This window comes from Helianthus annuus, chromosome 9, assembly GCF_002127325.2.
Source record: "Helianthus annuus cultivar XRQ/B chromosome 9, HanXRQr2.0-SUNRISE, whole genome shotgun sequence".
NCBI lineage: Eukaryota > Viridiplantae > Streptophyta > Magnoliopsida > Asterales > Asteraceae > Helianthus > Helianthus annuus.
In genome coordinates, this window is record NC_035441.2 from 158,022,144 (window position 1) to 158,094,232 (window position 72,089).

Below are 72,089 nucleotides of genomic sequence, written 5' to 3' on the forward strand. Positions count from 1 at the left end.
TAAATTTCATAGTCTATCATGTTTAAGGAAAACATCATTGCTTTACTTTAAGAAAACATCGTGATTATGCACACTCCCCCAAAATAGTAGAGTAAGAAAGGGACTAGAAACTCACTTGATCGTTGTTAACAACTTCGTGTTAGAATGTTTAGGACAAACGTCACGTGATCTACATGAAAGTTAACATGCGAAACTCGTCAATTTCTAACACTAACATTGAACAGTGTCAAACGACATTGTCGCCTAACTTATGTTAGGTCTTTCATATTGTCGCTAGGTCATGTGTCACGACATTCCATCATTGGCCATCCTTGTAATCAGTGCCTATTCACCATCTTCAACCGATGAGTGTTGCCTCAACAGTGGGAGTGTTACCAGTTGAAGATTCTAGTGTTTCCGGTTGAAGACTCGGACATTTAAGGTCCGTTTCAGCCCAAAATTGTAACTTTTTACATCCAAACCATTTTTTAGCTTCTATGAGGCAAGATCCAAGGTTTTTAGTCCCATAAACAAGTAAAATCCGACTTTGGGTTAAAAACTCATTTTCCCCATAATAGCCTAAATACATCAGAACTGAGATTTAGAAGCCGATTCTTAACTAGATCTTAACAAAAACATTGTTGTGATAATCTTCAGATCGATTTGAAATGGATTCCAATCCTTGCACCTTCAATTCTTGGCCTTGTTTCAACATTTCTTCACTTTCTCTTTATAAAATCCCACTTTCTTTCTCTAGTTTAAGGTGTGATGGTGTTGAAAATAGATGATTAGGGTTTTTCAAACCTTCTTATACCTTATAAACATGGGCTTTCTATCCATCATTTTTCTTAGGCCTTGACCCGTTAATCTATTAAAATCATAAAATTTACAAGCCCAATTCCCATATTCATACCTTCAATCATACCATATTCTTGGGTTGTTACAATTTCTGCATACCTAATACGTGATTCTGTATTATGCCTTATTATTCAGAACAATTATAAAGATACTTGATTTTGTATACACTGCGTGATTATGTACCATTACGTAACTATGTAGCACTACCCGATTACTTACCACCACGTGCATTACGTACTCCTGCTATGTTGTTATGTATTTCACGATTATGCCATTATCTTGAAATACAAGTGTCATATCCTTGTAGCTTCCTATCTCTCATACATAATTTCACCTCTATATAGGAACCTTGTTATATATATATATATAGAGAGAGAGAGAAAGTATAATGTACTTCAAGGCTTAACCTACATTAACATACATGACAAAAAAATGTAACGTGCGTTATTATCATAGAACGTGCGTGATTATAGTCCCATGCGTGATTATGTGGTCCCATGCGTGATTATGTGGTCCCATGTGTGATTATGTGGTCCCATGCGTGATTATACACCTGATCCAACGGTTACCATTGTCTCCTACGTGATTTATGATAAGGCTTTTTGTATGTTAACCTTACTCTATATATATATATATATATATATATATATATATATATATATATATATATATTTATAGGGTAAGGTTCATGCGAGAACCACCTTTATTACGAGAACCAATGTGAACACAACCTAAAATAGCTAAAAAAACCCCTAAAAAAACCTAACCCCCACCCCCCCCCCCCAAACCACCCCCTCCCCCCCCCCCCCAAAAAAAAAAAATAATAACCCCCCCCCCCAAGCTAAATGCTAAAAACTAAAACCCCCAAAAAACCTAACCGCCCCACCCCATCCCCCCCCCTCCCAAGCTAAAATGCTAAAAACTAAACCCCAAAAACCCTAAAAAATCTAAAAAAAATCTAATTTTTTTTTAATATTTTTTATGTTAAAATCGCTACTTTTAGTAGCCAAAAATTTTTTTTAAAAAAAAAACAATTTTTTTTTGCTACTAAAAGTAGCGATTTTCTTATAAAAAATTTTAAAAAAATTGTTGTGTGTTTTTTAGCTATTTTTAGGCATTTTTGGTTGTGTTCACATTGGTTCTCGCAATAAAAGGTGGTTCCTAACGGATCTTTGTCCTATATATATATATATATATATATATATAGGATTAGGTTCAAAAGTGAACAACTTCTTGAGAGTGATCAGTTTGTAGATTAAAAGGGTAAGATTGATATTAGCCAAGTATGTTTAATTAAAATCCCTTAATTTTCTCATCTCTTAACTCTCTCCCTCTCTCTCTTTCTCTTTCTCTCTCTCTCTCTCTCTCATTTTTAATTATTTCTCCATTATTTTAATTATGAGAGATTAAAGGCCTTTAAATTTTGGTAGACCATCATGAATTACGAAATTATCATTTTACATCTTTAGCTCATATGCTTGAAGTTGATTAATGAATATTGCAGGTATTGTTATCACTCAAGAAGATGATAAATACAAAACTATTATTTTTTCAAATGTTTTTTTGTGGAAATATTATGTTTACAAATTATTTAATTTCCAAATATTCGTAGCACTCATTTATTTATCCATAGATTTTGTTTTAATTTTAACTTGAATATTGTTTTCTTTTATAATTCGTATATATAGATATCATAATATATTGTTTTTAACTTTTTATAATTTTCAATAAATATTGAAAAATTTCTCTGAGATTAAAATTGTTACTATTTTTGGGCATTACCTTTTTTTAATATGTGATGAAGTTATTTATTTTGCATACATTTGACTTGTTTCGTTTTTATTAATTTCATAATTTTTATATGATCTACTCGTGTGCATGCATAATATACTATATGTTGTTCATATACACATATGAAACTATTTCGGAATATAATACACTGATGTATAAAAGTTTGTACACATGTGTATAAACTAACTGTCACACCCCTAATTTCCGTGTCACCGGTGGGCCCGGTGGGGTTTCCGTGACATAGTTGATATCGTCATAGTCAAACATACATAATCAAATGCACAGCGGAAGCAAAAGAAAAGATTTATTTCAACATAAATTATTGTAATATTCAAGTATCACAAAATGTCGAAATAGATCCACAAGGCAGATTCAAACAAAAAAGGAAACTTCATTTCAACACAACTTCATGCATCCTAAGCTTGCGAGACTTCTATGGATGCTTAAGGAGTGACAGCCTATTACGCGTAGTACCTGCACTTAGCCTTTTTGGAAAACACGTCAGTTTACACTGGTAAATACAATTTAATTGACTCATTTTGAAAATGTTTAAAATTGATTTAAATGCTCGTGGCATAAAACTTTTTATAACTTGGGATAATTATTTGCTTAATAATCTTGTAAAAGAATTACATGTTCGTTATGCGTTCAGTGGCCCGTGTCTTGCCGGGTTAAAGTTCAATAGACACACCACTTAATATAATTTCGTCGCAAGACTTCTCTCGGCCGACGATTATACAATAATGAAATGCACAACGGGTGTACGCCTACACCCGGGTGCTAAGGTCGTGGCTATTCTTTGAATGATGCCAAGGATATCCGAGACATGGTCATTTAAACCCCCAAAGGCGTTAAACAAACAAAACAGCATTTTTAAACGGGTTAATTTGACAACACTTAGCCATCAACTGGTTAAGGTCAATTCCCCGACCAAGCGGTATTTTATATACCGTACCCCAAGCCCATATAGGGAAAATAAGTTAAACGTATTTACCTGAGCAAAGTATAAATCAAAAACAGCGAGTGCACGTAGCTTTTACTGGGCTCCTAGATCTGGAAATTAAGGTTTAATAACCTATTAGAATCCTAACGGGTCTTAAGCTTAGACCGGTTAGTTTTAAGGAAGATTACGGTTTTAAACGCACAATAAGGCGAAGACCGTTTTAGAATGTGGTTTTGTCCCATCAAGCTTGTATACTTGTTTAATATGGGTAACATAATCACATTCTAGATTTTGAGACCGAAAAGATATGGTTTGACCCGTTTCGGCTAAAATGGCCAAACTAGTCACAAAAGCCGATCCAAACGCGTATAGTGCGTAACGAGTAACCATAAGAGTCAAATACAAGTTTCTGAAGTCAATATGCTTAAAATATGTTGTGATATCAGAATGATACCTTCCATTATGCCCCAAATGGTTTTAAACCAAAACTATACCTCATAAGGGCGTTTTGGTCATTTTATAAGGTGCAAAAGGGTTAAAACAATAACCTGAGTTACAGGTCTGATTAAATTAGTAAATATACTTAGTTTACTAAGTTATAACAGTAGGGTATCAAATATATGTGAAATTTATTATCTTTAACCTTACTATGCACCGTAGGGGCATTTTGGTAATTTCACATGCGCCTAAAAGGTCAAATCTGGAATTCCGAGTTCAAAACATTTGCCTACTGTTTAAAATATAAAAATTCACTGATTAAATCAGTAGGTTCAATCCTTTAAGCTTAATAAGGTTCTAGTGCATACTTATGCGTTAAAAATGCTTAAAAAGGCGATTTGGAGCCAATTCCGGGTTTTCTGTAAAAAGCTGATATTTTTAATATTCCAGAAGGCTCAAAATAATTTATTTATCATAACAAATCAGTAGAAATTGGTTTGAGGTCAAAAGGATTTGTAAAACTCAATTTATGGCTAAAAAGGGCAAAACCGGCATAAACCGAATTAATCTTCGAACCCTAAGTTATGCTCAGCCTAAAAATAAATAAAAATCTCCAAAAATCTCCAAAAATCCCAAAATATTATTTTATAACAGTGGGTAAAAAGTTTGGTATAAAAATTTGGGTTTGGATAGGCTATACGTAATTTACGCCATTTAATTAGTAAAGAAGCTCTTAATTACGCTATTGAGCATAACTCTTATTCTAGACCTCAAACTGACTTCAAATTTTGGGTGCAAGTTTATAAATCAGTAGCTAAGGTGCCTACCCTTTTACATTTTCAAAAATCACGTTTTAAGGTCAAATGGGCATAATGGTCAACATATAAGCGATTAACGGAAACATGCATGTGAATAGGATATCTAATGAACCAAGTAGTATAATCTCAGAGAGTTATACTAATATGCAAATAGGTCCAAAAGAAGCTCTAAGGCAATCCTAAACTTGGCTTAAACGGGTCAGGACCGATAGTCAAAGCAATAGTCAAACTTTGCGACTTTCGGTTCCAAACCAAGCCTAAACTGAAAATTGTCGAGTTGAACATGTTGGAACATGTTCTTACATTAATTACCAAGTTATTTTAATGATTAAACAGGTTGCATGTACCCTACATTGCTAATTATGCATTAATTTGCAAATAACCTTTCTGTTGACTTTTTCTAATAAGCTTTGACTCGACAATTAGCATAGTTAGAGTGGGAATCTGGAAATACCATTTTAAGGGTTTGTTACCCACATAATTACCTACTTAAAGGTACTTTTAATTCGTGATTTGACAGAGCACATTTTAATTAATCACGAAGTCAAACCTTAATTACGACGGTTTGACTTTTAGCTAATTAACTAAGCTAAAACGAATTTGGAAGGGTTAAGGACACTTACAAGAGTCCTAATTAGGATTAGGGATGCTAAGGATGAGTGCTTGCTGTCCAGAGAGCTCCAGAAGTGTTCTTGTGAACTTTGCAAATGAGTGAACATTTTGTTCACAACTTGGAAGCCCTTTATATACACTCTTTGATCTTACAAGATGATGCCAACATGGTCTATGGATGATTCAAGATCATTATAGGTGCCCCCTATGCATGAAATACCATTGGGGCGGCCCCTGGTATATAAAACAAGCATTCTAAGTCGGTTAACTGCTTTAACAGGCACCTGTCCACGTTTTTCTATTAATGGCACCCTGATGCGGCCCGCTTGAGTTTACAGGGGATCCTAATGCGGGCCGCCTGGACCGGCAAAACCTACCAAACAAGTTTCAAAGTTTGCATTTTTGGTCCCTGGTCCTTTGTAACGTGGTTTTAAGCTTTGTTTTTGCACTTTTGACCTCTTAACCTTATTTTTAAGGGCCTTGGGACTTTTACTAACTTGGTTAAGTCCTTGACCAACCTTGTAACCACTCATAAGGCCATAGAATTCAATGTTGACGCTTTTAACCCCTCGAACACGAATTTGATCATAACTTTCTCATACGATAACGAAACTTTATGAAATTTTAACCACATATTCTAGTGAGTATATTTTATCATTACAAAGCTTCGGGTCTGCCAAAAGGTCACTCAGAGGTATACTTTGCACATGTTGACACTTTTAGCCCCTGTAGTTTGTAATTCCTTACTTTCTTTCATGTTTAGCTTCGTATGATCCATGATTCATTCGTTGGGAGGTATAAACATTATGTAGGGCTATTTTAGAATATATTTATCCATTGTTGACACTTTGGACCCTTATATTCACATAGTTTCCCCGTTTGTCAACTTTAGTCCCTCCAAAGTATTCTTTCTCACATTCAGAGCTTATGACACGTGTTTATACATTATTGGACACAAATTTTCAAGGTGTTACATCCTCACCCCCTTAAAGAAATCTCGTCCTCGAGATTTAAGGAAACAGATGAGGGTATTTCTCTTTAATTGTGGATTCTAGCTCCCACGTGTATTCGGGACCTCTGCGGGCGTCCCACTTCACCTTGACAATAGGCACAAGCTTTCTCCGAAGCTTCTTTACCTGTCGATCCTCAATCGACACAGGTTTTTCCACAAATTTTAAGCTCTCGTCTATATACACATCTGTGTGTGGTATGACTAGTGACTCATCAGCTAGACATTTCTTCAGATTGCAGACGTGAAATACATTATGAATACCATCGAGCTCTTCAGGTAAGTTTAACTTGTAAGCCACTGATCCTACACATTCGATGATCTCGAATGGTCCTATATACCTTGGGCTTAACTTACCTTTCTTACCAAATCGCATCACCCCTTTCCAAGGTGATACTTTGAGTAAAACTTTATCGCCAACCTCGAACTTGAGAGGTTTTCGCCTCTCATCCGCATAGCTCTTCTGCCTGTCTCGAGCAGCTTTCAGGCGGTCGCGAATTTGGACAATCTTGTCCGTTGTCTCGAAGACTAAGTCAGGACCTAATAATTAAGTATCCCCTACTTCTGCCCAGCAAATGGGCGTTCTGCATTTTCTACCATATAGTGCCTCGAAAGGCGCAGCCTGTATGCTGGTATGGTAGCTATTATTGTAGGAGAACTCGACCAATGGTAAATGCCTGACTCAACTACCTCCTAGATCAATTACACATGCACACAGCATGTCTTCCAACGTTTGAATAGTACGCTCACTCTACCCATCCGTCTGAGGATGGTAAGCTGTACTGAAATTCAGTTGAGTGCCCAGAGACTGTTGGAAACTCTTCCAGAAATGAGATGTGTATCTAGTATCCCTATCCGAGATAATAGATACTGGTACGCCAAGTGTCACACCCCGATATTCCACGTGTCACCGGTGGGCCCGGTGTGGGGTACAGTGACGTAGTTGGCATCGTCATAGACAAACAACACAATATAATAATGCACAGCGGAAGCAGAATAGAAACATTTCAACTTTTAAATAAAGTGTAATAATAAATATCACAGTAGTTGAAATGGATCCACAGGCGGATCAAATAAAAATAGAAATAAATAGTTCAATCAGATAAATGTCGTCCGAGTTTGCGAGACTATTGTGGACGCTCTCTAGGAAACAGCCAGCCTATTTCCGTATAGTACCTGCACTTAATCTTTTGGGAAAAATACGTCAGTTTACACTGGTAAATACAAATCGACTGACTCATTTTGAAAATGATTTAAAATTTTTTTAAATGCACAAGGCATAAATATTTTTATTAACTTGGGATAATTATATAATATAAACTTGTGAACGAATTACATGCACTTATATCTCTGGTGGCCCGGGATCTACTGTCCGGGCTAGAGATTTAATTGACACACCACATTAAAGAGTTATACACGACGGGTGTACGCCTACACCCCGTGCTCTGGTCGTGGCCATCTCGTAAGATAATGCCAAGGATATCCGGGACACGGTCAACAACCCCCCAAAGCCTTTTAAGTAAGACAAAACTGTTTAAACGAAGTCGCACAAGCTATTCAAGACTGAACACCTATAAGGAGCAGGACTTGTGCGCCCGATCAAGCGGTATTTTAAATACCGTACCCCAAGCCCGTATAGGGAAAATAAGTCAAAATGTATTTACCTGAGCAAGTATAAGTCACAAACGATAAGTGGTGGTAGCTTTTACCGGGCTTCCTAATCTGGAACAAAGGTTTATAATTACCCTATTAGATTCCTAACGGGTCTTTTATTTAAGCCTAAGCTTTGACCGGTTAGTTTTAGGAATGATACGGTTTACGCACGATTAAGCGAAAGACCGGATAGAATGTGATTTAGACCCGACAAGTTTGAATACTTGTATAATATGGGTATACTAAATACATTCTGGATTTTGAAATAAAAATGATATCGTTTGACCCGTTTCGGTCAATTTACGCAAACTAGTTACGTAAACCGAACCGAACGCGAAAAGGGCGATACGGGTAGCAAAAAGATTCAAATGCAAGTTCCCTGAATTAATATGCTTAAAATATGATATCATATCAGTAAGTTATATTCTATATTGCCCAGAATAGTTTTAAACCCAATTTATGCCTTAGAAGGGCATTTTGGTCATTTAAAAGATAATAAAAGGATAAAATTAGAAATCTGAGTTTCGGGTCTGGTTCATACAGTAAATATACTTAATATAACATATTATATCAGTAGGGTATGACCCATATACCAAATATATCATTTAAAACCAAACTATGCACCGTAGGGGTATTTTAGTAATTTTACAAGGGCTAAAAATGCCAAAACTGGAAACCTGACTTCAAAATATTATACTTACTGTTTTTATATGAAAATATGCTAAACACATCAGTAGGTATAGGTCTTATATGTTTAAAACAAGTATAACGCTTTACTATGCGTTAAAACGCTAAATATGCGATTCAAGGGCGTTTTCGGGTTTTCAAATAAAATCTGAGATTTTTATATTTCCAGAATACTTATAATAATTTATTCATCATACAAAATCAGTAGAAAAAGGTTTCGGGTCAAAAGAATGTGTAAAACCCATTTTATGGCTAAAACGGTCAAAACCGACATAAGCCGAAATGACTAGGCGATCTAGGATCCGTTCAGCCAAAAATTAATTAAAAATCATCAAAATTCCCAGAATATTATATTACTTCTGTTGGTAAAAAGTTTTGCATCAAAACGTGGCCAGAAACGGGTTCTATGCGAAAAGGACCGTTTATGTAAATTTATAATATAGTTTTACGCTAATGGCCATAACTCACAATCTGGACCACCAACTGATCCGAAACTTTCGGTGCAAGTTTATATAATAAAAATAAAGATTTCTATCCTTTCACTTTTCCAAAAATCCCGTTTTAAATCAAAAAGGGCAAAATAGTCAACTTTATGCATAAACCGGAAACATGCATTCGAATAGGCTAAGCATAGACTCAATCAAAGAAAATTCCAGAAAGTTTAACTAAAATATAAATAGTCAAAAATACTTTCCAATACAGATCTTGTACATGCATGTACGAATCCGAATCGATAGTCTACGAAATAATCGTTTTACAAGACTTTCGGTTCCGATTCGTGGCTATACTATGGATCGTCGAGTTGATGATGATTAAAACACATTCTTATATGTATTACAAGTTATTTTTAATGATCAATCAGGTTGCATGTCATCTATATCATTAATCATATCATTTTTCACAAAATCGCTTCTGTTGACTTTTTAGAAATAGGTTTGACTCGACATTAAGCATGCATGTAGTGGGAATCAGTTAGTAACCTTTAGAGGGTTTGTTTCCCACATAAATACCAATCTATAACAAGTTTCAATACGAGAAATTACTGAAAGAAATCCGTTTAATCAGAAAGTCAAAGGTTATGAACACCCAGTTTGACTTTTAGCAATAATCACTATAAAAACGGATTAAAGAACGAATTGAAGGCTTACAATGGTCCTAAAGATGTTTAGTGGACACTAGAAGTCGGCCTTGATGATCAGTTTAGCTCCAGAAGTCTTGCCTTGAAGGTTCTTGATAGAGAGCTCCTTGCTTACTATGAAAATGCTCAAGAAATGGATGCAAATTCGGATTTAAAGCAGGTAATTGAGGTTTACTGTAGTAGTAGGCTTGCATGAAAGGTTATTGGTGCAAGAGGAGGTGCAAACAACTGTATCCAACTCGAATTCGGACTCAAATCAGCCCCAAATACGTTTTCTGTCGCTGGGCAACCCACGCGGCCCGCTTGGGCTTTCCCAGGCGGGTCGCCTGACCCCTGTTTCAGCCAAACAACTTTCGTGTATTGACAGCTTTGACCCCTGAACTTGTACGCGATGTTTCGGCTATTTTTCTCGACCCGTAAACCCCCAAACTTGGTTTTTAAGAACCTTAGGACTTTTACCAACATGGTAATGTCCTCGGATAACTTTGCGCTCAACCGAAAAGCCCTGAAATTCGACGTTGACGCTTTTAGTCCCTTAAGTACGGTTTTGGCCATAACTTTCTCATACGTTGACGAAACTTCACGAAATTTTTACCACATATTCTAGTGAGTATATTTTAGCTATACAAAGCTTCGGGTCTGCCAAAAGTTCACTCAGAGGTATAAATTAAACATGTTGACACTTTTGGCCCCTATAGTTTACAATACTTCACTTTTGTGCAATTTCCGCGTCGTATGATCCATGAACCATCCGTTTAAGGTTATAAACATTATGTGGGGTTATCATAGAGTCTATTTATCCATTGTTGACACTTTGGACCCTTACGTTCCATAGTTTTCACTGTTTGTCACTTTTAGTCCCTCTAAAGTATGTTTTCACATAACGGAACCTTATGACACGTGTCAAGACATTATTGGACGAAATTTTTCGAGGTGTTACATCCTCACCCCCTTAAAAGAAATCTCGACCCCGAGATTTATTCAAACAAATGGGGATATTTCTCTTTCATCGTGGATTCCACTTCCCACGTGTATTCGGGACCTCTACGGGCATCCCACTTGACCTTAACAATAGGCACGTGCTTCCTTCGAAGCTTCTTTACCTGTCGATCCTCAATCGACAAGGGTTTTTCAACAAACTTTAGACTTTCGTCTATGTGTATATCTGTATGCGGTATAACCAGTGAATCGTCAGCGAAACACTTCTTTAAGTTACAGATGTGAAACACATTATGAATGGCACTAAGCTCTTCAGGCAAGTTTAACTTGTAAGCGACTGCCCCGACACGTTCGATTATCTCGAAAGGTCCTATATATCTCGGGCTCAGCTTGCCTTTCTTTCCAAATCTCATCACACCTTTCCAAGGTGATACTTTGAGCAACACTTTTTCACCCACATCAAAGTGAAAATCTTTGCGCTTAGGATCCGCATAACTTTTCTGCCTATCCCTGGCAGCTTTCAAACGATCACGGATCTGAACGATCTTGTCTGTCGTCTCAAAGACGATATCCGGTCCAGACAACTGGACATCTCCAACTTCTGCCCAACAAATGGGCGATCTACACTTCCTACCGTATAGGGCCTCAAAAGGCGCAGTCTTTATGCTGGAATGGTAGCTATTGTTGTAGGAGAATTCAATCAGTGGTAGGTGCTTATCCCAACTACCACCTAAGTCGATCGCACATGCACGAAGCATGTCTTCCAAGGTTTGAATAGTACGCTCACTCTGACCATCAGTCTGAGGATGGTAAGCCGTACTAAAATTCAAACGAGTGCCCAACGACTGTTGGAAACTCTTCCAAAAATGCGACGTATATCTAGTATCCCTATCAGAGATAATAGATATAGGTATACCATGTAGCGCTACTATCTTATCGACGTATAATTGTGCTAACATATCTGAGCTATACGTCTCTTTGATGGGTAGAAAATGAGCTGACTTAGTCAGTCTGTCAACTATGACCCATATGGTATCATTTCCCTTTTTCGTCTTCGGCAACTTGGTGATGAAATCCATTGTCACCATTTCCCATTTCCATTTGGGGATTTCAGGCTGTTGAAGCAAACCTGACGGTTTTTGATGCTCAGCCTTGACTTGCGCACAAGTCAAACATTTGGCCACATACTCGGCCACGGACTTTTTCAAACCAATCCACCAGTAGTTTGATTTCAAATCCTGGTACATCTTATCAGCTCCAGGATGAACTGAGTATTTAGAGCTGTGGGCTTCCTGGAGGATAACATCCCGAAGTCCTCCATATACTGGAACCCATATTCGTCCGTTTAGTCGTAGCATTCCATCTTTGTCGTGGGATAACTGCTCCTCAGTTACTCCCAACTTTTCTGCAGGATAGTTAGCTTCCAGCACAGCTTCCTTCTGTGCAGCTAACACCCTTTCATTCAAGTTATTTCTTATTTCAATGCGCTTGGCATTGATTCTGATCGGTTTCACCCTTTCCTTTCTGCTTAAGGCGTCGGCAACCACATTTGCCTTGCCTGGATGGTATCGTATCTCGCAGTCATAATCATTGAGGGTTTCCATCCATCGCCTTTGACGCATGTTCAATTCCTTCTGATTGAACAGATGCTGAAGACTCTTGTGATCCGAATAAATGATACACTTGGTTCCATACAAGTAATGTCTCCATAGCTTCAATGCAAATACAACCGCACCCAATTCCAAATCGTGGGTGGTGTAGTTCTTCTCGTGCACCTTTAGCTGGCGAGAAGCATAGGCAATGACTTTGCCTTTCTGCATGAGTACGCAGCCCATGCCAGTATGTGATGCATCACAATACACCACAAATTCATCTATACCATCGGGCAATGTCAACACTGGCGCATTGCTCAGCTTCTGCTTCAGAATGTCAAAGGATTCCTGCTGCTTAGGGCCCCAATCAAACTTAATCTTCTTACGGGTCAACGAAGTTAGGGGCGCAGCAATCCTTGAGAAGTTCTCGATGAATCTTCTATAATATCCTGCCAATCCGAGGAAACTGCGAATTTCCGTAGGAGTCTTCGGCTCCTGCCAATTCATGACTGCTTCTACTTTAGCGGGATCTACTTGGATACCACGCTCGCTTACAACATGTCCAAGGAATTGGACTTCTCGAAGCCAAAATTCACACTTCGAAAATTTGGCATAAAGCTTCTCTTGATGCAGAAGTTTGAGAATACAACGAAGGTGTTTCTCATGATCAGCTTGACTCTTCGAGTAGATAAGGATGTCGTCAATAAAGACGATAACGAACTTATCTAAATAGGGTTTACAGACGCGATTCATGAGATCCATGAACGCGGCTGGTGCGTTGGTGAGCCCAAACGGCATCACTAGGAACTCGTAATGTCCATAACGAGTCCTAAACGCGGTCTTGTGTACGTCTTCATTCTTGACCTTCAACTGATGATATCCTGACCTTAGGTCAATCTTGGAGAAATAACTTGCTCCTTGCAACTGATCGAACAGATCGTCGATCCTGGGTAACGGATACCGATTCTTGATAGTGACCTTGTTAAGCTCACGATAATCGATGCACAGACGCATCGAACCATCCTTCTTCTTAACGAACAAGATTGGCGCTCCCCAAGGAGACGAGCTAGGTCTAATAAAACCTTTGGCTAAAAGCTCATCCAACTGCGTCCTCAACTCCTTCATCTCCGTTGGTGCCAATCTGTATGGTGCTCTTGCTACAGGTGCTGCACCTGGTATGATATCTATCCGAAACTCTACTTGCCTATCCGGTGGCAACCCGGGTAGCTCTTCAGGAAAAACTTCAGGATATTCCGAGATGACAGGAATATCCTCAATCTTCGGCTTCGGCTCATCTATGGTAACTTGTGCCATATAAATGACACATCCCTTCTGCATGCATCTGGATGCTTTGAGCATGGACACTTGCTCGGGCAATCCATGCTGGGTATCTCCTTGAATAGTAAGCGACTCACCAGACGGAGTCTTCACTATCACTTGCTTTCTATTGCACAGAATCTGGGCTTGGTTACTTGACAACCAATCCATGCCTATCACTATGTCGAATCCAGCTAACTTAAAGGGAAGCAAGGATAACGGGAAGGAATGATTCCTAATGGATATAACACATCCATCTAGAACAGTCGAGGCGGTTTCTATGGTTCCATCGGCTAACTCCACCTCATATTTCATGCTTAACGTTTTAACAGGAAGGTTCAACAGTTTACAAAACTTATTATCTACAAATGACTTATCAGCCCCCGAATCAAACAAAACTCTAGCAAAAATATCGTTTACAAGAAACGTACCGGTAATGACGTTATCGTCAAGGACTGCTTCCTTTGCGTCCATCCTGAAGACTCTCGCATTAGTCTTCTTTCCTTCCTCGGCCTTCTTTGCAAACTTTGGGCAGTTGGGCCGAATGTGCCCTTTCTCGTTGCAACCAAAACACGTTGCATCCTTCATCTTCTTGCAATCCACAGCTTTATGATCCGTGGACTTGCAGATTCCACATCGTTTCTCCGAAGACTGGGATTTTGTTTCAAACCGACACCTCCCAAAGTGGTGTCTCCTACAAATCTTGCATCTGGGTTTCTCACCCGACTGATGATCACTTTTCCTAGACCCCGACCCTTTCCTGTGGTCGTTGTTCCCTCTATGTCGCTTTTCAGATCTTCGTGAGGTGTCATCCTCACGTTTCCGTTTGTTCTCCTCAGAGCTCTTCATGGCTCTCAATCTAACCATGTCTTGAGTGAGGGAGAGGGATAGATCCGCTACGGATCGAAATGTTGTAGGTCTTGAAGCTTTGACGCTGGCTTTAATCTCCGGTGCCAGACCCCCAATGAATCGAGCAATCCTACGCGGCTCCGGGGTCTCCAAGTAAGGCACTAAACGAGACAGCGTGTTGAACGTAGTAAGATACGCTTGACAGTCGAGGTTCTTCATGACTAAGGATACAAAATCCGATTCAATTCGCTCGACCTCGTGCTGCGGACAGAAGTTTTCTTTAATCAGGGCCACAAACTGTTCCCATGACAAACCGTACAGTGTGGCCTTACCGGCAGCTTGTAGGAGTGACTTCCACCATGCTAACGCATCTCCTTTGAATGACTGGGACACGTACTTCACGACGTCCCTATCAGCACACCCGCTGATATCAACTACAGTGTCCATCTCGTCGATCCACGTCATACAATCGACGGCTCCCTTTTCCCCAGTGAAATCTCTGGGCTTGCAAGATACAAAGTATTTGTACGTACAGGACCTGCTGTACGTGTCATGCTTCAGCTCAATCTCCTGCTTTGGGACGCTGCTGTGGTTGGAGGAATGGTTATCATCCTCGGCTTTCTTCGGCTCACTCTTTTTAGACGGCGGCTTACTATGAGCCCCAGAATGAGTCTTAGCCTTGACATGCGTCACTGAGCGGGTTCTACTCTGAGTACCACTAGATTCTTTGAACTGCCTATCCATAGCCTTGGCGACAGCATTATCAATTAGTGCTTGCAATTCTGCACCGGTAACGTGAATCTTTGCATTATCTGAGCGTTCCCCAGAATGACTGTTGGTTTCTTCCGATTTGGCCATCGTAGCTTTAAGCTATAATAAAGGACAAGGTCTTATTTAGAACCTAACAGTATTATCGTCCTAGACGATTTATTAACCATGGTATCAAAAACCTTAGCAGTTAATTTAATAAATTTCATTCAGGCTCTTATTAGCAATCAAGGAATGAAAATATATATATTGGCACCATAGGCCTAGTCACAAGGACAATCACTAAATTATAAATTTAGATTTTTATAGGACTATAAATTGTATAGTTAAACAAATAATCCTTTACTAGACAGAGAGTCATAAACCACAACTGTCTTTATATAACATAGTTATAACCCGTAGGTATCAAGCCATTAATAGACTTGTGTACAGATATAATCTGTAGATAATTCTTTACTAGGCAGGGAGTCATAGACCACAACTGCCACTGTATGACATAGTCATAACCCGTAGGTATCAAGTCATTAATAGACTTGTATACAGATAAAATCTGTAGATAATTTATTAAAAAGGGTGGCTTGTGTGATTTTACAGATCACGCTTGGCCAGGAATGCTAACATGTCTTCAGATGTTAACAGGGAGTTGAATCCTTTCAACCAGGTTTTACCATCACAGCCAGGCCTGTTAATAAGGCATTCAAGCTAGGTTATACCTTACTAAGATTCTTATAAAATGGCAAATCAAATAAAAATTGATATTCTCCATTATTTTAATATTATATCCATGCATATAAATAAAATGATAAATTCAAATTAACCATTTAAATTTCCAATAAAATACCAGTACATAATTGCCCTAAACGGGACTTTGAAATAACATAACTAGCATGAATAACATGAATAACAGGCCCGCGCAGGGGCTAAACAAGTACAACAATAACAAAATAAAATAAAACAAACCCACGCAGGGGTTAACAGGATAACATACCCACACAGGGGTAGGGAAAGATAGATATACCCACGCAGGGGTAGAGTACTGGAATAAATGTCCACGCAGGGACATGAGTACATGATATGATAATCGAAGGATTCAACGATCCTTCTTGCTCTTACCCTTGAGCAAATCAAATACCTTCTTAAACATGCCACTGGTGCGTCGGCGATCCTCTCGCATATTGTGCTGAAACTCGCGTCGCATGCTATCAATCCCCTGCAGGATCTCCCGAACCTGCGGAGGCGACATCATAGGCGCCGGTGGTGGTGGCTGGTAGTGCTGCGGCTGCGGCGGCTGGTAAGGCTGCGGCTGCGGTGGCTGCTGGTAACCCGGAGGGTAACCAAAAGTAGATGGGCCAGCAGCCCAAGGGTCTCCAAGTGGACCACTATGTGGGAGTGAGCTGTAGTTCACAGCTTGCCAATAAGGGTCTCCCGTGTAATCATAACCCTGAGGGAATACCTGCTCGAACGGGTTGAACTGAGCGGCACTAGCATAAGCCGGAATCGGCTCTCCAAAATTCTGGCGGCGGCAGAGGCGGGATCGGAACAGAAGTAACCTCCGATACGGGATGCTGAGACTCCCCTGTCTCGGACTCCCCGGGAAGAGACGTGTAGCGGCTGCTACTAACACGTGGAGGGGTGCCTATGCGAAACCCTCCGCGCGTAGACATGCGCGCATTCCTCCTCGGCCTCTGAGGCGGAGGAGGTAAAACTGGTGGCGGCGGTGGTGACGGAGTGATCACGTCACGCCACAGGGCCTCAGATAGGTCCTGCGGTAGAGGCGGCTGCTGCTGGAGCTGCTGCTGCTGCGAGTGGTGCTGTGAGTGCACCGGCGAACCATGGAGCGACTGGAGCATCGGAGTACCATGGAGTGATTGAAGCATCGGAGAGTTGTGGCTAGGGGTGAAGTACCAATCATGCTGCTTGAACCTCTCCTGGAAGCTGTCCACACCATTAAATGGTGATCCTGTGTATGGCGACCCATCCGATATCTCAATCGGGTGGTTTGGTGTACCTGAAGGTGGGAGCGAAGGGTCCGTCTCCTCGTCTACGTCCATCTCGTGACCACCAGAAAAGTGGTCCTCCTGTCCAAGTGGGTTATGGCCCACTGGCTCCTCCACATAAGCATTAGGGTTATACAAACCCTGGTAGGCTGGCGCTGGATACTGCTGCGGTGACTGGTGCAATGGTATGTAGGATCCATGCGAACCATGGGGCCCGTTCTCCGAATGGGGCCCAAACGAGTGGGGTAATGACGGAGAAGTGCTCGCGGAAACCGAATGCCTAGCAGGCTCGGCAAAAGACCTCCAAAGGTCGTTAGCGGCTGTGTTGTGTGTAGCAGATGGAGCCCGCCTATGCGAGGGACCAGCCTCATGATCGTGCGATGTAGGAAATCCTCCACGACCTCTCATCCTTGGCGGCATCCTGATCCTGTCAAAAGTCAAACAAGTTGCACAACAAAATATATAAGACAATGCAATAATAAATAAAAATAAATTAAACGAAATGTCGAACATTTCCTAAGTTCTTCGTCTAGACTCGAAAATCGAGGAATGTGCAATTGTGTAACTGAGATTAAACACAAAAGATTAGTGTTTAATTCACTCAGCGTTGGCTCTGATACCAACCTGTCACACCCCGATATTCCACGTGTCACCGGTGGGCCCGGTGTGGGGTACAGTGACGTAGTTGGCATCGTCATAGACAAACAACACAATATAATAATGCACAGCGGAAGCAGAATAGAAACATTTCAACTTTTAAATAAAGTGTAATAATAAATATCACAGTAGTTGAAATGGATCCACAGGCGGATCAAATAAAAATAGAAATAAATAGTTCAATCAGATAAATGTCGTCCGAGTTTGCGAGACTATTGTGGACGCTCTCTAGGAAACAGCCAGCCTATTTCCGTATAGTACCTGCACTTAATCTTTTGGGAAAAATACGTCAGTTTACACTGGTAAATACAAATCGACTGACTCATTTTGAAAATGATTTAAAATTTTTTTAAATGCACAAGGCATAAATATTTTTATTAACTTGGGATAATTATATAATATAAACTTGTGAACGAATTACATGCACTTATATCTCTGGTGGCCCGGGATCTACTGTCCGGGCTAGAGATTTAATTGACACACCACATTAAAGAGTTATACACGACGGGTGTACGCCTACACCCCGTGCTCTGGTCGTGGCCATCTCGTAAGATAATGCCAAGGATATCCGGGACACGGTCAACAACCCCCCAAAGCCTTTTAAGTAAGACAAAACTGTTTAAACGAAGTCGCACAAGCTATTCAAGACTGAACACCTATAAGGAGCAGGACTTGTGCGCCCGATCAAGCGGTATTTTAAATACCGTACCCCAAGCCCGTATAGGGAAAATAAGTCAAAATGTATTTACCTGAGCAAGTATAAGTCACAAACGATAAGTGGTGGTAGCTTTTACCGGGCTTCCTAATCTGGAACAAAGGTTTATAATTACCCTATTAGATTCCTAACGGGTCTTTTATTTAAGCCTAAGCTTTGACCGGTTAGTTTTAGGAATGATACGGTTTACGCACGATTAAGCGAAAGACCGGATAGAATGTGATTTAGACCCGACAAGTTTGAATACTTGTATAATATGGGTATACTAAATACATTCTGGATTTTGAAATAAAAATGATATCGTTTGACCCGTTTCGGTCAATTTACGCAAACTAGTTACGTAAACCGAACCGAACGCGAAAAGGGCGATACGGGTAGCAAAAAGATTCAAATGCAAGTTCCCTGAATTAATATGCTTAAAATATGATATCATATCAGTAAGTTATATTCTATATTGCCCAGAATAGTTTTAAACCCAATTTATGCCTTAGAAGGGCATTTTGGTCATTTAAAAGATAATAAAAGGATAAAATTAGAAATCTGAGTTTCGGGTCTGGTTCATACAGTAAATATACTTAATATAATATATTATATCAGTAGGGTATGACCCATATACCAAATATATCATTTAAAACCAAACTATGCACCGTAGGGGTATTTTAGTAATTTTACAAGGGCTAAAAATGCCAAAACTGGAAACCTGACTTCAAAATATTATACTTACTGTTTTTATATGAAAATATGCTAAACACATCAGTAGGTATAGGTCTTATATGTTTAAAACAAGTATAACGCTTTACTATGCGTTAAAACGCTAAATATGCGATTCAAGGGCGTTTTCGGGTTTTCAAATAAAATCTGAGATTTTTATATTTCCAGAATACTTATAATAATTTATTCATCATACAAAATCAGTAGAAAAAGGTTTCGGGTCAAAAGAATGTGTAAAACCCATTTTATGGCTAAAACGGTTAAAACCGACATAAGCCGAAATGACTAGGCGATCTAGGATCCGTTCAGCCAAAAATTAATTAAAAATCATCAAAATTCCCAGAATATTATATTACTTCTGTTGGTAAAAAGTTTTGCATCAAAACGTGGCCAGAAACGGGTTCTATGCGAAAAGGACCGTTTATGTAAATTTATAATATAGTTTTACGCTAATGGCCATAACTCACAATCTGGACCACCAACTGATCCGAAACTTTCGGTGCAAGTTTATATAATAAAAATAAAGATTTCTATCCTTTCACTTTTCCAAAAATCCCGTTTTAAATCAAAAAGGGCAAAATAGTCAACTTTATGCATAAACCGGAAACATGCATTCGAATAGGCTAAGCATAGACTCAATCAAAGAAAATTCCAGAAAGTTTAACTAAAATATAAATAGTCAAAAATACTTTCCAATACAGATCTTGTACATGCATGTACGAATCCGAATCGATAGTCTACGAAATAATCGTTTTACAAGACTTTCGGTTCCGATTCGTGGCTATACTATGGATCGTCGAGTTGATGATGATTAAAACACATTCTTATATGTATTACAAGTTATTTTTAATGATCAATCAGGTTGCATGTCATCTATATCATTAATCATATCATTTTTTCACAAAATCGCTTCTGTTGACTTTTTAGAAATAGGTTTGACTCGACATTAAGCATGCATGTAGTGGGAATCAGTTAGTAACCTTTAGAGGGTTTGTTTCCCACATAAATACCAATCTATAACAAGTTTCAATACGAGAAATTACTGAAAGAAATCCGTTTAATCAGAAAGTCAAAGGTTATGAACACCCAGTTTGACTTTTAGCAATAATCACTATAAAAACGGATTAAAGAACGAATTGAAGGCTTACAATGGTCCTAAAGATGTTTAGTGGACACTAGAAGTCGGCCTTGATGATCAGTTTAGCTCCAGAAGTCTTGCCTTGAAGGTTCTTGATAGAGAGCTCCTTGCTTACTATGAAAATGCTCAAGAAATGGATGCAAATTCGGATTTAAAGCAGGTAATTGAGGTTTACTGTAGTAGTAGGCTTGCATGAAAGGTTATTGGTGCAAGAGGAGGTGCAAACAACTGTATCCAACTCGAATTCGGACTCAAATCAGCCCCAAATACGTTTTCTGTCGCTGGGCAACCCACGCGGCCCGCTTGGGCTTTCCCAGGCGGGTCGCCTGACCCCTGTTTCAGCCAAACAACTTTCGTGTATTGACAGCTTTGACCCCTGAACTTGTACGCGATGTTTCGGCTATTTTTCTCGACCCGTAAACCCCCAAACTTGGTTTTTAAGAACCTTAGGACTTTTACCAACATGGTAATGTCCTCGGATAACTTTGCGCTCAACCGAAAAGCCCTGAAATTCGACGTTGACGCTTTTAGTCCCTTAAGTACGGTTTTGGCCATAACTTTCTCATACGTTGACGAAACTTCATGAAATTTTTACCACATATTCTAGTGAGTATATTTTAGCTATACAAAGCTTCGGGTCTGCCAAAAGTTCACTCAGAGGTATAAATTAAACATGTTGACACTTTTGGCCCCTATAGTTTACAATACTTCACTTTTGTGCAATTTCCGCGTCGTATGATCCATGAACCATCCGTTTAAGGTTATAAACATTATGTGGGGTTATCATAGAGTCTATTTATCCATTGTTGACACTTTAGACCCTTACGTTCCATAGTTTTCACTGTTTGTCACTTTTAGTCCCTCTAAAGTATGTTTTCACATAACGGAACCTTATGACACGTGTCAAGACATTATTGGACGAAATTTTTCGAGGTGTTACAATAAACAACAGTTAACCACAACTTCCACAATGATGGCAGAATACATTGCTGTTTACAATGCAACCTGTCATGGAATGTTGCTTAGAAATCTGATCACTGGACTCAAAATCGTTAATTCCATTTCTAGATCATTGAAGCTTTACTGTGATGACTCAGCTGCCGTTAGTTTCTCGAACAGTAACAGTTCGACTGGAGCTGGTTTATATCTCGATACAAAATATTTGTTCGTACGTGAACGAGTTGAGGAAAATCATCTTTGTATTGAGTATATTAGTACTAAAGATATGCTTGCGGATCCAATGACTAAAGGTCTCCCACCTAATGTAACACCCCCTGTTTTCGAATGTCAAAGTCAAAGTCAAGTCCAAGTCAAGTTTGACTTCTTTGATTGTAATTAGTCTATTTTATGTTTTAAGTGTATATGTGGAGTAAGTGTTGTTAATCAAAAGAAATCGAAGTAATCGAATGTTTAATCGATGCGAAACGCTTTACGACAGTGAATAAGTAGGAAGTAACAATGCGATAAAGTTAATCAACCAATAATCAAGCTAATCGAATCATCAATCGAACTCGAAACTCGAATTATGCGAATTTGGTGTTATTATACGTGTGTGTGTGCCTTATGTGTTACCTGTGCGTGTTTACTTTATGTTAGGTGTGGTGATCAATCGGATCGAAACTCAAAACTCAATCGAGTTCAATCGAAATCGAAATCGAATATGGAATGTAGATGCTTGTATGTAGATATAGTAGTTGGGATTAAAAGTAATTTGAATAGGAAACTCTATCGTATTCGTACCACCTTCAATCGAAATCGAAATATCAGAAATCGTCGCACCAAACGCTCAACGCAGGCTGTTGATCGATCAGGCTCCTAGCTGATCGAATAGCCCAGCCGATCGGACGGACTGTCCGATCGAGCAGGCTGTCCGATCAGGATGCCTGGCCGATCAGCCAGCCCTTTCCCCTTTTGGAAGCCTATAAATAGGCCTGTCATTGTCATTCTTTCCACTTTTGGAAACCCTCTGACCGACCAGCTCGTGCTCCCCTTCTTTTCTCAGATTTCTCTTAATCCCGGTAAGATTTCATCCTAAATCTTGTACTTTCTTGATCAATACATGCTCCTACACCTTTCTATCTTTCGAATCTTGAATTCTAACCATGAAATCATCAAGATCTAAGTATTCTAGGATGATGTCATCATGGTGTTCTTCAAGAACATCATGTTTCGGCCTCAATCTACCAAGAATCACTTGGATCTAGCCAATTTCCACAAAAACAAACTAAGATCTATCACAGATCTGAACATTTACATGGTGTGAAGGATTGAAAGAATGATTTCCAACTTTCTTTCAACTCTTTTACACTCAATGCCTTCAAACCGGTAGAAACGGAGCTTGAGCCAACTCACTAAACATTCTAATGGTTGTGTGGTTCAAGATTCGGGTTCTATCTACGAGGTTCACCGATTCCGGGTTAAACGTTAAACTACCGTTCCGAACCTTTCACCGGCCGGACTTGGGTGATTCCTGTCCGAGCAGGAGAGACAAGTAAGAACGAAAGTTCCATGATTCAGCTCGTTGTCAAAATACCTCGATATAACGTCAAACAATCGGAACAGCCAAGCATTAGACGAACAGGCCGACCAGGTCAGGATGCTGACCGATCGAACAGGCTGTTCGAACGAACAGCCCAACCGATCAGACATGTCAGCCGATCGGCTAGCACATGGCCCCACACTTTAACAATTTCATGAAGTCTAGTATTGAACGAAGTGCTGTTCGATCGAACTACGGTTTGGGTTGAATTACTCTTCGGATCATGAGATACTATGCTTCAACACTTAATCGATCAGTCCTGATGGGGGACTACTACTGAAGTGTCTAACCGATCGGTTAAGCCGGCCGATCGAACAGCCCGTTCGATCGATCGACCTGAAAGGTAAGAACACTTCAATGTTCTCAAATACTACAACGAAAACTTCAAAAGGACAAGCCATCATACACAAACACATCCTACTCAAAGGAAGAAACAATCCACTCGAACAGTCCAACCAATCGAGCCTACCGGCCGATCGAACAGGCTGTCCGAACGGACTGCCTAACCGAACGAACAACCCGTTCGATCGAACCTACCGTTCGATCGACCAGGCTGTTCGACCCATCATCACTTGTTTCCATTTTCACGCGTTACTCATCGTTATACTATCGAACTATTCAGCCTAACCCTACTCTCAAGCGCTCCCTTCAATCCATCAATCAATCGTTGTGAGTATACTCGAACCCTTTTTGCTTTAGCACTTTTGGGTGTTACATACGTTACTTATCTAAATCACTATCGAACACACTACTCAATTATTTAAACGCTAACCGTTCTGCATGTATTACGTGACTAAATGAATGCTTGTTGTTATGTTTACACGTGGAATGTTGTCTACCTGCCTTAACGACGTAGTACTATAGTTTGGACTCAGCACCCGTTCACACGGGGGTTGTTAAGGACAATTACTTGCATGGATTACGGTGGTAATCATGTATTGCGAACTGTCTTGGACAGTCAACTCGTAGTCACTGGTATCGATAGATCCATGTCGATAATTAACATGCTTCGTTTTCCTCTGTGTACGTGCTGGTTATGCGTAAACTATTTCGAACTATATTATGATATTATCAAACTTGTATGCTCACCTTTACATTTCATGTATTGACTTTATTTTAACGTATGTGACAGGTAATTAGGATGCTTATCTGCTAGGAAGGCGAGCTAGAAATAAGCGTCTAGAGCATAGTTGTTTGTAGATCTTGCAGATCGAGTCTCTAGAGGCATTTGAACAATATTTATATTTTTATTTATTTAAATCTGAGTTGTCCGAACAGTATATTTGACTAGATGCTTATCTGTAATAACTTGTTTTATTATTTGGGATACGGTATGGGACGTATTATTTAAACTAAATAGTAATGATAGTTGTTGTGGAAACTTCTGGACAATCTGTTTCGCTCAGTGCCATGCCCCGATGATTCCACCATCGGTTGGGGTGTGACACCTAAAGTTTTCGAAGAACATGTATCGAATATGGGACTTACTAAAGACCTTATTTAATGGCATATTGTACGAGCTTATGTTTTAATTAATAAAATTTCCTCAGTTTGATTTTGTATGTCTCTAGCATATGTTCTGCCGGTGTAATGACATATAGACAAATATAAATACAAATCAGACGCTAAAGGGCTTGTGCGTATTTTGATCGTAACTATTAGGTTTTAAATTGAGGCTATAGTATGACTAATGGGGGTCCTGAGTCGAATGATGATTCAACGGCTGTATTTCTCTGCTATAGTTCTTGGTTTAAGGCTAAAATGAGTGTTAACTCCTGGCCAGGCTCATCAAATACTCATGATACATGATTACTCGGCTAAGTGGGAGAATCTGAGATTAAATATATTATTATTATAATATTTAATCTTGTAGCCATTATAATCATTTATATTATATAGATCAAAATATATTAATAACCTATTAATAATTAGTTGGTAATTGTTGATGGACCATATTACCCTTATTAACTAATTAGGTTTCCTCTTGGGTGTATATATAAGGAGATTACTAGAGAGATAAAGGGTTAGACACACAACTCAATAATCATAACATCAAATTCGGCTCTCTCTCCCTAACCGAAACCTCCCTAGTTTCGGTTCATCACCATCATAACCTTACACCCTAAGGAGGAACCAGATCATCCTGACAAGTATGTCAAACTCAATGGCTGCATCTTTGACTGGATTCTCTGCTGGCCTGTCTGCTGTAACACGTATGTGATTCATGTTTCCCATTATGTTTAAAACAGAACTGATCAACATAGACTACCCATCAGTAGGGCTGTAAACGAACTGAACGAACACGAACAAGACCTTGTTCGTGTTCGTTTGTTAAGAAATATATGTGTTCACGAACTGTTCATGAACACTTATCGAACGGGATTTTATGTTTGTGTTCATTTGTTAAGGAAATGAACTTGTTCGTGTTCGTTTACGTTTGTTTGTTAATTTTAGGAAACGAACGAAAATGAACGTTGATGCACACGAATGGGTACAAACTAATGTTCATGAACAGAAATGGAAGCAAACAAGCACAAACAAACATTCATGAGCAGGATATATAATACAATGACACTTATTAAGTATTTTATTTGTCGGAATTTTAAAGTATATAGATAAATATAGAAACTAAAAACACTAACGAACTATCGAACACAATCGAACACGTTACCGAACATTCACGAACATAAATGAACGAACACGACTTCTGTCCATGTTCGTTCGTTTAGTTTAACGAATGAAATTTCTTGTTCGTGTTTGTTTGTTTAATAAACGAACGAACACAAACGAACTTCCCGTCGAACGGTTCACGAACTGTTCACCGAACGTTTGGTTCATTTGCAGCCCTACCCATCAGTGAATTGCCGAGTGGTTCGCATCAGCGCATCCCCGGGAAGAGTGGTCGGCGTTGTATGGAGGGACGTATATCACCATGATTGCCCATCACTTGGGCCTCCATCCGGACAGCGACAACCTTACGGCTGATCTGATTCTTCTGATGAGATTATGTCGGAAGATGCTGATCAGCATGCATGTTACACACGACTATCCGAGGATTGTAATTCGCTTCCGCAATAGCCACAGTCACATTTTTATCCCCCAGCAGTTGTCGAAGGTCATACCTCCTGTTGTGGAGCGGGGCGAGCCCGTCGATGAGGTTGGCGCTTAGGATGACCCTCTGGTCGACATTCAGCTCCCACCACTACCACCACTGCCGTTGCCACAGGGGGTGCCCTAGTACCCCCATGTTTACGTTGATTTGCCTTCAACTATTGCGACAACATTATAGGAGATGGAGGACCGGTTACAGCGCCGGATAAACCACCACCACGCCCGTAATAAGGACCTTTCGTTACGAGTGATTCAGGGGGATATTGATGCGGTGACATTCGCTAGTTGCTAGGTCCGTTCGATACCACGCACCGAGTGTATCCGGACGATCAATGTCTGCTGGCGGAGGCTCCGCACCTGTCAAGCGCTGGTTAGGATTCGAAGCCGTCAGATGCAAGTCAGGATCCGTTGGCATAGGATAGTTTGTTGTCGTTTTTTGTATTTTAACATTTTGATGTATTAGGATTTTGTTATGTATAAACAAACTTATTATCTAGTCAAATTTGCAGTTTTAGTTTATTTATATCTGTGATGTTTATTTACAATGTATGAAATAGTTGGTTGGTTACGTATAATGTATAATACGATACAACACGATATGTTACAATACGATACGAAAGATAATGATAAAATACAACACGTAGTGATTCAATACAATGCGTATAAACTGTTTAGAATTAATATTTAAAAAATATACGACACAGTACGATACGACACGATACGACACAATATGATATAACACAATATGATACGATTAGACATGATACAATAAGACACGAGACGACACAATATGATACAACACGATACGGCACAATATAATATCGATAAAATACAAAACATATAGTTAATATTTAAAAAAAAATTAAACACCTACATTTGCCAACTTTGAACACAAAAAATTCATTTGGGCCGTATACGATCGTATAGCTCTATATGGGTCGTATACGACCAGCCGCCATCAGTCTGTGTTGTTTAAGGCCAACCCTATACAACTCATATAGGTCTATGTGATGCGAGTCGTATGATGGCGGTTGTCTAATAGACACTTGGTGTGCATATAGATTGAGCCTTAGATTATCCAGTCTTGTTGTATCTAAAAAGGAAAGGAAGTGCCCAACGACTCTAACCCTTGCTTTCATTCATCGTCACTTCACATCCGTCTACTAATGAGACCCTCAAATGCAATGGAACCAGGCATTTATTGAATTCATAAGTATACTATTAACTCTGGTGCTGCATCCATCTAATTTTAGTCTAGGGTTTTCATGTCATTATATGATCATCGAATTCACACCATATGTATGCATATGCACATACTTTTATGTCAGTTGCGTTAGAGATACTTTAGCCAGTCAGGCATGTATTATTCCAAGCTTTTGTAGTTTTGAGAACCTCTTTGCTTACAGTATACAAGGAATTTTTTATGCAAAAATGATGTTCTATTTGATTTATCTGCCTAGAAAAAGGCAACAAAGTTTTATAGTAGTGGTAGTTCCTTAAACAACATGATAATCAGGTTTTGGCTTGTCTTTTCTAATGTTTTTAATAATCAGAGCATGTTTGGGTTGATAGTTGAACCTGTTTAATTGAACAGGACGAATAGTTTTAAAATTAGAATAAAAAATATCAGTTCAACCTACCAATTCGTTTATGACCCATTTAATTAGACTACCAATCAACACGTTTATGGCCAATTTAACGTGTTTACAACCCGTCAACATGTTTGGTTCATGTAGATAAACGGCTTACATGATTTTATATGTGTTTTGGTTAGCGTTGATGTCTTCTACAATACAACCAGCCAACTTGACATAATTGACACCAAAAGTTTTAGTATATCGGCTTTTGTTTTATAAAGTGTGCCTAAGCACGAGGCATATCAAGGCGAAATTTTAATCCCATCTGGTTAGGAAAGGTGCAAGGGGTACATGAAGTGAGGAAAGGCGTGCAACTTTTTGGGCATTCCAAAGAGGCGTGTTTGCGCATCAGGACACCTCATGTCCTAGGCTTTCTTCTGTTTTAACAGTCTAGTGCTTTTAAACGCTATGCGTCTATATAAATGTAAGCAATGTAGCTACATACTCTACGTTTTTTCCAAGGATTCCAGTCCTTCATGGTTCATTTGCTGTTTAGATCATGCTATCAACTACATATATAATTCTCCACTTGTGTACTATAATATACGCATGTCATGTGTACATGGGGGGAAGGCCGGATGCACATTGGGTGCCCCCCACTAATGTAATTTTATCCAGGAAAATTTTGTGCCCATCAAAACCGCCCAATAGGCCCCTTTGAGAATTCCTACTAGGCCTCCTCAAAATTCCTAAATCAACTTTAAGTTTCATTGTTTGTAGTCGCCTTCTACGATTCTAAGCAAGATAAGATATCTGACTTCAAAATTTTTAACCAAGATGAGATTTTTCAATTGAATTTTGATGTTTTCGAGCATGTCTTCGTTGACAATAGTCAAAACCTGTGATCAGGTTACAATTTGCAAGTATTAGCTTTTTTTTTGCTACTTGAAGTCATTAACCCATTTTGTTTTAAGTTATTGTCTGTAAGTAACAAAAAGCTTAGCAGAACATGTCCGTTTTTCTAAAACAGTATCAACAAGTCAGAAAACAATTGTACGATTTATCGAGCTTTATATGACATTTGCTTATTGTTCTCTAGAACTAGTTTAGATTAACGAAGGGTACAAACTACAGAGACACAGAAACTATTAGTGTTTTGAAAAACATTTTCTTAGAAATGTATCATACCAAAAGTGATATTTCAAGTAAATAAACGCTTTTTCCTATGGCTATCGGGTGTGAATTTATGTTTGATTTTTTCTTGTTATATATTAGTCCTTGACTCAAGTCCATTAGCAGTTACAGATCTTGGATGTGCTGTTCAAGCCTGCTTTTACTGAAATGCCAATTCTTTGAAATTTTGCAGGTAGACCTTAATCAAGCTATTGTAAGGCATTTTAGTTACATAACTATGCTTCATCCTCATAGCCTCGCATGTTTCTGGCAAAAGTCTGTATGTACAATGGAGGCAATTTTAACAAGAAACGAGCTTCACATACAAGCATGTTAAGGCCTAGAGGTTATGTCCGAAAGTGAACCTATAACCAATATTTTGGTTTTTAGTTTTGCATAGTTGACCTCTTCTGTTCCAATCCAAACAGTTTTGTTACTTCGCTTACGCCATCCGTAGTCATAAAGCCCTTTGTGGGGCGTTATGCGACACATGTCATGCCACGTCACACGGGGGCTTTATGGGGCGTTATATCACTAGAGCCCGTAGTCATAAAGCCCCTACCCATCATTACCTAATTCTTAATTTTCAATTTTATTAATTAATTAAAAAAACCTTGCTTGTTTGTGATTGGTCCATTTTTCAAAATCCTTCACCATCACGCCGCTAAAAATCTCGCGCCACTCCCCCATTTCTCCTTGATAGCGCCCCACGTTTTCGTGTTGCCGGCGTTTTGGCGGCGCGATGAACGGGGAAAGCGCCCCACTACGGAAGCACTTATTAAGAAAGGTGGTTCAGTTAATAAAAAAAACATAACCGTTGATTTATAAAGGAGAATCATGGAACAATGAATTTACTAAAAGCACACTTTCTCTACATATAATAGTATATTATATATAAAACATAAAAGATTAATTTCAACATTTTTTTTGAACGGCCAACAAAATAGAATTTATTATCACCTAGCCAGTAGCTAGCACCAAAGATACATACACAAAAAGAAAAAAAAAAACTTCAGACAAAATCTGCGGTTTAGTTTTTTTAGTTATTTACGCACATATAAGTATCACTGAATCATAAAATCCAATTATATAAAAATAATACTTTCTTTTTTAACATCAATTTCTAGATTTTTAGGATAATTACACCACACCTTACACCTTGCAAGTTTTGAACTCTCCCAAACCCTTTGATTGTGAATTACACTATCTAACCATCAAAATGTCTCCGAGGTATAGGGTGTAGTGCTAAGTAGGGATGAGCGAGCGTGGTACTGGGACCGTACCGAACTGGTACCGGTATTGAAAATCGTCAAAAGTGGGCATCGGTATCGAAAATGTTCGATACGGTACGGTACCGGTATTTAAAGGTAAAAAAAAGGTACTTTACCAGTACCGAAAATGCTAAAACGTCGGTACTGGTACCGAAAATGCTAAAACGTGGGTACCAGTACCGAAAAAAATCAGTACGGGAAATTTGATACCGGTTTGGTACCGGTACCTAGTACCAAATACTCATCCCTAGTGCAAAAGTGTCTCTCTTCTATCGAAGATGAGAGTTCAAATCCTTCAAGCTGTAAGTGTAGGTAGCTTATAGAAGCAGATTAGGAGCCCTTCTAAAATACATAAGGTTAACCATATAAATGTCTCCTTAGATCATGTGTAATGGTTCAAGCTCTTTGAGGGAGTTTTGTGTTATGTGACGTTAAACAAATGGTCTAATGGTTCAAGCCCTTTCTACCATGAGTTTGCGTGTGGAAATAGACGTTAAGAAGAAAATGCCTAACCCCTTTCACGCCATGAAAACGCCAAGGGGGTGGTGTATCATGGTGTAAAGTGGCGTTTTGGAGGTGGAAAACGCCCCAATACAAAACGTCTTAGGGACAAAAAAAGATATTTTTGAACTGTCGGTTTTTTCAATTATTTGATTATCTGATGATGAGTTAATTACTACTACCTGAGCAAGCAGTTTTTAACTGTTTGTTGAGATAAAAACCGACAGACAAATGTCACATGTATGTCTCTTTAGTATTGAGACATTTTGGAAACATATGAGAGGTGACGGTGTAAATTAGATAGTGGTAGTGGAAGCTTGTGCATTAAAGGAAGCAACAGTAAACAGGACCATCGATTAGAAATTAAAAACCCATGGGTACATCACATAAAAGACGCCTAATCCTAATGATATATCTAGTCTAGTGTGGGGTTGCTTCTAAATCAATTTCAATCTTTAATTTCCCATGTGCATACAACTCCTGTTCTTTACTTCTATGGTCCAACTCTATTTATAAGTTTTATGACACTTTTTTTTAATTGTTATTTCATTATTATTTTTATTTAATTTGTATGGTGTTTCAAATTCAAAATCTTGTTCTTTACTTCTATGGTCCAACTCTATTTATAAGTTTTATGACACTTTTTTTTAATTGTTATTTCATTATTATCTTTTTATTTTTGTATGGTGTTTCAAATTCAAAATCTAGATGTGATACTGAATAATTAAAACCGGATACCCAAATTTAATTAATGAAATTGCTTATATATTGTAAAAAACAAATAAATAAGAATTTTTGTTATTAATAGGTGAGAATTTTGAAGTAGTTATTGTAAATATATAGAAAAGTCAACTTCATATTCAACTTGAAAATTCAACTTAATTTTAGATATCATCAAATGTGATGTCATATTTTTGTGGAAAAAATTGTTTATAGTGGAGAAATCTTGAAAGGTTTACATTTTTACCGTCTAAATAGTATTTTTAATATACAGAAAAAAATTATATATGATTCTCCATAACATGAATGAGTTCTGAAAGGTTCATATTTTAGTCTCAATGTTCTCTTTACATAAAAAAGTAAAATGCAAGAATGATCCGTGTTGTATGTACGTTTTATTGTTTTATCCTTTCCTTTTAAGAAATTATGGATTTGATTCTCAGAATTTTTCAAACCAAACATGTTTGGTCATTTTCACTAACAAGCGTTAAATACATAATAAATTCATGCAAGATGACAATTTTATCCTTATCGCTAAAAAAACAAAAAGAAACATAATTAAGAACCTAAATTTGTCAACGTTCCTTTCTTCATCTTCATCACAGAAGTTTGCTCTCAAACGATTTGGTGATTGTGTCTACAAAGATCGCGAAGAAACATTTGTCCTTAGAAGATCTGAAGCACTTGAGATGCCATGAAAGCACATCTATCACTCTAGTTATATTCTCAAGTGGCCCAGGCTCTTAAACTAATGCCCGAGTTGCCATCACAAGCTCCCAGTTGACTTAACATATTCTAACCATGTAGAATATAACAAACTAGAAAACCCAAGAATCATCGATAGTTGGAGTAACAATTAGGAAATTACCTTGTCACGGACTTTAATTAGGAGGTTATTTTTTTTATATAAATATATATGAGATCCGACAAGAAAAACCTAATTTAGGCCGAGAATTAATAAATTACATCATTAATTAAAATGTTGAATGTTTAAACCACTCAACTCAACTAATGTCAACCTTACGATTACTATTCATAAACCACAAAAAAAGAAAAATTAGCAATCCATAAAAATGCAATCTTTCTTCTTCTTGCTTAAGTTAAAGATCGTGTCATTCCGCGTTCTTCAAATAATCCACCAAGTCGTCATATAAATAACATCTATCATTTTTTCTTCACTTTAGTTTAGATGAATGCATTGATTCCACAAAATATGCAGTCGACCCCGATCTAATAGAAGAGGGGAGAGCAATTTCAAGCCACTTAGAAATTGATATCCAAGTATTCACCATAATAGCATTATCGGCTAAAATATGACTAAAAGTCTCCACATTTATTGGATATTTAGTAAAGATGAAATATCCAAGCTTTGTTGCTCAAATTAACTCTAGTCGGTAATCTGCCCATTTGTAAATCCCTTGAATCACGGATCTAACACGAGATAACTGATCTATGATGAAAGTGAGCAAAAATCTCTTGAACAACACCTATCGTGGGCATGCAAAACGATGTAACAGAAAACCGTAAAGAACACACGACAGACAATGCACTTTCAACGAATTGGATTCAGATTCAAACCCACAATCCTACACTTTGGTGGTTTCTCTCACTAAGACTTTATCTCTCTCTAGAACCCTTAAAAACCATTAATCAACAATTCTATTTCAAAATCCTTTATATAGGTATGGGCTCCAATCTAAGTAGCATCAAAACCCATATGTTCTATAATAGAAACCTAATAATCCTAGATTAAAGAATCATAGGCCTTGGAAAATCAATCTTGATAAGTAATAATATTTTTTTTCTCCTACGCTAGAAGAGCTTTCCGTAGATAGAGAGAGCTTCCGGTTGTTGGATAGACGAAACTAAAAGGTTTTACTTGTTGATTTTGACAACTTTAATGAATTAATTCTAACATCACAAATAGTTACGTGTTGATTTTGACGACTCTAATGAATTAACTCTAACATCAACACTTCTTATTGGAAATAATTTCACCAACAAAGAACAAAACCTACAAAGTCTTGTAATTTTGTATTTGATTTGAATTGATCTTGTTGTTTACACTTTATACTCTAATTTGGAGTAATCTTCTTGTTCTTTGATTATGCTTTCTAATTTGAATGCTTATACATTTCTTGATTTTTCTAATTGAAGAACAATATAAAATATGAAAAATCTATACATATAATAAAAGAAACCAATTGATGGACACATGTCGATACGAGAGATATCTATTTTTTAGTTTTCTTGCCATATATTTATCTTTATTTTTATCTTAAAAATTACAAGTTTTAAAATAATTATCAAGTTATCCCATATTTTAAGTCGACGTTTATCTATAACTATATCTCTATATTTATATTTATGTTCTAATATAATCTTTATACTTATCTTTAGTTTATTATTTTGCGAGTAAATTGTACAAAACGTCCTTTATGTTTCCTCAAACTTGCAAGTTTCAGCCTTAATGTTTAAAACTTGCTAAAAACATCCTTTAAGTTTATTTTTGTTATTGGTTTAATCCTTTATGACTAACCAAGTTAATTATCTCAGTTTATTTCCCTCACATGCCTAACATGTGAGGATCCCACTATCGTTTGATGACCGACATCAACTGACTCGCAAAATGGAATAGGGATGTGGTGCAAACGCAAAACTGCCTGAAACCCAATCAAAATTGCCTCTGTTTTCAACGGAGATGTAGTTCAAACACAATTGGATCTCTTAAATTTATGGGGCCATTCACATGGAGCAAGCCCCTTTTCATTCCGAGCTATCAACATCCACTCGGAGGAGAGATCCAACCCGCGTTTCACTGACTAAATGCCAAACAAGCCATATTTGCAGGTTGATAGCCTCATGTTAGTTCTGTATGTGAATTCAAATTGAAAAGTGCATATCATTTTTTGTAATTGTTTTCCTCTTTAGTTTTGATTACTTGATTGAGATTACATGTATTAAGTAGGGAAGAATAAAAACTAATATTTAGGTACAAAGCAATGGGTCATGAATAGGAAAAGAAGAAATAAGTGGATTTAATGGACTTTTGTAATACACAAGTTTATAACCTAATAATAGAAAAATAAAAAAAACAAAGTAAAATGTTCTAATATGTAAATAGTATATCAAACTCAAAGTTCTTTTTACCAAAAACGTATTTTGACGACTGTGTGTGTTAACTGATTACATTATATTTATTCAAGTCGTGTAGTACACGTGCTTATTCAACTCATGTTATACACGGGTAATTAAAGATGTAACTTTTTTATTATATAAAAATATATTTAATCAACCCGTGTAATACACGGGTTTCTAACCTAGTATAAAATAAAATAAACTATCATAAATGGTTTGATGTGATTCCTTTTGTTTTTCGATAAAAATATGCTCTAATCATCTATTTCTTTTACTTTGTTAAGTGTATTTAATTTTTTTATCATTCTGATTTTGTTTATGCTTGTCTTCGTCTTTTTCTTGAGTTTAGATGCCAAAAGCTAATGAAGAAAAAGCAAGAAGCATGGGAGATATTTATATTTTTTTACTTCTCTCTTTTTAGTGTTGTAGAAGTAGTTAGACTCCCCCCTCGATCGAGTGGGGGTTACAAGTACTCGACCTAGTCGAGGAAACATGGTAAATTAAAGAGAATTTATTTTCGGAAAATTGTACATACAGCAATTATCAAAATTTTAATAATATCTATAAAAAAATATGGGAATATCAATGTAAATCAAAATCAAAATGAAACATGTTGAAATAAATGTCGTTCAAAGAAAAACTTGTTCAAATACATGTTGCAGAAATCATCGTCTCTGACCGATTATGAGGAATGGCTGAGTACTCGGTGACTTGACCGAGGTTGACCGTCTTGAACCGATTCTGAGTTGTTGGATCGTCGTATGACCCGAATGAGTCAATCAGAAGAGTTTTCAATCCATATCAAAGGCGGAATCAATGATATAGACTTGATTACAGCTTGATTCTCCCTAATTATCTTCTTTTTATTGATTTCAAAGATTTACAGATCGTTTGACAAGCTGGCAGCACCTCGGCTCTGAAATCCCGAACCTTACAAATGACAACCATGCTCCCCTATATATAGAGGTTTCATTTCATACGAAATGGTTCCATCCATTTCGTGCGAAATGCCTCATTTACATACAAAACCTAATTTTCTATCCTGCTGAGCACTGGTTTATCCTATCTAGACGTTAGACTTGATAAAGACGAAGTTAACAGACATTTATGCACCAACATGAGTAACGGTGGCTGAGTAGATGAAAAGTTCTTAGGCACTCTACTGATGATCGAGTATTCACTCGCCTAGACCAAATATTACAACACTAGTTTTTATTAGTAATTAGTAAATAGCAAGGGTAAAATGGTTATCTCATATGAGATTAACATTTTTAATCCCTAAGGACAAAAATGCGTTAAAGTTTGAAAAATAGTAAAACCAAATCCGTAATTTCTGAAAGGAAAGGACAAAAACCACCAAATGTACATACACATATTTTGGATTCATTTTATGTGCAGGAAACTTAAAAAAAGTGTTATTATTGGTATATGTAAGAAATTAGCTGATGCTCCGTCCGTGTTGCGGGGTGATGGCCGAATAATGAGCGAGTGTTAGGCAGCTCATTGACGCGAAAAACAATTAAATCGAGTCAACCAATTAAAACAAAACACTTTTATATTTAAAAAAAAAACTAAAACAATGACAATATTGTAATTTTTAACTGAGGAAAAGTTGTATTTTTTGACTGGGGTAAAATCGTAATTTGCCAAAAGCTAAGGTTATGGCAGTACCGTAAATTTGAACCAGGGGCAAAGTTGTAAACTTTCACAGGGGCAAATTCGTAATTTTGAACTTGGGGTAACAGCGTAATATAAATTTGAACTAAGGGCACAATCGTAATTTTAAGCTGGAGACAAAAGCACAATTTTATTTTGAACCGATGGCAAAATCGTAATTTTGAGTTGGGGCAAAAACATAATTTTATTTTGAACTGTGGAAAAAACGTAATTTTGAATTGAGTGCGAAGTCACAATTTTTTAAACGGGGAAAATCACATTTTTGAACAGAGAGCAAAATCGTAATTTTTAGTTGGGGGCAAAAACAGAATTTTATTTTGAACTGGGGGCGAAAAAGTAATTCTTAGTTGAGGGCAAAAGAGGGGCAAAAACGTAATTTTAGAATGGATATAAAATAATAAACTGGTTGGCCCAATTGGGGAGTGCAAGGCAAAGTCGTAATTTTGAGCTGGGGACAAAAAGTGTAATTTTATTTTCAGTTGGGGGCAAAACGTAATTTTAAAATGAATATAAAATAATAAACGTGTTAGTCCAACAGGGGAGTGTCAGGCAGCTGTCTGACACTATTCCCCCAATTGGTAAATGTACAGATAGGAAATATTAAAAAAGAAAAATTAGATGTCACATGGTAATCCTTATTGATGTTTCTCCACTTGAACTGAAATATTTAATCCGAATTTTTAAAGTTAATTTACTTGATCGATAATTACCTTATACATCAAAACATTTTGTTAATTAACAAATATTAAATTGATCGATAATTACCAAAAAAAAAAAAAAAACTAAACTAAAAAAGCATATTATCATGACGATATTAATTAGCTAATTTTTTTATTGGTTGCATCATATGATTTGATTTTCTACCTTTTATGGAGCTCAGATGTTAATAAATTCTTTTTCGGGCTAAAAAAGTAAAAGTGATATAACCACACGGGCCAAAATCGTAATTTACTCTAACTAATATTATTTATCATTTATACATTTACGGAGTTTTAAATAATGGGTTAAATTTCTTGAGACTTCGTTAACAAATTTTGCTACAACAAAATAATCTATTTATATCAATCTAAATTTTTATCTATACTATACTATACTATATAATAAAACATTAATGTGTGACAGATGTCGTTCATTATAGGTATTTATTTTATAATTTTCTCGCCTCACTTCCAAACTTATCTTATATTAATTAAATAAATAAATGAATAATGAGCTAATATTAAATTTTATCCTGCTTTAAATTTCGAATACCATTCTTCTATTTTTCTAATAAAATATTATCCGAAATTGTAAATTGTTAATTTAAAACATTTTAAATAAAATAAATTATTTATCACGAAAACCAAACTTTGTATTAATATATTAAATATTTTATTTTCACTAAACAAAATTACATTTACTAACTTTTTTATTATTTGGTATATAAAATTACATTTATTTAACTTGTGTAATAAATGAGGTTTTTTAAAGATGTATTATTTTATTATTTGGTAAATAATATTACATTTATTCAACCCGTGTAATACATGTGGTTTTAAAGATATATTTTTTATTTGATATGTAAAATTACATTAATTCAACCCGTACAATATGGTTCTTATATATATAACTTTTTTTATTTAATATATAAGATTATATTTATTCAACCCGTGCAATAAAGAAAGTTTTTAAAGATATAATGTTTTATTATTTAGTATATAAACTAGGTTACAATCCCGTGTATTACACGGGTTGAAAAAAAATAAATATAGTTAACATATGATGCAAAATGATAATAATACTAACAACAACAACAACAATAATAATAAAAGTATTTTATACAGTTTGGTAGATAATTTCTAAATAGCGTTAGGTTATAAGCCAGTTATCTTTTATGTAGTTTTATTTGTGTAACATCCTAATTTTAGAACTACATATTACTGATAATACATTTAACATGGAGGTAATAATAATAATAATAATAATAATAATAATAATAATAATAATAATAATAATAATAAAATCATGAATGAATTGAATTTTCTTTAGTACGAATATAAAAGAAAAACATAAGCATAAGAATTTTAATAACATTATGAAATTTGTAAAGTAATAAAATGAATTTAGTTAGGAAATATATAAACAATATCTATAATTATCATTTATCGGTTAGAAATTATATAAACAATAATTGGACCTAAAGAATAGGTAAAATAAAAAAATAAAACTTTTCTATAATTATTGTTTATCACTTATCAGTTAGGAAATATATAAATTATATTTAAACCTAAAGGATATCAACTAAATTAGAAAAAAAAGGGACACGAAAATAATTATGAGGATGCATAGTAATTCGACACGTGTCCACTCAGATGTTTCTTTTATTATATAGTATAGATTTATTTACGTAACCCGTGTAATACACGGGGTTATAACCTAGTTACTATATATTAATAAAACGAATTGAAATAAATAGTAATTTTAATATTATAATAATATATAGTTTTTTAATATTTTTATTATTCTAATATTATAATAATAGTTATTTTCTTTACTTTTTATCTTTAATCATTTTTTTAATATCAGGAATTGGCATAAGCTTGGTGTCAACCGGTATCGAACCAGTACTGGTATTGAAAATACCGGTACGGTCCTGTTCGGTATCAGTACATGAAGGTAAAAAACGACACTAATACATAAAACGTCAAAAGTTGGTGCCGAATTGATATTGGAAATATTTTGATTCGGGAAATTCAGTTTTGATACCCGATACCATTTGCTCATTCCTGATCACGGTTACCGTACGAACAACGGTATCGTACAACTTTTTTTTGTTGATTTTCTTCAACTTTTAATTTTTTTCTTTTTCTAGTTTCAGGGGTAGGGATGAGCTCGGTGTCAACCGATACAGAATCGGTACTGATACCAAAAATACTGGTTACGGTACGGTACCGGTATATGAAGGTAAAAAACGGTAGTGAACCGGTACCAGGAACGTCAAAAGTCGGTACCGAATTGGTACTTAAGATCTTTGAGTTCGGCAAATTTGGTAACGCTACCCAGAACAATTTGCTCATCTCTTACCACGGGTTTCATACGAACAACATCGTTACCATACAACTTTTTTGGTTGATTTTCTTTCGGTTATCTTTTAGTATTTTTTTCTACATTTCCTTTTTATTATTGTCAGCAGTTCCGTTTGTAACACGCTCGTAGTGATTTCAAAACACATGTAAACACAGACTAAATAACAAAACAAATTCGCCGCAACGCGACGAACTTATTTAAACCTAGTTATAGAAACTAATAAAATAAAAAGCACAAAACGATTGCAATCATATGGTGACAACGTACGTTTTGGATGTTGGTTGGTGAATAAACCACGTATCCAATGGACCCGTGAAAATTGAATGTTGCCATGTTATTATGTTAGTTTGGATACAACTCTTACTCTAATTATGAATTTCAAGAAAGGGAGACATCTACGAGATTGTGCCACATTAAATCTCACCGTCCACACAAAATAGTTATTATTAGCATCACACTTCCTCAAAACAGATAAAACAACATACTTGATTATTTTTCTTTCTCTAATTGAGTATTTATCTTTATCTTATAAAAATACGAATAATACCGAACCACGTCATAACAACTTATATTTTACAAAATACACACAAATATAAAAAATATGAAAACTTTACATATCTATTATCAAAACGTATACCCATTCAAAGCTTAAGCATCGATGAACAAAATTATAAGTATATATACAACACTGGATAAAAAAAAATAATAATGATAAAATAAGCTTATAAAAGTAGGTAAAGGATCAAATAAAAATAAAATTAACGTACGAAACGTACGCATTGAGGGAAAAAGCAAAAAGTGGCGGTGTCATTTTGGTAATTATGAGCAACTTCCAAATTACTCTGGTAGAGTAATTTTGACTTCTGTAGAGTAATTTTGAGCATCTGTAGAGTAATTTTAGGAAATGTAGGGTAATTATCAAATTACTCTAGTAGAGTAATTTTGACTTCTGTAGGGTAATTTTGGGAAATGTCTTGTAGAGTAATTTTGTTAGCATTTAGTTATGAGGTTTAGCTTTATGGTTTAGTTTTTAGCTTTTAGTTTGGGTTGGGGGGGGGGGGGGTAGGTTTTTTTAGGTTTTTTGGGGGGGGGGGGTTAGGTTTTTTTTAGGTTTTTGGGGGGTGGGGGGGGGTTAGGTTTTTTTAGGTTTTTGGGGGGTGGGGGGGAGGGGGGGTTTAGGTTTTTTTAGGTTTTTGGGGGGTGGGGGGGGGGGGTTTAGGTTTTTTTAGGTTTTTTTTTGGGGGGGGGGGGGAGGGTTAGTGTAATTTTGATAATTACCCTACAATTTTGATAATTACCCTACACGACCAAAATTACTCTACTTGAACTTTTACAATGGTTTAGGTTTTTTTAGGTTTTTGGGGGGTGGGGGGGGGGGTTTAGGTTTTTGGGGGTGGGGGGGGGGGGGTTTAGTGTAATTTTGATAATTACCCTACAATTTTGATAATTACCCTACACGACCAAAATTACTCTACTTGAACTTTTACAAAATTACCCTACAGAAGTTCAAAATTACTCTACTAGAGTAATTTTGAAGTTGCTGATAATTACCAAAATGCCACCGCCACTTTTTTGACTTTCTTTCACTTCGTACGTTTCGTACGATAACTTTATTTTTACAGGAACTTAACTCTATAAAAGTAAGGGGAATAAAGAAATTGGAGGACATTAATTTTGATTAGGGTGTGATTTGAGATGAAAAGACAATTATGCCTCCACCCTAACGTTGGCCGTTAGGTAACTAACGGAATATATTGATGTTGTTTGAACCAGGGACGCATGTTAGAACATATGTAGGAAGAGGACTCAGACAACAATTATTTAGAATTGAGAAGTAAGAAAACATACTGGCCAAATTATAGGTGATAATTGCAATTTACTCTTATATTTAATAGCTATAGAGCAATTATAATATCAAATCGTATACACGCTCAACGTTCAAGCATCCATTAACTAAATATATTAGTATACAACACAAGATAAAAAGTTATTATCTAAAATAAATAATAAGCTTAAAAATGAAATAACACACACATACACACACATATATATATATGGGAAGGTTCAAATGAAAACCACTAGTTATTGTGAAAACTAGAAAACTAACTAAAACCCACTAAAAAGGAGGGAGGGAAGACTTTTAATGAAGGAGGGGTAAAATTGGAACAAAAAATATATAACTTTTCAAACATTTCCCATTTCTCCATACGTTATCATTTTAAAACAAAAATGGCACCATAAGATCACAAATTTTCTTATCTTTCATTCAAGTATATTCGAGCATATTTTTTATGACATAAAAAAATATTTATGGTGTCGTCTTGTTTTCAATACTATTATTATAGTAGTGCACATGTGCAATATAACATGTACTACAATGTGCATTACATGCTTAAAATTAGTTTTTTGATTCTAGTTTAGCTTTTAGGGTTAGTTTTTTTGGAGGTTTAGGATTAGGATTAGGTTTTTGGGTGTGGGGGGGAGGGGGGTTTAGGTTTTTGGGGGGTGGGGGTGGGGGGGTTAGGTTTTTTTCGGGTTTATGTTTAGGGTTTAGTTTTAGGTTTTCGGGAGGGTGGGGGGTGGGGGGGTTTAGGTTTTTTTTTTTTTTTTTTTTTGGGGGTGGGGGGTTAGGCTTTTGGTGGGAGGGTGAATTTAGGTTTGGGGGGGGGTGGGGGGTTTAGGTTTTTGGGGGTGTCAGTGGGGGGTGGGTTAAGTGGTTTAGGCTTTCCGTATTAGTGCACATGTGCAGTACAACCAAATTTTTTTTTTTTTTGAAATTTTTTTCCATATATAAAAAGTAGCGATTTTTCTAAAAAAAATTGTAAAAAAAAAAAAAAAATTTGTATGTTTTTTAGGCTTTTTTAGTTAGTTTTCGAGTTTTCACAATAAAAGTGGTTTTCATTTGAACCATCCCCTATATATATATATATATATATATATATATATATATATTTATTAGCTATAGAACCATTATAATAGTAGAGTTAGGTTCATTAGTGAACAACCCCTTTGATTGTGGACACTAGTGAACTAATCCTAGTCCTTAATACACAAGTGTAAATCAATGTCTATGATTTATAGATGAAAATACTTTAGTATTTTACTTCGTGCAAGTTAACAGTATAGTCTTCCGCTTGCATGGCGCTTATGTTGCGTGCAAAGCCTTCCCTGAATATTTATTGTCTCATATAAGTCTGAAAAAAGGTCCTCGGACCTAACGAGTTACAAAGCCTTCCCTGAATAACTAGCAGCATACGTTTGAGCGGGTCGAGGACCAAGGAGACCGGGTCCGGCTGTGTTGGGGCGTTGTTGTTGTTGGGTCGTCGGGTATGGGCATGGAGGAATCACTCCATCTCCCACCACCACCACCAACACGACGTAGAGAGAGAGAGAGAGATCGATGACTAGAGAGAGAAACAGCGAGAGAAAGAGAACGACGGGAGAGAAAAACAGGGTCGGCCTCCCCTATACGGCGGCGGAGGTAAACGGGCGGTGATTCAGGTTTGGGTTTGGATTTGTGTTTGGATTTGTGTTTCAGGTTTGGGTTTGGATCTGTGTTTCAGGTTTGGGTTTGTATATGTGTTTCAGGTTTGAAGACAGTGACGACGTGGTGGTGGAGGTGGAGGTGACGGTGGGGACGTGGTGGTGGAGGTGGAAGTGGAGGTGGAGGTGACGGTGGGGACGTGGTGGTGGAGGTGACGGCGGGGACGTGGTGGTGGAGGTGACGGTGGGGACGTGGTGGTGGAGGTGACGGGGTCGACGTGGTGGTGGCGGAGATGTGGAGATGACGCATAGAAGAGGAGAGGAGAAGAGGTTTGAAGACATGAGTCCATGTCTGCCCCCATGAAGAGGTCTCGCAGACCTTTTTTAATGAAAGGTCTTCAAGAAAACAAACAGTCTTCAAACCCAAAGGTCTGCGCGGCATAGACATAAGAGGTCATGAAGATCTTCTTGCAAAAAACAAACAGCCCCTAAATCTGCTTCTACTTCTCTTGGTCTAGCTTTTATCCATAGGAAACGTAAACATAAGGGGGACAGTACGATTGCGGGGAGTGGGATCGGGGAGGGGGGTTGCCGATCGGTGAATCATTTCTGGTAGTGGATTGGTGAGTGGGGAGTAGGAGAGAAGGGGTGGAATCGGTGAGTATTCACCGAAGGTGAAGAAGATGGGATGGAGGAGAGAGAGGAGAAAGAGAACCAATTAAGTTTTTTATTTTTTTAATTGAGTGTGTGTTTGAATCATTCCTAGTATTTGAGTAGAAAATGGGGAGTGAGGGGGGGGGGGGAGGATTTGACATGACATGCGATTATTAGGTAGAGAAAACACATCCTAAAGTGTTTGAATCATACCCTCCACCCTAAGAATGATAAAAACAAGGATGTAGTAGAAAAGAACTGAAACCGTAATAAATGGAAGGGTAGCGGACTCTAACCCGAGACTTACTAGTAAGGTCACAAGGCTCTTAACCACCAGGCCAAATCATGCTTTCTTTACAATTTATATTCTATATGTTTATATGTAAAATGTAAAAAAGAAAATATCAAAATTTAGGCCCTGAAAAAAATTGTCCTCGGCCAGGAGTATGGCTCATCCACCCTTAGGGCCGGCCCTAACGACAAGATAAAGCTTTTAAGGGCTTTATCCCATATCACAATCCACATTGCCTAATTCATATAAGTTTTCAATTTAAAATTTGCAAATAAAATTATCTTTTAATAATGAGTAAAATGCACGGATAGTCCCTGTGGTTTGTTAAAGTAACACCCATAGTCCTCAACTTTTAAAAATTACACTCGTGCTCCCTATGGTTTGCTCGATTGTTACTCGGATGGTCCCTAGAGTGGATGACAGTTAGTTTTCTTTGTTAAATGTGTGCGAAATGACTAAATTACCCCTAACCAATTAAAAAAAACTAAAAAATATAAAGATTGATGGCCCCACTCATCTTCTTCCTCTCTCTGTCTCTAAAATCCATCACCACCTGCACCTTAAACCCACAACCACCACCTCCATCATCACCTTCAAAATCAACAAATTTCAACAAATTGATCTGCAAATTCCCTTAGGTAGCGTTCGTTTCATGGAATGGAATGGAATGGAATTAGGAAGTTTTTCTTTGTAAAATTGATCTTGGTTGGGGGAGGGAGGAATTTGAAATCCCATGAATTTCTTTAATCAATGAAATTTGTGACTATTTCAACATTCCTTAGAAATCCTTCACTCTAATGAAGGAATGGAATGTAATGTTGAAATAGTCACAAATTTCATTGATTAAAGAAATTCATGGGATTTCAAATTCCTCCCTCCCCTAATCAAGATCAATTTTACAAAGAAAAACTTCCTAATTCCATTCCATTCCATTCCATGAAACGAACGCTACCTTATTATCAACTAATGCAGCATGCCCACCAACAAAATCTTGCAAAAAATCAAGAATCAATAAACTAAAAATTCAAAAAATCACATTACACGATTATGTTCCTGGACAGTAATGATGTGCACACTTGGAATGTTAAAGGGATCTGCACACATACATCTCATTACTGTTATTATTTTTATCATTATTATTATTATTATCAAACAAACAAACATATGCTTTCAAGATTTCTCATTTCAACCCAATTTCAATTTCATTTTGTTCTTTTTCATCTCTGATCCAATCATCCAAGAGAGAGAAAGAATCTTGAAAGACAGATCACCTACCCTCCCCCTCTTCTGTACCCCACCAACACCACATATCCTCCCACAACCATCGATCGAGAGAGAGAGAGAGAGAGAGAGAGAGCTGACGAGGTAAATGACTGTGGCTGGCCATGGCCTCCGATTGTTCTGTTTCTACTAAGGTTCCACAGCTGTACCGTAGGTGTCAGAAAGAGTTCATGCGAGTTCCGGTAAGTTGTATTGTACCGATGTCTCATTTTTTACTCGAATCCATCTAAACCTAACTCTAATCTGATGATATTTGTTACACTGTGTGGATGGATCCATGGTTCTAGTACTATGCCGTCTAGCATGGTAAGGTCCGGTCACAAAGTTGCTTCTTTTCTTTTTTTCTAGTTGAATGTAGTCTCTCAGGCGGACTGTGCCGTTGATTGTGATGGTCGTTTTGTCGAATTTATGGTGAACTATAGTGTAGGAAGCAGTGGCTACACTCGTTAGTGGTGATCTCCGGCAAGAAGATGTTGCCGGAACAAGGGAGAAGATGGAGAGATGAACTAAAGATGAGGGAATGTTATTGATTGCAGGTTTAGAGTGAGAGAGATGGTGGGGCCTACTAATATTTCTTCTTTATTGTTTTAATTTTTATTTTTTAAAAGGAGGGGTAAATAAGTAATTTCAGATGGACTTAACGGAAAAAACTAACGGACATCCACTCCAAGGACTATCCGAATAACAACTCGTCAAATCACAAGGAGCACCGGTGTAATTTTCAAAAGGTGAGGACTATAGGTGTTATTTTACAAAACCACATGAACTATCCAGGTATTTTACTCTTTAATAATTTATTAGGGTTGACAAACATAAAATGTATTCACATTGTCTCGTGGAATTTGACTACTAAAAAGAAGGTTACGAAAGAAGAACGAAAATTATCTAATTGTGGCGCGAATTCCGCAATTTTCTCAAGACTTTCACGTTAGTACGTTATTAATATAATCCAATTATATTCAACTTTAAATTTTTGATTTTTTCTTAATTTGTTATCAACAAATTCAACTTAAATATTTGATTTTTTATTAATTTGTTATCAACAAAACAATGAAATCGGATAAAAGATTTATGACGAAGTAACTACGACACATTTGTCAAAACATTTTTCAGGTATACGTTTTTCTAATTATCATGTTATCTCTTTTATTTGTCGACATTTCAATTGTACCATTATTATTGACATTTGAATTGTACCATTATTAATGACATTTCAATTGTACCATTATTAATGAAATAAGTCTGTTTAAAATCAGGCACTTGATCAAACATACACAAACACTTAAAGAACCGTTCGATTTTTTTATATTATTTATCTGCTAAAAGCACACAAATACGATAACTCTAACCATCTATTTATAATAAAACTTATTCTAATTATAACCTAACTCAAACTCTATTTAAATAATAAATAAAGTTCTGGGTAAATTACACTTTTCGTTCTTTATGTTTGTATCGAATTACAATTGATAGCCTTTAACTTCAATAAATACAGTCACAATCCTTTATTTGTGAAACCCATTACACTGTACGTCCTTTGTTACTAACCAGGTTAAAATTTTAAGTCAAGTCTGATCATGTGCGTTGCACATGAGGGTAGATGGGTAATTTTATCCATTTGTTTACAAAATTATATAAAAAACATATATAAAAACTCTTTATCTTTTCTCTCAAGCATCTATCTCTCTCTTTCTCTCTCTCCAACCAACCTCCACCACCACCGTATCCTATCCTAGCCACCACCACCACCAAATCTATCCATCCACCAACACATGCAAACAAACGACATCATTTAACCCAGCCACTTGTTCCTAGAGAAAAAATGAAATGCTCCAAAGAAAAAAGAGGATTTGCCAACGACTCACTTGCCTGCACCTCCGTCTCTGACAACGGCAGCACCGACACGTCTCCGGCCGCAGCGTCACTCTCCAACAGCAACAAAGAAGAAGAAATATGCAGTCGCCATTAATGAACACTTCAATAACACACTGGAACATAGATTCAGCCATACATTCGCTAGGGTTTCTTCAATCTTCATCCCCAAATCTCCAATCTCCGGAAATTGGGAGTGACGTCAGCGAAGGGGAAGGATAATGTTTGGAGCATCGATAATGATAAAGAGAACGAAAGTCGCAGCGGAGATCGACGGAAGAATGGTGACAGACGGAGGATGAAACGACAGAATTCGACGGTGACTGCCACTTTCTCTCCGGCGAAGGTGCCACGTGTCTCCTAGCCACCGTCACTTTCAAAACCCCAAACCCCAGAATTATTACCTGATTGAATCAGCTGTAATGTATTTTGACTTTTAAAAATAGGAGATTTTGACTTTGAGTTATGGTGTTTGATTGTGAAATAGGGGGCTGGATTGGGGTTCCATAAAGAAGATGCACATATGAAACCTAGATGAATTAGGGTGTTCTTAGAGAGCACAGGAAAAGAGATATAAGAGTGAAAGAGATATATATTATATATTTGTATATGGAGAAAGTGTAATGTACATTACGGCTTAACGTACATTACGTACGACAACATGCGTAATTTTACACTATAACATGCGTGATTTTACACAAAGTTTCCAGGCAATTCACGACTCAATCTGGGTTCCAATTCGGTTCAAGTTTCTTTTCGTTTCAGTTCAAATTGGCCATTGTTCGGTCAATTTCATCGAAATGTGGTCAAATTCATCATTGATTTAGAAAAGTTTCTGCAAAAACGTCGACATGAAATAAAAAATAGTAGAACAGAGGATGAACACGACAAAGCTTTTGCTTCAGACCGTAGAACAGAGGATGCAAGAACATGACCAAACTTTGATTATATTGGAGTCAGAGGGCATTCACAGTGGTTTCAGATTGTAGAAAAGCGGTTGCGTTTTTTGATCTGGGAGTAGGGAATGCCGACTAACGTGCGTGATTTCATATGTCCAACATGCGTGATTTGTTTTTCTGAGATTTATAACGTGCGTGATTTTCCATTGAACGTGCATAATTTCGTGACGTACCAGTTGTACGTTAAGTGATAATATACGTTAACTGGCCTCTATATATATGTATATAAGTTTTTAATTTTGTTTTTGTTTTATTTATAAGATATTTTAATCAAATTGGTAAAAAGACTAAACTGTCCTTGTATGAATAAACTTTACTTAAATTTTTAACCTGGTTAGTGACAAAGGACCTACGGTGTAATGGGTTTCACAAATAAAGGATTGTGACTGTAATTATTGAAGTTAAAGGCTATGCATTGTAATTCGATACAAACATAAAGGACGAAAAGTGTAATTTTTCCTAAAGTTTTAGATAAACTTTGTTAGTTTAAACTTAATAATTGTCCCTAATTTAAATATAAAAGACTAAATAAATAATTCACCATAATTATCTATAACATGTCTTGATCTATATCTCTTCAATTCAAAATTAACGTCTTCATTTTCTCCCTCAATCTTGAATTCGACATGTTTCTTCACATCCACACCATATCGACAACTATAATCCTTTGATCAATCTTGATATCACCCTCTTCCCAGGTCACCAAAACTACACCGTTCTTGACCATCGATCAAAGAAAAAACAAGTTGCCCGCTTCTCCGTTTTATTCTTTTCTTGCTAGACACGATAAGATTCAAAGCCTCTTCGCTTTAACAAATCAACGCAGTGTTAATATATGACAACACAGTTATACAAACGATGTGATTATACTTTTTTTTTAAATTACAAAAGGTATAACAAGGTGTTCATATTAAAGAAAAAAATGTGCTCGATTTTATGGTATACATTTAAAACAATAACGTCTTATAGAAAAGTTATCTATGTTTAAAAAATGAGGGGGTGGGGGTTAAAAAAGTCAACAATGGTAAGCTATACCAATTTTACCCCTCTGCCTCCTTCTAGATCTTTATAAACTTTAAGTATTTACCAAATTGTCATTTAATTAATCTTAACTATTAGATTGATGTGATTGTTTCCTACGTTTTCTTAGGTTAATACCCCTATGTATCTGTGTGTGCATATACATATATATATATATATATATATAGAGGGACAGAGAGAGAGAGACACACACACACACATACATATATAGGGACTGGATCAAGTACAAGTACAAGAGTGAATTACCGTGCGAAGCCTGTGAGAGAATATGAGTCATTAAGCAAGCAATCCAATGACTGAGATTACATGGTCTCTACATCTGGAATTTCACATAACAAAAACAATTGAAACAAGTGGGGAAATGGCAAAAAAGAACAATGGCTATTGTTGACTTTTAAACCTACTTCCCCTATGATTTTTAAACGACCATAACTCTTTCATATGTTAATACGTTACATGATTTAATATATACTACATGATTATATACCATTATGTAATTGCGTAACATTACGTGATTACGTACTGCTGCTGCGTGATTACATGGACGATTATTGTAACGTTCCGTACCTTCGTAATTTCTAATTTTGGAAACTTGTAATCGTATTTCATTTCAATCATTGTAATCCTAGACTTCGTATTTCATTTAGACTTCGATGATAATGGAAATTCATATCCTTATACATATATGTTATATTCATACTTAATTGTTATGCAATCGATCATCAAATACATGTTTACGTGTAAACCGAGGCATACAATACATTTGTGATATCATTTATACGTACTTCATATCCATACCATACTCAAACACACTTTGAATTCATAAAAATAAGTTAAAATATAACTTTACGGCCTAAAATAACATGAAACCAAGTGCAGGGGCTAAAGGGAACAAAACAAAAAGATTTGGAAAACTAACCCGTCGCGCCACGCAACGGGAGAGTCCTTGACTCTCGCATGGCGCGAGGAAGCACGATCCGCATCTGGTTGTTCCCAGCTCATGGGTTGGTCACATTTCTCCACATTTTTCACCCCCAATCACCTCCTAAGCCATTTATGACTAATCCTAATCAACCCCATTATAAATAGGAGCCTCCATACACTCCTAAACACTTTCCAAACATTCTAAACAATTCCAAAGCATCCATCTAGCTCAGATTCTTCAAGTTCTTGGCAGATTACACTTGTGTTCAAAACAGTGAGTTTGAACACCCTTCTTCCATCTTTCTTCATGTTTTCTTACTTCAATCACCTTGGACAACCTCTAAGGATGTTACCTAATGTTCACCAAGGTGTAACAAGGTGGTATATCAACAAACTTAAGGTCCAAAGTCAGATTTACTTTCTGATTTATAAAAACATTTACAACTTATATTGTTCCTTGTTCATCTTGTGGAAATCTTGCACCATCCTTGTTCCCAACGAAACTCATGTTGTGGGGCTTGTGTTATGGTAAATTTCCAGAAGGTTAGAGGTTAATTTCCACAATTACCTGCCATAAAAGGTCCCAAGGGACCTACAACGTGTTGAAGCCAACCAAGCCTTCAACCTCCAATGTTAAAAGACTTGTGCTTTGGTTAGGTGTGAACAATGGAAACCTTGGTTCTCCAACTTAGATTCCACCACTTCACTTGTTACTTAGCAAATTAGTTAGTCCATTCCCTAAGTCACCAAAAAACTTTCAAGTAAACCAAGTGAACAAACTACACCAAGTCTTCAAACACTATCCAGGTTTGAAATGCACTCGTCTAGTTTACTCACTTGGTTGTCTTCGTGAATTAGGAGATTTTATATTGTTCATATTTATGACCAGCCGAAATCATCAATTTAATTAATGATTTTGTGCTTTGATGAATCCACATAATGAGGTTAAATGGATGGAATTCATCCTACCTCCTTGCATGACCATGACATGGTACTCTACGATAATTAAGATGATTATACATACTACATAGCTATAATATATACATCCAAATCCGAATCATAACACCAACCAAACCTATGGTTGTATGTTATGCATTATGGTGAACATTATCTTGGATTAAAATTCCTCATACTTGGACTTCCAATGGGCGAAATAGTGCCCATGAAAAACACATGTGTCCAAATTGGGTATTTTAACAAGATAACTCTTATGTAATTTCATAATAAGTTACAATTCCGCATACGAATTCCTAATCCAATCCGTCATACTTACACGCCTTGTTTATCCTTGAAGGCTAACTCAGCGTTCCCAAACTCTCAAACATATCAACTCACTTACGTGGAACTTTCACGCAATCTGTGCGTATACATGACCCCTTTTATTTTAATACACTAGGGGTGCAATATATATAAATTATCAAACTCACACTTAAACAATCAATCCCATGATTTAATCAACCAATCCATTCATAAATGCTAATGTGTTATACCTTAGGATACTTACATGCTAGAAGCCGTTCTTGCACAATATTTGTCATTAACTTCACGAGCCAACCTTAACATGTATAGCGCTATAGGAGTAGCACACCACCCTTAGGAAGGGTCTATGTTAAGTAATTCAATAAAACGGACTTGTTCACTTTGGTGACAAGATTACGCAACGTGGACATAATTGGTTTGGCATCTATTTGTTTCATGCTAGTTTATGTAACTTATGCCTTAGTGTACATTTTATGCCATATTTGGATTGAGTCAAATTTCTATACATATGCTAGGAGACAAACTTGTATGCTCACCAATGTTTTATGTGTTGAACGTTACTCTAATATATATTGCAGGAAATTAATGATGAGACGTTTCAAGAAATCTACTAGGATGGACTTAGAAACACACTTAATTTCTATGTTTTGTATTCTCTTTTTGTTTGATTATGTTATGAACAAGTTGTTGTAATTTCCTTTCAAACGTCGTATCCTTGAATAAGAAATGAAATGAAATATCGTTATTTAAATTATTGTCACTACTAGCATGTTATGAAGTCTCAAGCAATCTCGTTTCATCTCGCTCTGATGTTTTCGCCATCGGTTGGGGTGTGACAATTATAGCCCTGGTTTTTGTGCTTTCACACAGAATTTGCCCTTTGTGGGAGATCTAGCCCATATATATGCATGTGTGTGTATATATATAATTACATATAGAGAGAGAGGGGGAGAGAGAGAGGATGGTTCATTGGAGAACACTAAAAAAGTGAGGAATAGAGGAATCATGCATTTAACATATTAAAAAACAATTTTCAAATTATTTTTTGGAGCTTTTATATATAAAAACATATAGAAGCCTATTTGATAAAAAATCAATAACTAAAAAAAATTTCTAAAAAACAGTAAATTTTTTTTACAAAAATTATTTTTATTGGAATAGTTTATACACATCTTTATATGCAAAATCTTTGAATTAAAAAAAATAACTTGTAACATTTTAAATTGAATTTTTAAGACTTATTTAACATGTTAAATACATTGTTCCTCGCTTCCCCACTTTTTTGTGTCCCCCATTTAACCTCACACACAATATATATATGTATATATAGGGATAGGATAATGAGAAAAACTACATCTAAATGAGAAAACTATAAAACTAACTAAAAAAGCCTTAAAAAAAGCTAAAAAATATACCAATTTTTTTTTACAAATTTTTTAAAAAATCGCTATTTTTATATATAAAAAAATTTTCAAAAAAAAAACTTGTAGTGCACATATGCATTATATGTGTACTACACATGTGCATTATATCCGTATTAGTGCACATGTGCAGTACAACGAATTTTTTTTTTTGAATTTTTTTTTCATACATAAAAAATAGCGATTTTTTTAGAAAAATTGTAAAAAAAAAATTGGTATCTATATATACCTTATTGAGTTGAGAAAACTTTGAAAACTATATCTCCATCATTAATAAAAAAAGAGCAATTGCAGGTTTTGTCCTTTATCTATATAGCAAATTTTAGACGGTGTCATTTTTCTTTAAAATTAATGAGTTTTGTACTTAATGTTTTAAAATGCTACATGTAATACCCTTTAGCCGTAACTCAGTTTATTTTTTCAGTTAAATCTAGTCAATGGACTTGCACATGAGGGCAAATAAGTCATTTCGCCTACAATTCTTATTTTCCTCCGGTTTATTCTTTTTCTCTAATTTATACATTCTCTCTCACACACTCACACCTTTATCCTTCTCTCTCTCACACACCCACACACCTTTCTTCTTCTCAAAGAAACCCACACACACTCACCTCTAACTACTACAACATCCCTCGTAGGAACACTCACACGTCCCCCTCCCCCCCCCCCCCCCAAAAAAAAAAGAGCTACTTGAGTTTTTTAGCATTAAAATTGTAAGTAGCAGTTATCATGAAACATTATTGCCTCAGTTATGTTCTTTATGTTTTTTTGCATTTTCGATCATGATAGAAACTTTTCAGATTCTTGAAATATGATTTAGGTTTTTAGATATATTTTTATAAAGTATAATTGTGCAATGATGTTGAGATCGGACCCTGATTGAGGCCATGCGACCATTTTCTCTTGAGTATTGTCTTCGACAATCACCATCAGCGTCACCGTCAACAACCATCACCAACCACCATCAACGCCACCGTCGAGGAGGTTGTCAGATTAAACAAACCTAGTTTCACTTTTCAAAACTACGTCTTTGTTAAGAATTTCTAGACCAGTTGATTTGGGTTCAAGAATCGGGGGTTTTTTAGTGGAATTGGAATTGGAGTGGGGGACTTGAGGATCTAGAAGTGGGTTATGTGGATCTGGAAGGATTTAAAGTTCTTACTGATTTATATAAAATGGCATGGTGTTGATTTAGTATTGGTGGCTAATGATGGTTGATGGTGTTGATTTTGGGATTGTCATAATTGTGGAGGTGGTGGTTGGTGGGAGTGGGTGGTTGGTGGGAGCGGGTGGTGGTGGTGACAGGTGGTGGCAGACGACAGTGGTGGTTGATGGTGGCGGTGGCGGTGGAGGGCTCATGAGAGAGAGAGAAAGGTGGAGAGAGATTGGTTGTAATGTCATATAAATTCTTTAAATGTAAGTTTGTTTTATTTTTATGAATAATTTTAAATAAATGGGTAAAAAGACTAAAATACCCTTGTCTTACTTGATTTAACAGAGAAAATTAACTAAGTTAGGGCCAAAGGAAATACATGTAAGATGTTCAAACAATAAGTACAAAACTCATCAATTTTTAAGATAAAGGAAACCGTCTGAAATGTGATATATAGATAAAGGACAAAACTTGAAATTCACTCAAAAAAAAAATAGATCTATGGTTGAGATTCACTATTACATAAAGTAACTTTTTTGAACATGTAACAGACTGACCAAAAGTGCACATAACAGCTTTTGCTTTGGCTGACACACTAACATGTAACAGGTTTATCTATTACACTAATTTTACATGTAACATGGTGTAACATGTGATGTTACATCTACATAAACGGGCAAAAGATGTGTAACATATCAAATTTCTCTCTCCTGAAAATGTTGTTACATCTCAGAATCTGTAAAAGTGATGTAACACGTGGCAACTTGTGGTCCATTCATTGAGTTTTCTCAACTCAAAGGGGTTTTCCCTCTATACTCCCCTTATATATATAGGTAAGGTTCTAGAGTGAACACTAGGTTGAGAGTGAACTGTGTGAACTAATCTGGGCCATTGGATTACATCATCTAGAGATTTTTAAACAATGGCAATATTGTAATTATAATTTTGTAACTTCCCTTTAAAATAAATGACATAAGGGTATTTGCGTCTTTTGTAAATTGCATTTATTAAACAATATAATCAAAATCCCTAAAATCCCACTAGTTTCCGTATATACAAGATACATAGATGTGAGTGTATACATATGTGTACAGTCTTGCTAATATCAGTTTATACAAGATACGCAGATGTTAGTTTATACACATGTGTACAGTCTCAGAAACTATCAGTTTATACGAGTTACACAATTGTTAGTTTATACACATGTGTACATTCTCGCTAACTATAAGTTTATACAAGATACACAACTGTTAGTGTAACACTATGAAAATTTGTGTCCAATAATGTATAAACACGTGTCATAAGCTCTGAACGTGAGAAAGAATACTTTGTAGGGACAAAAGTTGACAAATGGGGAAACTATGTGAATATAAGGGTCCAAAGTGTCAACAATGGATAAATATATTCTAAAATAGCCCTACATAATGTTTATACCTCCCAACGAATGAATCATGGATCATACGAAGCTAAACATGAAAGAAAGTGAGGAATTACAAACTACAGGGGCTAAAAGTGTCAACATGTGCAAAGTATACCTCTGAGTGACCTTTTGGCAGACCCGAAGCTTTGTAATGATAAAATATACTCACTGGAATATGTGGTTAAAATTTCATAAAGTTTCGTTATCGTATGAGAAAGTTATGATCAAATTCGTGTTCGAGGGGTTAAAAGCGTCAACATTGAATTCTATGGCCTTATGAGTGGTTACAAGGTTGGTCAAGGACTTAACCAAGTTAGTAAAAGTCCCAAGGCCCTTAAAAATAAGGTTAAGAGGTCAAAAGTGCAAAAACAAAGCTTAAAACCACGTTACAAAGGACCAGGGACCAAAAATGCAAACTTTGAAACTTGTTTGGCAGGTTTTGCCGGTCCAGGCGGCCCGCATTAGGATCCCCTGTAAACTCAAGCGGGCCGCATCAGGGTGCCAGTAACAGAAAAACATGGACAGGTGCCTGTTAAAGCTGTTAACCGACTTAGAATGCTTGTTTTATATACCAGGGGCTGCCCCAATGGTATTTCATGCATAGGGGGCACCTGTAATGATCTTGAATCATCCATAGATGTAACAACTCTAACCAAAACTATTATTTCTTATTATATTTTTTCCAATAGGAAACCCTAATTGAGACCCCCAAGTGATACTGCATGACCCCTAAAATTTTCAGAACAATCGGAATCAGGATCAGGGCCCCTAAAACTCAGGGGGGGTATTTCCTAGTTAGTATTATCCAAACTGTTTTTGATAGAAATTGAATTTTAACGAACCGTCGACTCACCCAAGCTACTGAGACGCGTGGCTACCTCATATTAAAAGTGACCTCTCGCGCCACGCGCCAGGACCAGGTTTCCCTGTCGTGACACGCGAGCGCGCCGTTTTTCCAGTATAAATAGAGGAGTTTGGCACTTGATTTCCTGCGTTGGTTCGACGGTAAAATTCAATTCGTACACCCAGATATCGTCGAAATACTACAAAAACCCACCTAATCTCGAAATTCTGCCGCAATAACAGGGTAATAACTCGATCGCTATTACGATTCATTTTCCGAGCAATCAATATATCCAAAGAATGTCTAAGTGCCGCCCACATTGGGTTATACTTTGTCGTTTGTCGATAATTCGATAAATGAGTTGAAGTATTATACTTTGTCGTTTGTCGATAATTCGATAAATGAGTTGAAGTATTATACTTTGTCGTTTGTCGATAATTCGATAAATGAGTTGAAGTATTATACTTTGTCGTTTGTCGTCAATTCGATAAATGAGTTGAAGTATTGCACTTTGTCGTTCATTGTGAGAATTTGATCTCGTGAGTTATCGTAAAAGCTGTATTGATCATTAACCCAGTTTTTGTGAAATTCGTTAAGGTTCGAATCTCATGACTACCGTTAAGGTTTGATTTGGGTTTTACACCAATACGTATTCTATTCTGTTAAACCACCAAAAACACTCCCAACTACACCCTTACAATCAAACAAACTATTGAATCATCAGAAGATCCAGAATAATAAAGTACATGCTTAATTATCGGGAAAAGTAGAATCAAGAAGTTTGTTAACTCAATCCTGCATGATGATTAGTGAGTTATTCTCTTTTTATCAACTGTTTTACAATACTCCAAATTATTTTCATAATTATAACTTACAGTGATTAAGTTTATGGAATCACCAAATTACAGCCGGTATGTGGGGTATTGTGCACATTACTTGATAATCTTCACCATTGGGGCAGCCATTGGGTGATATGACCATAATCACAGACACCATTGGACGTATGGGCCAATGGGTCGAGTGGTAAAGTACTGTGGGTAGTTGGTTGATATCAGAAACATTGTAAAAGATCTTAACACTGTGAATTATAACAAATGTGTCGTTTTCAGTAAAATGAATAATTCACTCAGTATTTCCCGCTGACAAAATCTTTTTAAAACGCGTTTCAGGTAATTACAATAGATTGGAGTAAGGATTGGATCCGACACTGAAGGACTTCAAGAAGTGGCTTATTTTCAAATTAAGAAATATTGTTTTTATTAAAAGCTACCTTTGTAAAACATGGAATTTATTCCATCTTTTTAAATAAAATCCGGTGTTTCTAAACTCTGATATTTTTCCTAACTCACGGTCCTGATGAAATTTCCGCTGCAATGTTTTTCAAAATAATCACCGGTACCACTGGACTGCTCACGGCACCGATTCCGGCCAGGATGGGGTCGGGGGTCGTGACAGAAGGTGGTATCAGAGCTAAGCCACTACTTTAAGCCTATAAAGTGTTGTGATAACAATACTTAAGCTTAAATAAAAGAGTTAGGAGATTGCTATTAACTTAACTGGTAGCACATCTGATAGCATTTAGACTTGCACATAAGAAAAGATGCCTTAGTATAAGCTAAGCCACTTGTTTACGCAAATAGGTGTTATAATAATACCTAAGCTTAAACAGAAAGTTAGAAACTTAAAAAAAAAAAATTATCTGATAACATTCTGAATGATATTTAGACTTGAACTTAAGAATTTTGCCTTAAAATAAACTTTAAGGTAAATTACTTATATAAGTATAATGTAATGAATACTGGTATGTCATAAGAATGACGGTTAGCAGGCAATAGCACTTAATTGCTATTTATTCTTGCTTATTGATATTATTTGGTCTAGAATAAGATATGTTATGGGAATACAAATTTCTTTGATTCTGGATAAAAGTCCTAATAAAAGAGGCACTTTTAAAATCTTGAAAAGATACTATTTATGGGAAATAGAAAATTTTCTCCGGCAAAACTGGGTATAGAGTAGCAGACTCTCCAGCTTGTCCGAATATACAGAGGTTACCTCTCCGGCGCGAACCGGGTAAGATGGGGTATATATAAAATGTCAAACAAGTGACAAGATTTCCCTAAATAAGTATCATGGCCTGATAGCAGACTTGTTTTTGGAAATAAGAATCTGTTAAATACATTAACCTTATAAAGGGTATGTATATTACAGCATGTGAAATATATGATTATATAGATATGTATATCTATAAGAAATTTCAAAAGCCATAACAATTGATAATTAGGGATAAAGCACAAGTATATGTGTCAATAATAAATTTAGATTCCTTTATCAAGAATCTCTTACCTATATCGATATCAAACATTATTTTGTTTGATCATCTACCTCGTAACTCGAGCAACAATAATAAATGGAAACCCATTAAGTTGGGACACCATCAAAAATATAAGAATTACCAATATGTTACCATAAATTATTTACGCCATAAATTATGAACGCAAGTAAGAAGCATGTCAAGTTGTGCTAATTCACAAGAAAACACATGAAACTTAAAATTTTACGTCCACAGACGTCAAAGTTTATCACACACAACTTCCAAGGCAAGACCTTTGAAAAATATAAATTAGGCACGATGACACCAATATTAATTCCGTCGGTAAAAGTACTACTAATCAAAAAGCGGTATTTTGCCACATGATCTTACAAACAATCAAAATCTCGCTGAGGTACGTTGGAACAACATTTCACAAACATCGGTACATAGTTTAACCTGAGTCATAATTATTAGCACTACAAAAGAAGTCATATAGTTTTGCAAATTCCCTATTTCATTTCACTTCATTTGGCATTCTCTGATAATGTCATTTAACAATAGTTATCACACGAAATTCCAGATAAGAAGTTCTTATATTTCTTTCGTTGCAATTCTGACTTCTGCCTATAAATAGTTGACTTTCATGTTTTCCACTTCTTTTAATGGTAATCATACCATGAGGATTTCTTTCATAGCACCAAATATTGATCCATTTCATTTCTTGGTAAATCCACACGTTACACATGCACTGTTTGTTGCGCATATGGTTCATTTGAGTTATGAAAACCATAGGAGGGCAACATTCCAATTTGTTGTTTTATCAAAAGTTCAAATATCATTTCACTATACTTGATCTTTGCATTGTAAACCGCGTTTTTACAAAGCAATAACTCTCTAATATCGAAGCAATGAGTTTCTCGAAAAACTCGAGTTTCTTTTGAAAGGTATACATGGTTTTGTTGTGATCATGTCGAACTTTCTTATTCAAACTCGGTTTATTCAAAATCAGTTAACTTGCTCGCAATACATATTCCATTCAAAGTCCCATATGATGAATTGCAACCCTCATATTCAAAATAATCCCAACAAGCACTTCAATTTTCTTGAACTATGACATACTTGTTGGTCTTCAACTTCATTGAATCATTTTCTTTAAATCACGATCACCTTGTGGTGACATTTTCACAAAATCTGAAGCTTGCGCTAATCTCGGATTAATTATTTAGTTATTTACTTATTTTGAATCCGCTTTGTTGATTTATTCTATACAAACAATCTTAACACAATTATGTGCTAAGATAAGGATACCCCATTTCATGTCCTATTTCCGTGTATCTCTTAAATAGTTCTTACAGCATCAATCGAGCCTTTCGTGATGTTTATTATCATCATTGATCGAAAAACATTATATAAATTTAAAATATAAATTTTATTTATTTTATATGGAAACTTACATAAGTAATTACCTAATTTATAATATAGTAATACTATATTTAAAATTTTTGTTAAAACCATTGAGGTGCAGAATTTATATTTTACATATAAAATTATGTTTGAGGTATACTCTCATTTTAGTTTTGTTTAGTTATTGGTAATTCATATTAATTTTATTATCAGTAATAATATTAATAGTGATAGTGTTAGTATTATTTTAAAATACTAGGGTTATTGTCAAAGACGGGTATTGGATAGCCTAGCCTTAGTTAGGCATGGATTGATCACCTATGCTTAAACAAGGCAGCACTAACCAATATCCAACCATGATAATAACTATTTACTATATATAAATTAAGTCATCATACTTAGTTAGTAAATTTCAATTACATGTAAAAATATTTTTATATTATATATAGAAATATATATACTTCATACTGTAAAGAGAAAATATATTTTCATAAAAATAATTAAAGGGACGAACAAAATTATCTAAATAATTGATCATCTTAATTAATATTTCACAACTATTAAATACTTATAGAAATATTCTTTTATAATATATACATATTAAAATATCAAATGTCATTGACGCAACCCAATATTTAAGTATGCTCGATATTAAAATAAACATTTATTATTCTACTTTCATGATACCATAATCTTATAATAAACATACTTGATTTTAAAAAAATAATAATCATGAGTTCTACGATATTGGGTAAACCTATTTATAAAACATATATTATTATTATTACGGGTTTTGATATTTTAAACCTATCTATATTTATTTATTATTCTACTTTATGATAACATAAAAGGAAAAGGTATTTAGTAAACCAAAATATCACCTATCTTTAAATCAAACATTTTGATTAAAATCATCTGAATACAATTTTGTATTAAGACAAAAATACTCTAACTTTATTGTCTTTTCATGTATTCTTACAAATCACCCATCGCAACACATTGATTTTCTCATATCATAATTCAATATTTGCCGAATCATTTTCATGGTTTCATTTCATTTTTAACTGGTCAATCTTAAGTCTTCCTTAGGTACCAATCAAGGTAAGTTTTCTTCTGACAAAGAATTTTACTAATTTCAAAAAGTTCTTCACATTCATTTTAAGAATCTATAGATCATATATCTTTTGGCTTAAACCCAATCACCTTGAAAAAAACTATACCATTTCATCTCATTCGTTTGAACATTTCATCTTTTGAAATATCTAGATTCGCTTCCTTGAAACTCACAATTTCGAAAACGGTGAATTTATTCGGTCATCATTATTGAATTCTTTCAAATCATTACAAACGCTTTGTAGCATCCGAATAGAGTTGTAGCCTGTGTTAAACCCTATTCATGAGTCATTCGTTTGATTCGTCATTTTCTTGGTACAATTATGTACTCAGATTACAATACACTAAATCCTGTTGTCCATTACCATTTAAGTAAACAATACTGATTTTCGGATAATCATTAACAAATCATTTTCCATACTCCCATTCACAAATAGATATTTATCGAATCGGAATCTCCCTCAATTGATTAAAGTAAGTTCATTTTGAATATTAAATCCAATTGTTTCTATAAATCATTTTTATTTTTAAAAATGCTCATACCCCTCAAAATATCTTTTGATTCCATTCCACGCTACATTATTCCTCTTAATTAAAAGAAGAAACATAACCCCAAGAAAATATCATAGTTCAAATCTCGAGGACGAGATTTTTATTAAGGTGGGGAGGATGTAACAACTCTCACCAAAACTATTATTTCTTATTATATTTTGTACAATAGGAAACCCTAATTGAGACCCCCAAGTGATACTGCATGACCCCTAAAATTTTCAGAACAATCGGAATCAGGATCAGGGCCCCTAAAACTCAGGGGGGGGGGTATTTCCTAGTTAGTATTATCCAAACTGTTTTCGATAGAAATTGAATTTTAACGAACCGTCGACTCACCCAAGCTACTGAGACGCGTGGCTACCTCATATTAAAAGTGACCTCTCGCGCCACGCGCTAGGACCAGGTTTCCCTGTCGTGACACGCGAGCGCGCCGTTTTTCCAGTATAAATAGAGGAGTTTGGCACTTGATTTCCTGCGTTGGTTCGACGGTAAAATTCAATTCGTACACCCAGATATCGTCGAAATACTACAAAAACCCACCTAATCTCGAAATTCTGCCGCAATAACAGGGTAATAACTCGATCGCTATTACGATTCATTTTCCGAGCAATCAATATATCCAAAGAATGTCTAAGTGCCGCCCACATTGGGTTATACTTTGTCGTTTGTCGATAATTCGATAAATGAGTTGAAGTATTATACTTTGTCGTTTGTCGATAATTCGATAAATGAGTTGAAGTATTATACTTTGTCGTTTGTCGATAATTCGATAAATGAGTTGAAGTATTATACTTTGTCGTTTGTCGTCAATTCGATAAATGAGTTGAAGTATTGCACTTTGTCGTTCATTGTGAGAATTTGATCTCGTGAGTTATCGTAAAAGCTGTATTGATCATTAACCCGGTTTTTGTGAAATTCGTTAAGGTTCGAATCTCATGACTACCGTTAAGGTTTGATTTGGGTTTTACACCAATACGTATTCTATTCTGTTAAACCACCAAAAACACTCCCAACTACACCCTTACAATCAAACAAACTATTGAATCATCAGAAGATCCAGAATAATAAAGTACATGCTTAATTATCGGGAAAAGTAGAATCAAGAAGTTTGTTAACTCAATCCTGCATGATGATTAGTGAGTTATTCTCTTTTTATCAACTGTTTTACAATACTCCAAATTATTTTCATAATTATAACTTACAGTGATTAAGTTTATGGAATCACCAAATTACAACCGGTATGTGGGGTATTGTGCACATTACTTGATAATCTTCACCATTGGGGCAGCCATTGGGTGATATGACCATAATCACAGACACCATTGGACGTATGGGCCAATGGGTCGAGTGGTAAAGTACTGTGGGTAGTTGGTTGATATCAGAAACATTGTAAAAGATCTTAACACTGTGAATTATAACAAATGTGTCGTTTTCAGTAAAATGAATAATTCACTCAGTATTTCCCGCTGGCAAAATCTTTTTAAAACGCGTTTCAGGTAATTACAATAGATTGGAGTAAGGATTGGATCCGACACTGAAGGACTTCAAGAAGTGGCTTATTTTCAAATTAAGAAATATTGTTTTTATTAAAAGCTACCTTTGTAAAACATGGAATTTATTCCATCTTTTTAAATAAAATCCGGTGTCTCTAAACTCTGATATTTTTCCTAACTCACGGTCCTGATGAAATTTCCGCTGCAATGTTTTTCAAAATAATCACCGGTACCACTGGACTGCTCACGGCACCGATTCCGGCCAGGATGGGGTCGGGGGTCGTGACAATAGACCATGTTGGCATCATCTTGTAAGATCAAAGAGTGTATATAAAGGGCTTCCAAGTTGTGAACAAAATGTTCACTCATTTGCAAAGTTCACAAGAACACTTCTGGAGCTCTCTGGACAGCAAGCACTCATCCTTAGCATCCCTAATCCTAATTAGGACTCTTGTAAGTGTCCTTAACCCTTCCAAATTCGTTTTAGCTTAAATAATTAGCTAAAAGTCAAACCGTCGTAATTAAGGTTTGACTTCGTGATTAATTAAAATGTGCTCTGTCAAATCACGAATTAAAAGTACCTTTAAGTAGGTAATTATGTGGGTAACAAACCCTTAAAAGGGTATTTCCAGATTCCCACTCTAACTATGCTAATTGTCGAGTCAAAGCTTATTAGAAAAAGTCAACAGAAAGGTTATTTGCAAATTAATGCATAATTAGCAATGTAGGGTACATGCAACCTGTTTAATCATTAAAATAACTTGGCAATTAATGTAAGAACATGTTCCAACATGTTCAACTCGACAGTTTTCAGTTTAGGCTCGGTTTGGAACCGAAAGTCGCAAAGTTTGACTATTGCTTTGACTATCGGTCCTGACCCGTTTAAGCGAAGTTTAGGATTGCCTTAGAGCTTCTTTTTGACCTATTTGCATATTAGTATAACTCTCTGAGATTATACTACTTGGTTCATTAGATATCCTATTCACATGCATGTTTCCGTTAATCGCTTATATGTTGACCATTATGCCCATTTGACCTTAAAACGTGATTTTTGAAAATGTAAAAGGGTAGGCACCTTAGCTACTGATTTATAAACTTGAACCCAAAATTTGAAGTCAGTTTGAGGTCTAGAATAAGAGTTATGCTCAATAGCGTAATTAAGAGCTTCTTTACTAATTAAATGGCGTAAATTACGTATAGCCTATCAAAACCCAAATTTTTATACCAAATTTTTTACCCATTGTTATAAAATAATATTTTGGGATTTTTGGAGATTTTTATTTATTTTTAGGCTGAGCATAACTTAGGGTTCGAAGATTAATTCGGTTTATGCCGGTTTTGCCCTTTTTAGCCATAAACTGAGTTTTACAAATCCTTTTGACCTCAAACCGATTTCTACTGATTTGTTATGATAAATAAATTATTTTGAGCCTTCTGGAATATTAAAAATATCAGCTTTTTACAGAAAACCCGGAATTGGCTCCAAATCGCCTTTTTAAGCATTTTTAATGCATAAGTATGCACTAGAACCTTATTAAGCTTAAAGGATTGAACCTACTGATTTAATCAATGAATTTTTATATTTTAAACAGTAGGCAAATGTTTTGAACTCAGAATTCCAGATTTGACCTTTTAGGCGCATGTGAAATTACCAAAATGCCCCTACGGTGCATAGTAAGGTTAAAGATAATAAATTTCACATAGATTTGATACCCTACTGTTATAACTTAGTAAATTAAGTATATTTACAAATTTAATCAGACCTGTAACTCAGGTTATTGTTTTAACCCTTTTACACCTTATAAAATAACCAAAACGCCTTTATGAGGCATAGTTTTGGTTTAAAACCATTTGGGGCATAATGGAAGGTATCATTCTGATATCACAACATATTTTAAGCATATTGACTTCAGAAACTTGTATTTGACTCTTATGGTTACTCGTTACGCACTATACGCGTTCGGATCGGCTTATGTGACTAGTTTGGCCATTTTAGCCGAAACGGGTCAAACCATATCTTTTCGGTCTCAAAATCCAGAATGTGATTATGTTACCCATATTAAACAAGTATACAAGCTTGATGGGACAAAACCACATTCTAAAACGGTCTTCGCCTTATTGTGCGTTTAAAACCGTAATCTTCCTTTAAAACTAACCGGTCTAAGCTTAAGACCCGTTAGGATTCTAATAGGTTATTAAAACCTTAATTTCCAGATCTAGGAGCCCAGTAAAAGCTACGTGCACTCGCTGTTTTTGATTTATACTTTGCTCAGGTAAATACATTTAACTTATTTTCCCTATACGGGCTTGGGGTACGGTATATAAAATACCGCTTGGTCGGGGAATTGACCTTAACCAGTTGATGGCTAAGTGTTGTCAAATTAACCTGTTTAAAAATGCTGTTTTGTTTGTTTAACGCCTTTGGGGGTTTAAATGACCATGTCCCGGATATCCTTGGCATCATTCAAAGAATGGCCACGACCTTAGCACCCGGGTGTAGGCGTACACCCGTTGTGCATTTCATTATTGTATAATCGTCGGCCGAGAGAAGTCTTGCGACAGAATTATATTAAGTGGTGTGTCTATTGAACTTTAACCCGGCACGACCCGGGCCACTGAACGCATAACGAACATGTAATTCTTTTACAAGATTATTAAGCAAATAATTATCCCAAGTTATAAAAAGTTTTATGCCACGAGCATTTAAATCAATTTTAAACATTTTCAAAATGAGTCAATTAAATTGTATTTACCAGTGTAAACTGACGTGTTTTCCAAAAAGGCCAAGTGCAGGTACTACGCGTAATAGGCTGGTCACTCCTTAAGCATCCATAGAAGTCTCGCAAGCTTAGGATGCATGAAGTCTGTTGAAATGAAGTTTCCTTTTTGTTTGAATCTGCCTGTGGATCTATTTCGACATTTTGTGATACTTGAATATTACAATAATTTATGTTGAAATAAATCTTTCTTTTGCTTCCGCTGTGCATTTGATTATTGTATGTTTGTCTATGACGATATCAACTACGTCACGAAACCCCCACCGGGCCCACCGGTGACACGTGGAAATTAGGGGTGTGACATGTCGGTATCAGAGCCAACGCTGAGTGAATTAAACACTAGCCTTCTGTGTTTAATCTCAGTTAAATAAATGCACATTCCTCGAGTTCCGAGTCTAGACAAAGAACATAGGACAAACTCTGTTTTGTTTTATTTCATTTTGTCTTTATTTTATTTTATATATGTGTTGTTGTATATCTTTGTTGACAGGTCAAAATGCCACCAAGATTTCTTCGCGGTCGAGGCAAAGGACCAGTCACGGGTCACGATCACGAAGTCGGACCTTCGCACCGGCATACCCCATCCATTACCATGAGCACTAGTCCACAAGAGCCGTGGAGGCTCTATGTTGAACCCGGGAGGCGGTCAGTCTCCCTCAGCTCTTCACCTTCTTACCAGCATTCCTTTGGGCCCAATCGGAAAATGAGCCCAACGAGCAACCACCCTCTTTCATACCTTTGCAGAGATCCAACTCTCACCACTCCTTTGGTGACCCAACCCCAGTCTTCCAAAGCCGGTTCAACCCGGCCAACATTTTTCCAGAACCCGTGGGTTTTAACCCACTCGGACCAGAAGACCACTTCTCTGGGGAAAACGACATGGACGAAGATACTAACCCCATGGAGCTTGCTACAGGGACGCCGAACCACCCCATCGAGATCTCAGATGGGTCATCATTCCACGGATCGCCGTACCGCGGTCCGGACAGTTACCAGGAGAGGTTCAAGCAGTGGGACTGGTACTTCACGCCCTCTGAACACTCGTCCCCATATCAGCAACAGCAGCAGGATCCTTCTGAGGATCAACGATTTGTGGCAGTCACTCCGACACCACCACCACCAGTGGAGCAACAACCGCCTCCGAAGCCACCAAGGCGGAGGAGGTCAAACGCACGGATGTCCGTGCGAGGGGGAGTCCGCATCAGCACTCCCCAACCATCGAGTGGTAGTCATTATCCACCACTCCAGGAGGAAGAGGAAGAACCACAAATGGGGGGTCCATCAAACCCCATTCCAGAGGTCAACTCAGTGCCTGTGGCACCTCCGTTGGGTTTTGACAACCCAATCCCTGCTTATGCCGGTTCCGCGGCATACAACCCGTTTGAAATGCCGGGCCACAACAGCTTTAACTATGCTAACGTGGACCCATATCAGGAGGCGTGGGATTACAACGCTCGACACCCTGAAGGGCCCTATGGTGGTCCTTGGACTACCGGGTACCCTCCATATGTGTACCAGCAGCCACCACCTCCTCAACCATTGTACCAACCGCCGCAGCCGCAGCTTATCCCACCAGAGCGCCAGCAGGAGGTCCTTGAGAGATTGGACCATTGTGAACGGGAAATCCAAACTGAGCGCAGACACAACAGAGGTTTCTTCAAAGGACTATCAGATTTGATCAAAGAAAAGTCCAAAAGAAGGGATTATTGAAGATCTTTATTATTTTAGTTGTAATCAGTCCCTGCGTGGACTTGTTGTTTCTGTATTCAGCTCATGCGCGAGCTTGTCTTTTTGTATTCTGCCCCTGCGTGGGCATGTCTTTCAGTTGACCCCTGCGTGGGTTTGTTTGTTTGTTGTTTATTGTATTTCGCCCCTGCGTGGGCATGTTATTTGTAGAAGTCCCGTTTAGGGCAAGTATTGTATTGTTAAATCTTTATTAGTGAAATGTTGTATTTAAATTTTCATGATTATTGTTATAAATAAGTATATGAATAAACTTAAAATAAAAAGGTAAAAATGAAAATAACATTTCCTAAAATAAAGAAGACCTACCATTAATATAGAATGGCAAAATCTAAAAAGGGACAAGACCTAGCCACATGTCATTATAAGACAAGGCCAAGATGGTATCTTTATAATTAGATTCACCTCCATAATTAACGTCTCAACTTAGGATTGATCTGCGTTATAAAGAGAATCTTAGGGGTAAAACCTAGCCACGTGTCGTTGCAGACATGGCCGAAATGGTAGAACCTGTCTAAAAGATTCCAAGTTCTGTTGACATCTGTAAGTATGTTGACATGCTGGGCAAATTGTGATGCAATATAAATCACATAAGCCATCTTTAAATTGGATTAATTTAAAATTCCCTGTATTTAAATAACCATCCCTTGGGGATGAAGTGCCTACGGGTAATATATATATATATATATATATATATATATATATATATATATATATATATATATATATATATATATATATATATATATATATATATATATATATAAATGTCCTAGGGACTAAGAGACAGTTGGAGTCTGCAACTCACTGTCTAGAATAGGGTAATGAACTGTGATTCAAACCCTAATACCTTGATCCTGTAAGAATCCGGGTTAGAGATTAACACTGTCTTCGTGACTAAGTTATAAGTTAATTCTTAATTGTAATAATAGGATGTTAATAAAAAATCCTGAATAATTACTTGATTAACAAATTAACCAGCAATGGCTATATATAAAACCATGGTTAATAAAATATAAAATGCTGTAATAGCTTCTAAGTAAAACCTTGCCTATTATTGTCTATATGTAGCAATTGAAGCTACATGGCGGGGTCGGACGAAGTGAACAGTCGTCCGGTAGAGAATCACGATAATGCAAAAATACAATTAACTGGCGCAGAGCTGAAAGCGCTTGTTGATGATGTGGTTACAAAGGCATTAGAAAGACAGTACAGTGAGTACAGTGGGACCCATAGTAGGACCTTGTCTACACCGCATATCAGACCCAAGACTCATTCAGAGTCTCACAGCAAGCCACCTTCTGTCCAACCCAAGTCTAAAAAGGAAGAAACTAAGAAGGATGATGATAGACATTCTTCGAATGAGAATGGTGATCATTCCAAGAAGATCATGTTTGATGATACCCCACGTGCCAAGGGTTGCACGTATAAATACTTCGTGTCTTGTAAACCCCGGGATTTTACTGGGGAGAAGGGGGCAGTGGACTGTATGACTTGGCTTGATGAAATGGAAACAGTGGTAGATATAAGTGGCTGTGCTGAAAAGGATATTGTGAAGTTTGTGTCACAATCTTTCAAGGGTGACGCCCTATCATGGTGGAAGTCGTTGATTCAAGCCACCGGAAAGGTACCTCTATACAACATGTCTTGGGAACAATTTGTTGCCCTGATCAAGGAGAATTACTGCCCTCAGCACGAGGTCGAAAGAATAGAGTCCGATTTCCTGTCTCTGGTGATGAAGAACCTGGACTGCCAGGCTTACCTCACAACCTTCAATACCTTGTCAAGGCTAGTTCCCTATCTTGTAACACCTGAACCAAAGAGGATAGCCCGTTTCATTGGGGGTCTGGCCCCAGAAATTAAAGCAAGCGTCAAGGCCTCTCGGCCCACAACATTTCGATCAGTAGCTGACATATCTCTGTCCCTTACACTAGACGCAGTTAGACAGAGATCCCTGAGAGCTGCAGATGCCGAGAAACGAAAATGCGAAGATGATGGTTCGCGACGCTCAGATAAGAAGCGTAAGGGAAGCAACGACCAGAAGAAAGGGTCGGAATCTAAAAAGGGTGATCATCAGTCAAGTGATAAACCCAGGTGCAAGGTTTGTAAGAAACACCACTTTGGGAAGTGCAGGCAAGAGTCAAGATTGCAGTCCCAACCAAAAGCATGTGGAATCTGTAAGTCCCCAGATCACAAGGCAATAGATTGTAAGAAACTCAAGGATGCCACATGCTTCCATTGTAATGAGAAGGGGCATATCAGACCCAACTGCCCGAAACTTGCAAAGAAAGCAGAGGAGGGAAAGAAGACTAATGCAAGGGTCTTCCGCATGGATGCAAAGGAAGCTATTCAGGATGATAATGTCATAACAGGTACTTTTCTCATTAATGATGTCTACGCAAGGATATTGTTTGACTCTGGGGCGGATAGATCCTTTGTAGATAATAAGTTTTGTGAATTATTGAAATAACCTGTTAAAACCCTAAGTATGAAATATGAAGTGGAATTAACTGATGGATCAATAGAAACAGTTTCGACTGTATTAGATGGATGTGTCCTATCCATTAGGAACCACTCTTTTCCTTTATCCTTATTACCCTTTAAGCTAGTAGGCTTTGATGTAGTAATAGGAATGGATTGGTTATCGCGTAACCAAGCCCAGATAGTGTGCAACAAGAAGCAGGTAGTAATCAAGATCCCATCTGGTGAGCCACTCACTATTCAGGGAGATACTCAACATGGATTGCCAGAGCAAGTGGCCATGCTTAAGGCATCCAGATGCATGAGTAAGGGTTGTGTCATTTATATGGAACAAGTAACCATTGACGAGAAGAAGCCCAGGATCGAAGACATACCAGTCATTTCTGATTATCCCGAGGTTTTTCTGGAAGAACTACCTGGTTTGCCACCAGATAGGCAGGTGGAATTTAGGATTGACATCATCCCCGGAGCTGCACCAGTGGCCAGAGCACCATATAGATTAGCACCAACGGAGATGAAGGAATTAAGGACACAGCTAGATGATTTACTAGCTAAAGGTTTTATTAGACCTAGTTCGTCTCCATGGGGAGCACCAATTCTGTTTGTTAAAAAGAAGGATGGATCAATGCGTCTATGCATTGATTACCGTGAGCTAGACAAGGTTACTATCAAGAACAGATATCCTTTGCCTAGAATCGATGATCTATTCGACCAGCTACAGGGAGCGAGTTACTTTTCCAAGATAGATCTCAGGTCAGGCTATCATCAACTGAAGGTCAAGGAGGAGGATGTACATAAGACCGCGTTTAGGACTCGTTATGGTCATTACGAGTTCCTAGTGATGCCTTTTGGGCTCACCAACGCACCTGCCGCATTCATGGACCTCATGAATCGCGTATGCAAGCCTTATCTGGATAAATTTGTCATCGTCTTCATCGATGACATCCTCATTTACTCGAAGAACCAAGCTGACCATGAGAAGCATCTTCGGTGCATTCTTAAGCTGCTCCATCAAGAGAAGCTCTATGCCAAGTTTTCAAAGTTTGAATTTTGGCTTCGCGAAGTCCAGTTCCTTGGACATGTTGTGAGCGAACGTGGAATTCAAGTGGATCCCGCAAAGATAGAAGCTATTATGAACTGGCAAGAGCCAAAGACGCCTTCAGAGATTCGTAGCTTCCTAGGTTTGGCTGGATACTATAGGCGTTTTATTGAAAACTTCTCAAGGATTGCTGCACCCTTAACTTCGTTAACGCGTAAGAACACTAAGTTTAATTGGGGGCCTAAGCAGCAAGAATCTTTTGATATCTTGAAGCAGAAGTTGAGTAACGCTCCAGTGCTGACTCTACCTGAAGGCATTGAAGAATTTGTGGTGTATTGTGATGCATCACACACCGGAATGGGTTGTGTGTTAATGCAAAAGGGCAAGGTCATTGCCTACGCTTCACGTCAACTAAAGGTGCACGAGAAGAATTACACCACCCATGACTTGGAATTGGGTGCCGTTGTATTTGCACTTAAGCTTTGGAGGCATTACCTATATGGGACTAAATGTGTAATTTACTCTGATCACAAGAGCCTTCAACACCTGTTCAATCAGAAGGATTTGAACATGAGGCAGCGACGATGGATGGAAACCTTGAACGATTATGACTGTGAAATAAGATACCATCCAGGCAAGGCCAATGTAGTCGCAGATGCCTTGAGCAGGAAGGAAAGAGTGAAGCCGATAACGATCAATGCCAAGAGCATTGGAATTAAGAATAGTTTGAATGAAAGGTTGTTAGCTGCACAAAAGGAAGCTGTGTTGGAAGCTAACTATCCTGAGGAAAAATTAGGAGTGACTGAAGAACAGTTGTCCTACGATAAGGACGGAATGTTGAGGTTAAATGGACGAATATGGGTTCCTGTATATGGAGGACTTCGAGATGTTATCCTCAAGGAAGCCCACAGTTCCAAATATTCCTTCCATCCTGGAGCTGATAAGATGTACCAGGATTTAAAAGCAAATTATTGGTGGATAGGCTTGAAAAAGTCTATAGCTGCTTATGTAGCTAAATGCTTGACGTGTGCTAAAGTCAAAGCTGAACACCAGAAGCCGACAGGTTTGCTGCAACAGCCTAAAATTCCCACTTGGAAATGAGAAATGGTGACGATGGATTTCATCACCAAATTGCCCAAGACGCCGAAGGGAAATGATACTATATGGGTCATAGTTGATAGACTGAC